The sequence below is a fragment of the Ovis aries genome, chromosome 23, assembly GCF_016772045.2.
Source record: "Ovis aries strain OAR_USU_Benz2616 breed Rambouillet chromosome 23, ARS-UI_Ramb_v3.0, whole genome shotgun sequence".
NCBI lineage: Eukaryota > Metazoa > Chordata > Mammalia > Artiodactyla > Bovidae > Ovis > Ovis aries.
The window spans coordinates 62,293,095-62,357,318 of record NC_056076.1 but is presented as its reverse complement, the minus strand read 5'-3'; the positions used below and the strand labels follow the sequence as shown (position 1 = coordinate 62,357,318).

Sequence of the window (64,224 nt, the reverse complement as noted above, 5' to 3'; positions counted from 1 at the left end):
GTACATGCTTAGTGCTTTGTGTCTTTTTAAGGAAATCTTTTCTATCTCAAAGTCAGAAAGATATTCATAACTATAGTAAGTTCTAAAATTTTTGCCTGTGAGGAGGACTAGAGCTACTTGAAAAAAATGAGTGATTTCATATATAGGGCAGGAAATATACAAGATGAATCTGGAACATAATTGTCTTACCAGAAAAACAAGGAGGCCATCAAAGATACTAGGGTCATGTCAGAAGGACTCAAGCCAACTTGCAAAAATCTCCCACTGGCTAAACATAAGGCAACTTGAGGATGAAAAAATTATAATCACAGTAATAATGGAAACATTTCAAATATATTAAAATCCATGAGTTAAAATGATAGCTAAAGGAAATAGCACCAAAGAACGCAATCAGCAAAACTACTGAATTTCATGGGAGAATATGTAATAAAATCACTAATTTCCTTCAAAAACTATATTTCAAGGTCAAAAAAGGAGAAATCGAGATTGAAAGAGAGAAGAGATATTTTTAAAGCAATTTGCAGATCTTACTTGGATTCTGATTTAAAACTGGCCAGTTATAAAAGGAGAAAATGGAGAGTCGAGTGGAGAAATTTAAACAGACATTGGCTTTTTGGATGATACGATTATTTGTTCATTGTGTTAAAGGATCTTGTATTTTGATTTTAAACGGTTTTTACCTTAGTGAGATGTGCTGAAATATTTGTGGATAAAATGACATGATACTTAGAATTTGCTTCAAAGTATTCCAAGCTGAGGGAAAAAGTGGAGTTTCGGTGAAACAAGAGGCCATAAGGTAATAATAACTAAAGCTAGTTGGTAAGCATACTGAGGTTCATTAAACTGTTGTCTCTACTTTTATGTATATTTGAATTTTTTCATAACAGAAATAAAATTCAACACCGTAAACCAATAAAAGAAGTTTTTTCAGCTACTCCATGGACCCATGTGAATCAGTGGGTAGAGGGTGAATGATCTGCTCTTTGCATTAGTTCCCAGACCAGGTGTAGCATCCTGTGTTACCTAAAAAAGAACATAAGGCAATGCTTGCACGCTAAGTGTTAATACAAGGTGTAATCCCAGGGCATCAAGAGGGAAGGAAGAAGGGAAGTGACACGGACAAAGAAGGAGAGCTGCCATCAAGAGGTTCATCACCTGGTCGGCCACAGCTTGAACACCCAGCCAGACGCCCATTCACACAGAGTGTCTCGGAGAAGCCGCAGGGGAAGAGCACACGCTGAAACAGCACGTCAAGACAGAAGAGAGGCATTCACCAACGGGCCTACTCCAGTCTCCCGTCTCTCTCTGACCCAGGACTGTCCCATGGCACATGAATTCTTTCAGCTACTGGGCTGTGTTTCCCAGCCCCTCTGGACAAGTGCTGGGAGAAGTATCTCTAACATGGAAAGCACTATGACATTGTTCTCTTATTTCACATGCTTTCCTTAGATCTTCGTGGGTCCTAACCAGCTTTATTTTAGAATGGGGCATCAGAAAGCTGACTGCCAGTTCTGCCTAGAAGGGAACCTGGGAAGAGGGGAGGAAAGCGTTGAATGTAGGCTCGTCTAGCTGGACAACTCTTCAGGATGATCCCAATATTACTATCTTCAGATGTCTGCAGGACAGTGGCTGCCAGATTTCTGGGGTCCCGGGGAAGTCTGAAAAATTCAGAATTTAAACTTTCACTTGCTTGTCCTTTTTTATTAGGGCCACACTGCCCTTATCTATGTCTGCTGCAGTGCAATCTGGAGGTCACACGCTGTTTGACTCTCTAGAGAATCAACATTCAGATCACCTACCTTCCTTCCAGGCAGGGGAGGTGCAGTTTGCTGGCTGTGTGTAGTGTGGGAGAGGATCTGGATGGCAAACTGCTTCTTCAGCAGTCTACCACCCTTTCTATTTGTATGTTTGTTTGTTTGTTTTTCACTCAGTCCTGCATTTCTAACGTTCCCAGTGCTGATTTCCTTAGAGATATTCTATGGGCCCCAGCCTTCCCCATCCCTCACTTTCTAGGATTCAGCATTTTGGGTTCTGCTAAGTCAGTTACCATTCTTAATAACCAGCCCACTTTTTAACCTCCAAAAAGTTTTATGGCTGCTATATTCTCTGTAATTCTCTTTATCTCCCTAGATTAGTGCTTAGAAACAACAACAGCAGCAACAAAAAGACTTTATGATTTTCTTGTGTGATTTTAGGAAAGATCTGAGGTTAAATGAGCATGTGTAACTGTTACCATCTTCAACCAAATGTCTCCCAGAATTTCCTACCGCAGCCTTTGGAGGTTATTTTAGGTGACTGACTCCACCATGACTGATGGCAGAAAGTTTTCAGTGTTGTGGAAGAGACATTTTTGTGCTGGTTGAGGTCTTTTGGTGATCCATGTGTTTGACCCCAGAGATTTCCCCTCATGCATGCGTAGTGCCAGGCATGACTCCTTAGTGATACGTACCTGAGTCAAGTGAGTTACAGGCAATTTTTTAAATGCCTTTCAAGCTTAAGTTGTGGGGTCAGCTCTAAATCTTGCCTTATTTCATAGTTTGCTCTTTCCAATGTCCACACCCAAACCCTTCCCCCTTAGCTTCTCCCCCTGCCCTCCATCTCTTGATGGTCAGAAAGATATGGGTTCCAGGTAGCAGAGTGAAAACTGTGGAGCCCGGGAATGTGGGACCTGCCAGCTCGGCACAGCGGAGCGTGGAGTAGAGAGGTGGGCCCTGACCCGCTTCCAACTAGGGCTGTGTTCTCTTTCCCTTGACTTCAGCCAGACCAGGGAATCTTCACACTAAGAAGCTCCCAAGTCCACCACATGGCAGCTCTGGTCTCAGTGCTTATTCCTGCCAGTCTAGGAGGTCAGCAAATCATTTTTTCAAGCAATCAGGGGCCAAGTTTCTTAGAAATTAGTGTGAATACAAACTTCTTGAAGATTTAATATCCCAATTCTGTTTAACTAGGTCTTCCGTGAGGCCTAAGACTCCACATGCCCAACAAACTCCTTGGTGATGGATCTTCGTTAGACCAGATGCTGCTCTTCTGAGGACCACACTTTGCAGAACATGACTCTGTTCACTCTTTCCTTCTGTAAAGCCTGTCTATGCCCTCCCATGCTGTGTGGTGCCGTGGGCACTGCTGGCGCCTTGCCTGCATGCTCATCCCCAGCTCTGTGTGCTCTGCTGCTGATGGCTTGTATCTGCAACATTCAGAGAATTTCCACTGGGTGCTCAAGCCTTGTCTCCAGTACTGAGAGCTGGGAGGACAAGAGAATTTTGCACCTCCTGTGGGTGGGCCGTAGCCAACAGCTGCCAGAGGTGAGAATCCAAAAGTTCAGCTCCTTTGCTTTGTTCTGATGTGGTGCAAACCCTGAAACTTAACCCCCTGGAGCTCCCCAGGAGATTAGACTGAGTCTGGGGCTTCACTTGAAATCCCACCCTTATTTGGACCCCTTTCCTTCCTCCCCTGTACCCTTTCTGGTTTCCCCTGGGGGTACTTCCTTAAACAATTCACTTCTACAAAAATCTCAGGCTTAAGGTTTACTTTTGAGAAAACTTATCCCCTGAAGGGCATGGCAACCCACTCCAGTATTCTTGCTGGAGAATCCCACAGACAGATGAGCCTGGTGGGCTATAGTCCATAGGATCTCAAAGAGTCAGACACAACTGAATACTTAGCATGCACACACACAACCTATCAATAAAACAGGTGACTTTCTCCAAAATAGTTCTTAGACTCTAATGAAACCTAAGAAGAGAGGGATTATAGCAGAAAGTTTTCAAATTAAGAGATGGTGCAGGGACTTCACTGGTGATCCAGTGGTTAAAACTCTGAGCTTCCAATGCAGGGGATGCTGGTTTGATCTCTGGTCCAGGAACTAAGACCCCACGTGCCTCACAGCATGGTCAAAAATTTTTTTAAAAGAGAGCGATGGCTGGCTGCTGTTTTCCAGCACAGCACCTGACACATAGTGTTTCATTCGTTTGAGCTTGATAAAGTTCATTCCTGTATCAGGACCCACGAAGTGGAGACTGACCCGGCACCCAGCCCACGTCACAAACCTAAGCCTAGTCAGCCTCCACGTAGGGGCAACCCCTGTCAGGGGAAATCACCATCCACCAGTCACCGCCCTCCAGCCCAGCCATAGCTGGCTCACCTTCCCCTAGAAAATAGGACCTGCTGCCTTATAAGGAGATCCCTGACTTCCTGTCTGATAAAGTTCAGTTGTAACGTTGCCTCTTCCATTTACTGGATGATTGAATCAAATTTCTTGACAGACTTAATGGAAAACCCTTCTCTAATTTTTAAAATTATGTCATTTACTTATTTATCTTTGGCCGTGCTGTCTTTGTTGCTGCGTGCATTTTCTTTAGTTGTGACAAGCAGGGGCTCCCCAGCAGCAGTGTGCGGCCCTCTTATTACAGCGGCTCCTCCCCAGCTGCAGTGTGCGGGCTTCTTATTGCAGCAGCTCCTCTTGCTGTGGAGCATGGGCTCCAGGGTACACATGCTTCAATGACTGTGGCACGTGGGCTCAGCGGTCGCAGCTCCCAGGCTCTAGAGCACAGGCTCAGTAGTTGCGGCACGCAGGTTTAGCTGGTCCATGGCTTGTGGGATGTTCCCAGATCAGGGGTTGAACCCTTGTCCCCTGCATTGGCAGGTGGCTTCTTTACCACTGAGCCGCCAGGGAAGCCCCTAAAAACCCTTATCTACTCTTTTGATGATGCAGTCAGGCCAAACCTGAGTCCTCTCTCAACATACCTGAATGTTACCAAGTCCAAGCTCACGCTGCTCATCATGAATGAGGCCAATAATTCTACAGACTAATTGGAATAATAACTTTACTCTAAAAGCTGGCAGACTGAGAAGACAGCAGACTCCTGTCTCAAAATAGCCAGCTTATCAGGGTCTGGATGCCAGTTTCTTTTCTAGAACAGAGATAGGAGGGGGTGGAAGATAGGAGGGGGATAGGAAGAGGGTAGAGGAAACAAATTATAAAGTCCATTTATTTTGCAAAATAGGAGAGGATGTATTAATGTCTTCTTTCCTGCAGACATTCGCAGGTTGGCAGGTCAGGGGGTCTCTCTGTGAGTTGAACAAAGCCGCTTTAACAGTCACGAATAGGGGCAGGGTTCTCTGAGGTAGGCCATTATTTTTCGTTCAACTGTGTCCAACTCTTTGAAATACCATGGACTGCAGAATGCTAGGCCTCTCTGATCTTCCCTGTATCCTACCGTTTGCTCAAATTCATAGCCATTAAATTGGTGATGCCATCCAACCATCTCATCCTCTGTCACCCTCTTATCCTCCTGCCCTGAATCTTTCCCAGTATCCAGGTCTTTTCCAATGAGTCATCCCTTCACATCAGGTGGCCAAAGTATTGGAGCTTCAGCTTCAGCATCAGTCCTTCCAATGTGTATTCAGCGTTGATTTCCTTTAGGATTGATTGGTTTGATCTCCTTGCTGTCCAAGGGACTCTCAAGAGTCTTCTCCAGCAACACATTTTGAAAGCATCAATTCTTTGGTGCTTCAGGCCATTATGTATGATTATAGTAACAAAAGCAACCAAAAGCAAAGGTTAAAGTCAAAGAAGGGCTTCCCCGGTAGCACTAGTTGTAAAGAACCCACTTGTCAATGCAGGAGACCCAAGAGACGCGAGTTTGATCCCTGGGTCAGGAAGATCCTCTGGAGGAGAACGTGGCAACCCAATCCAGTATTTCTTGCCTGGAGAATCCCATGGACAGAAGAGCCTGGAGGGCTGCAGTCCATAGGGTCTCAAAGAGTCAGACCCGACTGAAGCAATTTAATACACATGCATGCAAATCAAAGAAACAGATCCGACATGGAGTCAAAACCGGCTCACCCCTGTTACATGAACAACTGCCTAGGCAGGGCCAGGCCACTAGCTCCTCGCCTCTAGCCACCCAGATGATAGCTGAGGATCTCTGGAGGCACAGAAGGCTCAGCACCATATATACCCAGACCCCGGCCCTTTAACAGAGGTCTGTGCTGAAGACTTGGTGGTCGGTACCTTTGCTCCCACCCTCCAGGCCTGCTCCAGGAAAGAGCTCCAGAGCATCTGGTCGTTGCCACATCCACCCTGAGTGCTGACCCAGCAGCTCCTCCCTGATGATAAGTTTCTGATCATGAGGAAAGACAGGAAGACCCCTCCACACGCAAAGCCCATTTCGTGCAGATTCGTAATGGTAACACATCACGCAGCTGCTGCGTCGTTGGGAAACCCAGCTGTGCCCGTACTCTCGCAACACTTTTGGAATTCAGGCCCAGCAAATGTGCATGTGGTAGGAAGCATACTCATTCTAAGGGAAGTTATTTGACACAGACCATTTTGAAGTAAATGTCTACACATCTGGTTTTTTTATGTTTTTTTTTTTTTTAATGACTGCATAGCAAAAGAAGAAATGGAAGTAAAAGTGAATGGTATTGTGAAATTTAAAAAAGTTTTCACAACATAAAAGTTGACAGTTACGTTTTATTCAGCAGGAATTTTTAGGACTTTGAGCCTGGGAGGCAGCGTCTTACTTAACCCAGAAAGAATTGCTCTGAGGAGGCACTGAGGGGAAGGACAGATTATATAGAGGTTTGGCAACAAAGGGCAGGTAGTTTGAATGTCAAAAGATTATTGTAAATTACAGAAAACCAGATATCCCAAGTTAAGGAGTTTAGCACTTTTCCAGGTGTGGAAAGATGCAAGAGTCTGGACTCACTGAAATCATTCCTTTAATATGCATCTCAGCTATCTGGGGCCATGATCCTGTGTTCTCACATCCCGAGTTTCCTCGGGACTCGCTGTGGAGAGTGGCTGCCTGATGACTGCTAGATGGCAGGTATTCTCTCCTTCCTGAGTTTCTCTAGGGCTCCCCAGCTCACCTTCCCTGGCGGCTATAATCACTGATGATTGTGACATTCGTTGTTCACTGATATGAGATGGTTGGATGGCATCACCAACTCAATGGACATGAATTTGAGCAAGCTCCAGCAATTGGTGATGGACAGAAAAGCCTTATGTCCATGGGGTCACAAAGAGTCAGACACGACTGAGTGACTGAACTGATGGTAGAAAATATTCCATTCATCAGTATCACCCAGATAAAGCTCACTTGAGTTCCACATAGGTAAAGGACATGCGTAGCCTACAGTGGACTTTTGTCCAGATAGGCAGCAACCAGAAGTGATCACGAAGCAATTCCACCCTTTACTTCTGTCTCTTGGAAGAACACTGAAGGGTCTCCACTTGGGAACCCATAGCGCCATCTTGTAAATCCCTTGCAGCTCTCCCAGCACTGGCCCTGCCCCCGGCATCTCCCTCTCACTCTGGGCTACCGTCTCTCTCTACTCACATCCCCTCACACCTTTGGAAGTCCTCACTCTGCGGTTCACCCCGCTTTCTCTCTCCCTCCCTTTGCTTAGCCCTTGATTACATCAGTTAATTTACCCTCTGGCTTCTTGTCATTTCCTCTTTGTGACATGCATTAGTCAACTTTCCCTATCTGGAAGCCAAGCAACAAAACTCCCTACAAAACCGAAGCAAAGAAAGAGAAGGGAGTAGGGGTGGGAGATTGTGAACAATCACTCAGTAATAAACCTTCCACTAAATTTATTCACTTTATTCAGTAAAAATACTATAAATTTAAAAGTTAGCTTAAAATGAAAAGGAATATTGTATTAATCTAAAAGTATGATGCCATTTGTCATAAAGCTCTTCCATGAGCACAAACAGCTGCCAAACTATTTGCCTCTCCCTACCCCACCCAGTTCCTCCCAACTTGTTTAGACATATTTATGCCTCCCTCTCAGTTTTCAGACTTGTTTTTGCCCTTCGTTCATTCTGGCAATTGTTAAATTTCACTTTTCAGGTTTTATTTTTTTTAATACAGATTTTCCCACCTGGCTTCTAGTTCTTCCTGCTGTTTCTTTTTTATATTTTATACCATTTCCTGGGATGATAATGACCCCTAACTCCTCACCACACACATTTGGATTCTCCACTCCAAATTCAAACCGGTATGAATGTACATGTCTGTCTTGTTCTTTGGGCAATGACCTTACAGTAAAAACAGATTTATCTTTGCTTTGAGTTAAGCAGGCCTTCAGTGAATGCTAAGTAAATTCTATTCCATTGAGTTATTTTTCAACGTACTGACTCAAGCCCTCCTCCTACCCAAAGCTGTCCTCCACATTTTTTGCACCTCCATTCCATATCTTCTCTGTGCACCCTTCAGGAACCACTTCATTTCTTCTTTTCTCCTTCCTAAGCCTGCAGCCCTCTTCCATCAATGCTGGGCCAGCATAACCACCTCATATGTGCTCCCCTAGTTTTGTAAAACTTTTTTCAGTAAAAAGAGCACAAGCTTTGATTAAATTAACAACAATAATACACCAAAGTGACAGCCGCTGAGTATCTACCATGTGCGTTCACAGTAGAAAGCAATTTGCATGTATTATCTAATTTAAAGCACACAATAATCTTCTGCGTATGTACTGTTACTACTCCCTTTCATAGAGGAGAAAACCGAAGCTTAAAGATTTTAAGGCATTTACTGAGGGTTACACAGTTGGCTATGTCAAACCTATTACTTTTCCAGTGGTCACGGATGGGTATGAAAGCTGGACCATAAAGAAGGCTGAGACCGAAGAATTGATGCTTTTGAGCTGTGGTGTTAGAGAAGGCTCTTGAGAGTCCCTTGGACAGACAGATCAAACCAGTTCTTCCTAAAGGAAATCAGTCCTGAATATTCATTGGAAGGACTGATGTTAAAGCTGAAACTCCAATACTTTGGCCACCTGGTGCAAAGAGCTGGCATATTGGAGAAGACCCTGATGCTGGGAAAGATTGAGGGCAGGAGGAGAGAGGACGACACAGGATGAGATGGTTGGATGGCATCACTAACTAGATGGACTGAGTTTGAGCAAGCTCTGGGAGTTGGTGATGGACAGGGAGGCCTTGTATGCTGCAGTCCACGGGGTCGCAAACAGTGACTGAAGTGGTGAAGAACCCGCCTGCCAGGGCAGGAGACGCAAGAGAAATGGTGTTGATCCCTGCGTCAAGGAGACCCCTTGAATTGGGAAATGACAACCCACTCCAGTATTCTTACCTGGAGAATCCCGTGGACGGAGGAGCCTGGCAGGCATCAGTCCATGGGTTCACAAGGAGGTGGATGTGAATTAGCACAGCACACCACTCTTATTTAAGTCTCTTTAAACAATTTCAGCCTGTCCTGACTGTGTCTCAGTATTCAAATGTGGAGGATGTTTGTCAACCAAGAATTGTCTTTTCTCACCAACCATGGAGAAGCCAAGTTTCATTTTCATTAAGGAAGAAGGATATTTTCATATTTGATCCTCACAGAGCACTTCTTGGCTTTTCCCAACTGGATTATCTGCTTCTCCTCCCCTCGACTGAAGACTTAAAGTATTCTATTCTTTCTTCTATGACATTATACTGTTCCTAGCATTAGTTTTGGGGGTGGTGTTTTCATTATTTCCTCCACTGGATTGGATTCTATGTGATAACTGGGACCACGTCTTTTTCCTCTTTTAATTTCCTACAGCCTCTCACTGTTCTCGTTTCAGTTCAGTCGCTCAGTCATGTCCACCTCTTTGCGACCCCATGAACCACAGGCCTCCCTGTCCATCACCAACTCTCGGAGTTTACCCAAACCCATGTCCATTGAGTTGCTGATGCCATCCAACCATCTCATCCTCTATCATCCCCTTCTCCTCCTATCCTCAATCTTTCCCAGCATCAGGGTCTTTTCCAATGAGTCAGCTCTTCGCATCAGGTGGCCAAAGTATTGGAGTTTCAGCTTCAACATCAGTCCTTCCAATGAACACCCAGGATTGATCTCCTTCAGGATGGGCTGGTTGGATCTCCTTGCAGTCCAAGGGACTCTCAAGAGTCTTCTCCAACACCATGGTTCAAAAGCATCAACTCTTCTGCACTCAGCTTTCTTTATAGTCCAACTCTCACATCCATACATGACCACTGGTCTCAGCTGATGTCAATAAGGAAGAGTCCTGGGTGTGTGTCCAGAGCAGGGTTTGCTAGTCTTGGCACTGTTTGGGTCTGGGCTGGACTGTCCCTGATGGTAAGGAGCACTCCTGGCCTCCAGGCCCTAGCAGCTCTCCCCACAAATCTGACAAAATATCTCTGGATATTGCCCAGGGTGACCTGGGAGGCAGAACCACTCCTGGTTTAGGACCACTGGTAAATAAAGAACATCAGCATTCAAAGGATTTAGCACAATAGACGGCTATTAGCAGCTGACTGGGGGGAGTTCCGGGACAGTCCAGGGGCTGAGGCTCCACATTTCAGTGCAGCGGGTCTGATGCCTGGTTGAGGAGCTGAGGTCCACTTGCCTCGGGGCCACGTAATCAGACGATGAACAGCAGAAACGGTCTTGTAACAGACTCAATACAGACTTAAACATATGGAACGAAAGAAGTGATGAGTAAAATATGGCTTCAATTAGTTAAACTGTATGGTTTTCAATATTTATTTTGGAAATTTGAAACAAGTCTCAAAATAGATGAACAAAAGGGAACTCACTTTTATATATTTTATCTACTAGGTTTTAAAGTTTAACTCTTAGTGACTTATTTAGTGACCCACAAAATGTAATGAAGTAAGTTGCTAGTAGAACTCAGGGAAGGTCCTGTGTTCTCAGATGATATCCAACGAAGATTCACCATCAATGTAAAGTAAAAGAACAGTAAGATATTTAAATCCATGGGCTATAGAAGTAGAGAGTGAATTCCTAGCCTGGTCTTGCCACTTACTAGCCATGGGACTAGGAACAAGTAACTTAAACTCCCTGACCTTCAATTTACTAACCCGTGAGGATGGATCTCTTGACGAAAGTGAAAGAGGAGAGTAAAAAAGTTGGCTTAAAGCTCAACATTCAGAAAACGAAGATCATGGCATCCGGTCCCATCACTTCATGGCAAATAGATGGAGAAGCAGTGGAAACAGTGTCAGACTTTATTTTTTGGGCTCCAAAATCACTGCAGATGGTGACTGCAGCCATGAAATTAAAAGACGCTTACTCCTTGGAAGAAAAGTTATGACCAACCTAGATAGCATATTCAAAAGCAGATATATTACTTTGCCGACTAAGGTCCATCTAGTCAAGGCTGTGGTCTTTCCTGTGGTCATGTATGGATGTGAGAGTTGGACTGTGAAGAAGGCTGAGCGCCGAAGAATTGATGCGTTTGAACTGTGGTGTTGGAGAAGACTCTTCAGGGTCCCTTGGACTGCAAGGAGATCCAACCAGTTCATTCTGAAGGAGATCAGCCCTGGGATTTCTTTGGAAGGAATGATGCTAAAGCTGAAGCTCCAGTACTTTGGCCACCTCATGCGAAGAGTTGACTCATTGGAAAAGACTCTGATGCTGGGAGGGATTGGGGGCAGGAGGAGAAGGGGACAACACAGGATGAGATGGCTGGATGGCATCACGGACTTGATGGTCGTGAGTCTGAGTGAACGCTGGGAGATGGTGATGGACAGGGTGGCCTGGCATGCTGCAATTCATGGGGTCGCAAAGAGTCGGACACGACTGAGCAACTGAACTGAACTGAACTGAAGATGGATTGAATTATAGCACCCTTTTCAGAGGGTTTTGTGAGGATTAAACGAAATAATGCCTGCAAAGTTTTTAGAACACTGTGAAACCTTAGTACTCAAGAAATATTAGCTTCTAAAAGTATGCATATAATATTAGCTTCTATAAGTTTCCATATAAAGGAGCACTTGTGTTGCAAGCTCATCAATTATATGATGTAATCCAATTTTTGAAGTTTTTCAATATACTTTTATCATGTCCCTGAGGACTATTGATGTTCATCATCTTTTCATATCCTGTCCTACTGGTCACTTGGTTCTTTTTTTTTGTGAAATGTCTGCTATTTTTTAAACATTGAGTGTTTGCAAATGAACTTTTATGAAACAGAAACAGACCCTTTGCTGTACAGAAAAATTAAGACGACATTGTAAATCAAGTATGTTTCAATAAAAAATGGAGTGTTTGTCTTTAATTATTAATTTGAATACAAGTCCTTTATCTAATATACATGTACAAATATTTTTCTCCCTCTCTGTGACTTGCCTTTTTGCTTTCTTAGTAACTTCTTCAAAGAGCAACCATTTTTTAACACTGATGAAGTCCAATTATATTTTGTTCATTTGCTATTTGTTCAGTTGGTATTCTACGAAAGCTTTGCCTACCCTAAGATTACAAAATTTTATCCTATATTTTTCTCTAGAAGTTTTAACTTGCACACAAATATCTATGATCCACCTCAAGTTAAGCAAAATATGACATAACTCTATCATGTAATACTGTTCAACAAAAGAGACAAATCATTGACACATACAACTTTAGATGAATCTCAAAATCATTAGTTTGAATAAAAGGAAGACACAAAAGAGTGGATAGTCTACCATTTCATTAATGAACATAATCTAGAAAATGCTAACTCATTTATAAAGGCAAATTAGTGGTTATGCATGCTGGGGATAGAGGCAGGGTGGACCACAAAAGGGGATGAGGAAATTTAGAAGGTGATGGAAATGTTTAGTACCTGGAGTTTCTGGTGTATGCACAATTGTCAAACATCAAATGGTTCACTTTATATATGTGAAGCTTATATAATTATGTCAATAAAGTTGAAAAATACACATTTGCAACCATGGAGATATGGAGTTTTGTTCAAGCTACTTGGTGCAGAATTAAGAGTTTGCATTCACAGCAGCATTTGTCTGACTCCTTAAACCGCCTTAATACTCATAACTCACTCAGTTCAGTTCAGTCACTCCACCGTGTCGGACTCTGCGACTGCATGGACGGCAGCACACCAGGCCTCCCTGCCCATCACCGACTCCCAGAGTTTACTCAATGTCCATTGAGTCGGTGATGCCATCCAACCATCTCATCCTCTGTCGTCCCTTTCTTCTCCTGCCTTCAATCTTTCCTGGCATCTGGGTCTTTTCCAATAGGTCAGTTCTCTGCATCAGGTGGCCAAAGTACTGGAGTTTCAGCTTAAGCATCAGTCCTTCTAATGAATATTCAGGACTGATTTCCTTTAGGATGGACTGGTTTGATCTCCTGTCTGTCCAAGGGACTCTCAAGAGTCTTCTCCAACACCACAGTTTAAAAGTCATCAATTCTTTGGCGCTCAGCTTTCTTTATAGTCCAACTCACACATCCATACATGACTACTGGAAAAACCATAGCTTTGACTAGACAGTCCTTTGTTGGCAAAGTAATGTCTCTGCTTTTTAATATGCTGTCTAGGTTGGTCATAACTTTTCTTCCAAGGAGCAAACATCTTTTAATCTCATGGCTGCAGTCACCATCTGCAGTGAAAAATAGCCTGTCACTGTTTCCATTGTTTCCACATCTATTTGCCATGAAGAGATTGGACGAGATGCCATGATCTTAGTTTTCTGAATGTTGAGTTTTAAGCCAACTTTTTCACTCTCCTCTTTCACTTTCATCAAGAGGCTCTTTAATTCTTCTTAGCTTTTTGCCCTAAGGGTGGTGTCATCTGCATATCTGAGGTTATTGATATTTCTCCCGGCCATCTTGATTCCAGCTTGCGCTTCATTCAGCCCAGCATTTCTCATGATGCACTCTGCATAGAAGTTAAACAAGCAGGGTGACAGTATACAGCCTCGATGTACTCCTTTTCCGGTTTGGAACCAGTAACACACGAGCACCCGGCATTGGCTCTGGATGCCCCTGTCACACACAGCACCTGTCCTCTGGAGGTCAGGCTTGCCCCAGAAAAATAATTCAAGTTGGTAAATACATTGGTTCATCTTCTTGAAGCAAACCTGTGCCTCTGGTGTGTGTGTGTGTGTGTGCGCGCGCACGCGCGTGAGCGTGTGCACACGCACGTGTGTGATTTACTTAACTCACATCAAATCAAAAATCGGTGTGCTTTAATGTGATTTCCCTTCTGTTGTTCAGTTGCTAAATCGTGCCCAACTCTTCGAGACGGCATGGACTGCAAGACGCCAGGCCTCCCTGTGCTTCACCGTCTCCTAGAGCTCGCTCAAACTCAGGTCCATTGAGTCAGTGATGCCATCCAACCGTCTCATCCTCTGTCACCCCCTTCTCCTCCTGCCTTCAGTCTTTCCCAGCTTCAGGGCCTTTTCCAATGAGCCAGCTCTTTGCAGCAGGTGGCCCAAGTATTGGAGTTTCAGCTTCAACATCAGTCCTTCCAGTGAACATTTCCATCCTAAAGGGCAAGTAATGGAATTTGGAAACGACTGAGACCCTGAATAACACAGATCCTTGAACAGGGAAATGCCTATCAGGAATGACATCCCACACTTAGATAATTAAGACTTTTGCATGGTCTAAAAGGACATGAAATAAGGCAGAGGGTAAAGAAAGACAGACATCAGAGCCTATATTAGACTCAAAAAGAATGATATGAAATAATAAAAATGATCAAATTTTTAAAAAATGACATCCCAGCCATGCCTCCAATACCCTGATTCATGAGTCAGGGGCCTTGCCCTCAGCGAACTCCATCTCTTTATTCCCTTCTTCAAAAAGCCCCGCACTTGGTAGTGCTTCCATTCCTTCTACTGTGAAGCAAAGGTGGCATTGTCGTCAACTGAAAATTTAGGAGGGAACGTCAAAGATTCTGATTACCATAAGGATGGCCTGATACAGGATTTGGGGGATAACGCTTATATCCCAAAGCAACTAAGACATGTCCACCGAGACTGAAATTTAAGTTTAGGAGCGTCCATTGAGATGGTTGGATGACATCATCAACTTGATGGACATGAGTCTGAGCAAGCTCCGGGGGAGACAGTGAAGGACAGGGAAGCCCCATGCAAGCAGCCCATGGGCTGCAGACTCAGACACACAGAGCAACTGAGCAACACAGCCAACAGCAGAGGCCAGTCTGCAGCTGGGCACAGCCCCGTGGTTTCCACGCCACAGTCCCTCGGTGAGTGTTGAGAATATGAACCAGCCTACGCACTGTGACATTAAATGTCCAAAACAGCAGCTTCAGATTGTCAGCGACCTGCCACTCTTAATCCTGCTTGAAGTTAGAGGACAGCGTCTGCAGAGTTTAGAATAGATGAGACAAAAAGAGGCGAAGAAAGTTCAAGTTGACATTCAAGTTGATTAATTAAATTGCTCGATTACTTTTGCCATTGGGCATCCATCAGCACGATAGCATGGAGCTGGAGCAGGATCCCAGAGGCCCCCTGCCGTGACAGACAGTAAGACTGACTTAGGAGTCAGTGGGCTTCCCAGGTGGCACTAACAGAAAAGAACCCGCCTGCCAGTGCAGGAGACGTAAGAGACGCAGTTTCCATCCCTGGGTCGGGAAGATTCTCTGGAGGAGGGCACGGCAACGCACTCCAGTATTCTTGCCTGGAGAATCCCATGAACAGAAGAGCCTGGTGGGCCACAGTTCATAGGGTCACAAAGAGTCGGGACGCTACTGAAGTGACTTAGCACACAGCATAACTGGGAATCAATCAATTTCACGGGTACCCTGATGCAGATTAGTCAAACTGACACTGATTGGGAAGGTAATCAATGACAGATCAAACTCAGGGCACAACAGAAAACAGCCCTGCCCAGCTCACCTATCTTGCTGAAATGATGCACTTAGGGCTTGTCCATATTCTTCAGCTATTTTTTTATTTCAATATTATTCTATTTGAAAAGTTTATAGCAGTTGCTCAGATAAACAGTAACAAATTCTACAGTCCCGGACACTTTGGAAAACATCATTAAATAAATCAAACTGAAAAATTCTAGTAATGGCTTAGATGTTTTAATCAGAAAGTTAGCCTTCATTTTGGCCCTGCCATGTGGTATGTGGGATATTAGTTCCCCGAGCAAGGACAGAACCCATCCCCTTGAAGTAGAATCATGGAGTCAACCACTGGACCTCCAGAGAAGTTCCAAATTTAAATTAGACATTTATGCTTAGAAAGTATTTGCAATAGTTCCTTTCTGCTTCATGTCTAGATAGACTGGTGGTTCTCAACCAGGGGTGATTTTGGCCCCAGGGGGTATTAGCGATGGCATTCTGGACAGTCACAGCTTGAGGAAGTACCGCCATTCATGCCTAGCAGGTACGAGGCAGTAGGTGCTGATATACATCCATACATCTTTCAACGCACAGGGTAGCTCCTCACAGCAAAGAATCTCCAGGCGCACAGCGTCAGCAGTGTTGCGGCAGAGAAAGCCTGAACCTAGAGCAGGCAACACTTTATGAATAACAGTTTAGAAGCTACAGAAACACCAAGGAAAACACTAGGGGGCGGTGAGAGCTCACTGAACGTGGCCTCCTGTCAAAACAGTTCCACATCGATGCTAAAGCATTTTTTACGTATTGTAGGAAGTGAATAAGCATTGATGTTTTTGAGAATCAGGCCTTTTCACTGCGGGAGTGAAAGGGAACTCGCTTAGTCGTGTCCGACTCTTCACGACCCCATGGACTGCAGCCCACCAGGCTCCTCCGTCCATGAGACTTTCCAGGCAAGAGTACTCACTGCGGGAGAAGCATCTGCAAACAGGAAAGGGGGCAGGTGAGGAAGGCACCCGCAGGACTGCACCTCAGCTGTCAGTCAGCTCAGGCACTCAGCCGTGTCCGACTCGGCGACCCCGGGGACTGCAGCATGCCAGGCCTCTCTGTCCATCACCAACTCTCGGAGTTCACCAAACTCACGTCCATCGAGTCAGTGATGCCATCCAGCCATGTCATCCTCTGTCGTCCTGTTCTCCTCCCACCTTCAATCTTTCCCAGCATGAGAGTCCTTTCAAATGAGTCAGTTCTTCGCATCAGGTGGCCAAAGTATTGGAGCTTCAGCATCAGCATCAATCCTTCCAAAGAATATTCAAGACTGATTTCCTTTAGGATGAACTGGTTGGATCTGCTTGCAGTCCAAGGAACTCTCAAGAGTCTCCTCCAACACCACAGTTCAAAAGCATCAATTCTTTGGCGCTCAGCTTTTTTTATAGTCCAGTTCTCACATCCATACATGACTACTGGAAAAACAATAGCTTTGACTAGATAGACATTTGTTGGCAAAGTATTGTCTCTGCTTTTTAATATGGTGTCTAGGTTGGTCATAGCTTTTCTTCCAAGGAGTAAGCGTCTTTTAATTTCATGGCTGCAGTCACTATCTGCAGTGATTTGGGAGCTGATTTCAGTTTTGAATCAGTGCAAATACATGAATGTATCATATCTACTGTATTATACTGATTTTCTATCTCTGCTTACTGAAAAGTCTTATAAATGAAGGCATCCGTAAAGCCAGGAGCACTCCGGGTACCCAAATTTTGTTTTCTAAATATCATTCTCTATGAACAGAAACTAGAGATTCTCAAAGAATTGGCTGATTCCAGGAACGTGACGATAAGCCTAGGGTATCTCGCTGGGCCTCAGAGCACAATGTTGCTGTTGTTGTTTAGTTGCTAAGTCACGTTCTACTGTTTTGCAACCCCATGGACTGTAGCCCATCAGATTCCTCCATCCATGGGATTTCCCAGGCAAGGATACTGGAGTGGGTTGCCATTTCCTTCTGTGGGCTACCTTGCTGACTCTGTCAAAAGGACATGGGACCTGACTTGTAGGGGCTTTCAGTGACCAGATTTGGGGCAATTTTTACATGATAAATGAGAAAAAGCTAACAAATGGAATATCTTAAATTAATTTTTTAAAGGTACAAATTGAAGAGAAAAAAATACTGTATTTAGAAGAACGCTGGCTACATAAACCAGGAGGAAGGGTAGAATATTTTTTGTCCCTGCCTCTCAGCATACAGGATCTTAGCTCCCCAGACAACGAGCAGACACACACCCCCTGCAGTGGATGTGCAGAGCCTTAACGACTAGATCGTCAGGGAAGTCTCAGGGTAGAATTTTAAGATGCGGTTTTATGATTTTTAATCTTAAATGGAGTTGTTTCCAGAAAGCATCTTCAGCAAGTATTAAAACCACTCGATGCTGGGGAAGAGTATACTCACTGTCTCAGAGTATCGCCCCGTGGGTTATGCATAAAATACTGTAGAGAGGCCTGTCAGCATTTTCACATGGTGATCAGGCTTCACTCAGCTCCACAAGCGGACAACTGGACGTCCTGTACTGCCAACACCGCACAATGTGCACATTGCCCAGGTAATAATCCTGCCAAAATGCCAAAATGTTTAACCTGAATCTACTGTGAGGAAAAATTTAAAAAACCAAGATGGGGGACTTTAAACAGGACCATTGCTCTAGACCCTTCAGAAAAAGTCAAAGTCACACACAAAAAAATACAAAAATTCAGGGACAGATCCATAATAAAAAGATTAATGAGACACCACCAAATGCAGGGTGAACACCTTGAGAAAATCAAAATGTTACTGTACTTTATATGATACATATAATTAAAGTTAATTTTCTCAGTGTGAATATGGTGTTGAGTTTGAGGGAAAATGTCCTTATTCTCACGCATATTAAAGGATTTAGATAAATGCGTCGTGGTGTTTGCAACTTATATTTAAATAGTTCAGGAAACATAGATAAACAGATAGCATATGACTCAAAATGTAGACACTGATGAATGTGGATGAAGAATGTGCGTACACTCATTGTATGGTTTTGAAACTTGTCTGAAAAAAAGAAAGGAAAGTTTCGCACCAGTCAATGGCAGTAGGAGAAAAAGCAAAGCTTCACCTTTCTTTGGCAAGTTAGTCTTCTTCGACTCCATATGCTGTTTGTCCAGTATATACTGCCATTATCCAGTATACAGACAATGTGGTTTTGACATAGAGGACAGTGGCTTGGGTGTCCTTTCTGCTGCAGATGGTTCACCCAAGTTTCACATCCCACCCTCCTGAAGCCGCATGTTTCGGTTTGGTACCTTTGGTTTGGTGACACAGTTTGTGACAGTGCTGCCCTCAACACGCCAGCAAATTTGGAAAACTCAGCAGTGCCCCAGGACTGGAAAAGGTCAGCTTTCATTCCAATCCCAAAGAAAGGCAATGCCAAAGAATGCTCAAACTACCGCACAATTGCACTCATCTCACATGCTAGCAAAGTAATGCTCAAAATTCTCCAAGCCAGGCTTCAACAGTATGTGAACCATGAACTTCCAGATGTTCAAGCTGGATTTAGAAAAGGCAGAGGAACCAGAGATCAAATTGCCAACATCCATTGGATCATCAAAAATGCAAGAGAGTTCCAGAAAAAAATCTACTTCTGCTTTATTGACTATGCCAAACCCTTTGCCTGTGTGGATCACAACAAACTGTGGACAATTCTGAAAGAGATGGGAATACCAGACCATCTGACCTGCCTCCTGGGAAATCTGTGTGCATGTCAGGAAGCAACAGTTAGAACTGGACATGGAACAACAGACTGGTTCCAAATTGGGAAAGGAGTATGTCAAGGCTGTATATTGTCACCCTGCTTATTTAACTTATATGCAGAGTACATCATGAGAAATGCTGGGCTGGATGAAGCACAAGCTGGAATCAAGATTGCCAGGAGAAATATCAATAACCTCAGATATGCAGATGACACCACCCTTATGGCAAAAAGTGAAGAAGAACTAAACAGCCTCTTGATGAAAGTAAAAGAGAGTGAAAAAGTTGGCTTAAAACTCAACATTCAGAAAACTAAGATCATGGCATCTGGTCCTATCACTTCATGGCAAATACATGGGGAAACAATGGAAACAATAACAGAATTTATTTGTTTGGGCTCCAAAATCACTGCAGATAGTGACTGCAGCCATGAAATTAAAAGACACTTACTCCTTGGAAGAAACGTTAGGACCAACCTTGATAGCATATTAAAAAGCAGAGACATTACTTTGCCAACAAAGGTCCATCTAGTCAAAGCTATGGTTTTTGCAGTAATCATGTATGGATATGAGAGTTGAACTGTGAAGAAAGCTGAGCACCGAATAATCGATGCTTTTGAACTGGGGTGTTGGAGAAGACTCTTGAGAGTCCCTTGGACTGCAAGGAGATCCAACCAGTCCATCCTAAAGGAGATCAGTCCTGAGCGTTCATTGGAAGGACTGATGCTACAGCTGAAACTCCAATACCTTGGCCACCTGATGTGAAGAACTGACTCATTGGAAAAGACCTTGATGCTGGGAAAGATTGAGGGCAGGAGGAGAAAGGGACGACAGAGGATGAGATGGTTGGATGGCATCATCGACTCAATGGACATGAGTTCGAGTAAACTGTGAGAGTTGGTGATGGGCGGGGAGGCCTGCGTGCTGCAGTCCCTGGGGTTGCAAAGAGTCTCACATGACTGAGTGACTGAACTGAATGACTGACATCGTGTCAATAGGTGGCCATGCCCACTTTCTGCTACTGCATAATAGGCATTTGGAAAGTATGATTAAACACGGGACAACACTGGACCTACCTGGCAGTCCAGTGGGTGAAACCCCACACTCCCAGTGCAGAGATGCAGAGGGTGTGGGTTCGATCCCTGGTCAGGGAACTGAGATCCCACATTGCAAAAAAAAAAAACAAACAAACAAAATAAAAGTGGTTTATTTTTCAAAGCAGGGAGCACAGTCCAGTAGCTTGATGAAAGCTTTAACCTTTTAAATCCAACGTGAAAGTGAAACCCTCTCAGTCCTGTCGAACTCTTTGCAATCCCACAGACTCTACAGTCCATGGAATTCCTCAGGCCAGAACACTGGAGTGGGTAGTCTTTCCCTTCTCCAGGGGATCTTCCCAACCCAGGGACCAAACCCAGGCCTCCCTGAATCCCACATTGCAAGCAGACTTTTGCCAGCTGAGCCACAAGGGAAGCCCTTCAATCCAATCAAGTGGAGGTGACCTTATTTTGTTGAAGAACTTAAACTTGATCTGGTCGGCCAGGAACACGGCCCAGCCGTCCACAGCTGTGACGGCTCTCTGTTTGGAAACAATCTCTAAGTGAACTTATTTTGTTGGAGAACGTGAGCTGGTCGGCGAACACAGCTCAGCCGTCCACAGCAGTGATGGCTGTCTGGTTTGGAAACAATCTCTAAACAGAAAACTTGCTTCCAAACCGTAATTTAGAAAAATATTTAAATTTTATACCTCAGAGAACAAATAGTAATTTCCATGTGGAGTATCTGATTTTCTGCTCTGAAATTTTAATTACTCCATAAAATTAATTATAGGGTTTACTCCTGATCCTTTAGCATCTAAGTGGCTTGGTCCAAGGTAGTGCCAGGTGAAGCTTATTCCAAGTGTTCTAGTTAAGGATTTATTTGTTGTTTTGGAAGGTTTTCTTTCCTTTCCTTGTATTCAATTTTTCAATGTCAAGATCAAGGAGATTAATTCATAAGATATTTTGTTTCTAATTTTGTCTTTCATCTTACGCCAAATTTTTCCTAAAACAGAGACACCACGATTCAGCGCAGGTCTGCTGAACAGCGCTCCACACAGAGCAGCCCTCTGGCCTCCCGCCTTGAGTGACGGCTGAGCGAGGGAGCTGAATTTCCCTGTTCTGTGGATTGCCTTGGGTCTCTGCTGTAGGTGGGGAAACTTTTAGAAGGCACCATGTTCCCTACCGATGTTCAAGCCCCAGGTGGTGGCTGACTGACTTATTGACTAACCTTATTAACAATACTCCCATAAACTCATGTACAGACCCAAGATAACCATACATCAAGGACAGAGGAAGCTATTACAAGGCGAGTCATGCAAAGTCGCACATTTTTATGAAGAGAAATGAAATATCTTACCAAGTGTGAAATAAGGAATCTCTTCGGACCTGATGCTCACGCTGTTATACGACCCTGCTGTCAATTTGGCCTGAGCGTGTTCCACACGCTTTTCAGACTTTTCAAATACATCTTCTCTATCTGAAGAAAGGACATCTTTCTTTATTCACACTACCAGAAACCATTGTCAGTTTTAAAAAATCATCTTCAGAAATCAGTGTTTATTAAAAGTAATTCTAAATCATATTTAGGTTTCCAAATTTTCTTTGTTTTTCAGTGGTTGATTTTCACTGCATTCTTTTCCTTTTTACACAGATCCATTTACTCATCATCTCTCTATCTTTCTCTCTCAACGGATGGATATTTTTCTTATTTTTCATTTGACTTGTCCTCATTAGGCAGGTGAAATTCACAGAACTCCATGCACAATTTCGTTCTTTGAATGTTAAGAAATCTAATATATTCATGGGTGTTGGTTGGTTTATGTGACTCTTGGCATGTCCTGTGTGTAACACTCTTACCTATCCACACCAGTTTTCAGGAAATAGAAATTGCTGCCTAATTTCAACTGCATTGCATTTTCTTCTATCAAATGAATCTTAAGCTCTTTAAAACAAAATGTATTAATCAAAGACATCAAACTATTTGCATATTCAGCAATGATTTTATGATTAAATTTAAGCTCTGACACATTACAATGGAAAGAAAACTGTCTTAGTCTCACAGAACGTTTGACATTACCTAGTCTTATACCACAGTTTGAGAATGTGAGTCTGTAAAAGAATTAGAAATGTTCTAGCAGACCCAGAAAATGTCCTCTCTACTCAGAGAAGAAGCCAAAAGTAAAGCAGCTAAAAGAAGGAAAATGGAAGAGCAGACAGTGACAGAAAGGTATGAAATGAAGAGATGACGGCACGTGACCGTAGACGTGCAGCGATGCCTCTGGAGGGAGAAGGCAGCAGAATTTGAGAAATGAAATGAGTGTATGGGAAGATGAAGTTACAGCCCCATGCTCTTCAATCAACATTGAAACGCAAGTCTAGGAAGAAAAAAGCCAAAATGGTTGAATTTTAGAAACGAAAAGAAAAAAATACTAGTGGTGCAAGGCAGGTAACTGAAGTATCAGTAGAATTCAGAACTCTGTGTAGAATTCAGAAAGTATAACCAATGAGTTCAGTCAGTGACAAATACATGAATTTAGTAAGTTTACTGGTGAAAGAAATGCCAGATTATTTAATATCTCTGCTTTTTATCAATAACATTCATCTCATGCCTGGAGTGAAAGCGTTAGCTGCTCAGTCGTGTCTGGCTCTTTGTGACCCCGTGGACTGTAGCCCTAGGCTCCTCTGTCCTTGGGGTTTTCCGGCAGGGATGCTGGAGTGGGTAGTCATTCCCTTCTCTAACACAGAGAATGAACCCAGGTCTCCTGCGTTGCTGGCAGATTCTTTACCATCTGAGCCAGCAGGGAAGTCCACTGGAGACAAAGACGCTACGTAAAAAGCCAAGGCCAATCAAGCATCATGATTCTACTTGTCTGAAAAAGTAGGGCGAGCATTCCAGAACCAATCAGCAGAGGTGGCTATGCCACCCTCCGAAAACACACCCTGGCAAGGAAATGCCCTGGGGAGGGACGCTCGCTCATTTTGCCTCCAGCAGGGGCACCCATACCAGCGTTCTTGCCTGGAGAGTCCCAGGGACGGGGGAGCCTGGTGGGCTGCAGTCCATGGGGTCGCTAAGAGTCGGACACGACTGAACGACTTCACTTTCACTTTCCACTTTCATGCATTGGAGAAGGAAGTGGCAGCCCACTCCAGTGTTCCTGCCTGGAGAATCCCAGGGACGGGGGAGCCTGGTGGGCTGCCGTCTATGGGGTCGCACAGAGTCGGACACGACTGAAGCGACTTGGCAGCAGGGGCACGATGGTTTAGTACTTAGCCTCTGTGCATTCTGTTTGAACTCTTAGTACTTTATTTTTACAGAAAATAGTTCACAAAACCATGAGTCTCTCTTCTCCCAATTATATTTTCTGTTTCTTTTTCTTTTTTTCTGTATAACTGATCAGGGGAATAGATATAAAAAATTAAAAAGAAGAAAATGACCAACATTAAAATGAAAAAGCCAGATAGTTGAAATGTTTCAACATAGTGTACACTTTGTCCTTCCCCACCTGCTCCTTAGCTTTCCTTCCTCAGCTTGGCCAGCATGAATTGTCTTCCTGTACGTCTTCGGCTGCTCCTGGCAGTACTACGTTTGGAAAATACGGTGACTCCGACGTCAGCTTAGACAGTGGAGGTTGCTAGCGATAAACTCTGGGTTGTGCGCTTAGGGTGTCACCCACGGAGCACAAGTGGTGCAAAGTCACACAGCACAAAACACTCCCGGCAAGGCTGTGAATGTTCACCAGCCCAGCATCACCACTGCTTCCTCCTCTTATGAGACATTAGTAAGTGCAGCTGCAGGTGATGTAAACAAGTAACCTGGTAACCTAATCACATGGAATGATATCATTTCTTTAGATAAAAGCATTCAGAGTTTCAGCACCCTATAAATGAGGTTCTGAGTGAATTGAAGGCTACCTAAGAAAGAATCGGTATGGATAACAAAACAGAAACAGATTCACAGGTACAAACAGCAGACTAGTGGTCACCAGTGGGTGATGGGGGCTGAGGACACAATAGGGAAAGAGGGTTAAGAGGTGATACTGCCAGGCCTAAGAAAGTGCAGATACACCTCGTTCAGCACAGGGAATACAGTCAGTAGTTTAGGATGCCTCTACATGGAGTGTGACCTATAAAAATACTGAATTACTATATTGCACTCCTGAAACCAATATAATATTGTAAGTCAGCCATGCTTCAGTTAAAATAAGTAAATAGGTATAGATGAATGGGGGATTTTACAGTGTGTGCCTTATATCTCAACAAAGCTGTTTTTTTTTTTTTTAAGGAAAAAAAGAAATGGTATGGATTATAATTTTTTAATAAGTGTAATTAACAGTGTGCTATAACTTGTTTAGTCAAAGTCAACCAAACCAAGAAGGGATGGGTTGGATGTTCTACATGAGATAGTTGAAGGCAAAACATTGCTTAAAAGTATGGTGTATCCCTTTTAGTTGTACCTACACTGAGAGTTTTCTGCAAGCTAATTTCAAGAATCAGAAAGCTGACTATAAACCCCATCCCTTCCTTAAGGGTTGGAGACTCTGCCATAGAAAAGAATCATCTTAGTTTCCTTGTGTAAGATAAAGAAGAGGAAGGGGTGATCCACCTTGAATATTTCAGGATTTTCCACTTTGATTGTTTGGTTGGTTAGGGTGAACTCTAAACCACTCTCATTAACCTCCAGCATAGCCTTGTGTATTACCTTGGAGACCCCGAGGCCTCCTCCTGCAACTATGCCAGACAAGTTAGCCTTCGAGCGGTCAAAGATATCCTCCATCCCCAGAGCCGCCAGGATGGCCGCCAGGTCTTCAGGGAACCCCTGGAGCCTGAGCCGCGGCAGGTGCAAGACCACGGCTGTGTCTCTCAAGCTGCCTGAGCTTATCCAGTTATTGAGTTTCTCATGAGTGATCTCCTTGGTAACCTATGGGAAAGAAAGAAAGAAGAAAAATATGAACTTTTTCTTTAGAAAATAAAATTACACCAAAATGTGAAATTTCCTAAGGACTAGATGTGAGGCTGTGAGTAGGTGAAGCTACTTCTCATTGTTTGGAAAGCAGAATCTGTAAGAGTAAGTGGGGAACGCGTAACCATGTTCAATAACTGAATATGAGGCATGCAGCCCTGGGATCTATGCCTTGGCACACCATCCGAGAGTTACTTGGAAAAGCAATAATTTATCACAGGGAACGTTTACTTTTCTCTCATGATCCCACTCTAAGCTGCACTGTTTGTGTATTATAACAATAAAATTTATATATGTGTCTGTTTTTCCTTTTGGCCACATTAGAAGGCGTCTTTGGAACCTGAGATCTTCAGATTCTGACGTCACGTAAGTTGGGCTTCTAGGCTGTTGTTTTTGTTGTTGTTAGTTGCTCAGTCGTGTCTGACCTTTTGTGACCCCTTGGACTGTAGCCCTCCAGGCTCCTCTATCCATGGGATTTCCCAGGCAAGAATACTAGAATTGGTTGCCATTTCCCCCTCCAGGGGATCTTTCTGACCCAGTGATGGAACCTGCAATCTCCTGCTTTGGTAGGTGGATTCTTTACCACTGAGCCATCTGGAATGCCCAATTCTAGGCTGACCAGTGTGAATTTCTACCTCAACTCTAACCAGAATTCTCATTAGTCAGATATCCGTAGAGACTGAATTTGTATCAAACTAACATTTCTGGATCATTAGAATCAATTAATCTCAAATGTGAAAAAGATCATAGAGGAGGCCCTTCAAGGAGCATCTGAGACACCCACCAGCATCCGCTTGAGAAGTCCTGACGTCGACCGCCCACTTCTTTATAAACAGCCTGGTTTGGTGGCTGCACAGCTCACCTTGTGAGAAAGACCTCTCCCATTTTGACCATAAATCTGCTTCCCTGTAATTGGTGCCTATCAGTTTTAATTCTCACTCTGGTAACTACAAACAATTAGTCCATTTCTTCTTTCATGTGACAACTAAATATTTTAATACAATCAACATACTCCCTGAACTACCATCCCTTTTCTCATTCATCCCTCAATTCCTTTGGTCCAAAAGAGGTGTTGATGCATAACATATAAAAACTACATGTAAAATAACCACTCACGAAGACTGGAAGAGGATGCATGTGACTGTGCTTTCAAAACTTAAAACTAAAACCATTAGAAGCAACATGCCCTAGTGCGCGGGTGCTTTATTTGGGGATTATTTTGCTTTTTAAGTGCACATAGTCACTTCTTAGCCTTTTGGCTAAGATCAAGCATAGTATGGGGGCTTCAGGGGCAGCACAGGGGTCGAGAATCCACCTGCCGATGCAGGAGACGCAAGAGATGCATATTCCATCCCCGGGTGGGGAAGGTCCCCTGGAGGAGGGCATGGCAGCCCACTCCAGTATTCTAGCCTGGAGAATCCCGCGGACAGAGGAGCCTGGCGGGCTAGAGTCCGTGGGATCACAGAGAGTAGAACATGGCTGAGCAACTAAGCGTGCAGCGCTGCATTAAGCATAAGCAGTTATTTGGAGCCTCCAGCTTCCTGCATGTGTAATTTCCAAGCCAGACCCTTTTCTGATGTCTGTGGCTGCAAAGACTGAGTGGTTTACCTGTCCCAGACTGACATCCTTGCTGGGTAGGATGATGACCATACTCAGGCGATCCTCCAGATCGGGCAGCTCCAGAACCTGCCCTGGAGGCTCCATGATGGAGCCTAGTTTCAAGTGCCCTTGCAGACGCATCATCTGGACAGATTTGCTCTGAGACTATAAAAGTAACATTAGTGAGACAACAAAGCCAGCTCCTTTCTGTGTTTCCATTTAAAGCATGAGGGATTTACATCTTATCCTCCAAAGTTTCCCACAAGGAGTGACCAAACCAAAATCTATCCACCTTGCCTCAGAAATATCCATGATTGATCACTGTTGTACTGATTGAAAGAGGGGAGGGAAGCCTACATTAAGTAGCTGCTGAAGTGCAAAGTGTTTATGCTTTTCAATATATTATTTTTAGTCAACTGTATATTTTTGATGCCCAGAAGCAGTTAATTTACTTCAAAGAGTTGAGAAATAAGCATCATAAGATCTTATCAGGATAACCATTTTTTTAAGTCAGACAGGTCCTTTGAAGAACATAATTTAGTGTCTTTCCAGCTCAAGTAATAACTAATCTGGACCAATTCACAGCATTGGGTTGCAAATTACAAAATAGCTACAAAATATTAATAGCAAAGCACATAACAATGTGCTAAGTGAATTCCACATACTGAGGTCAGTTAAAGAAATTTAGTTATGACCATAACCTTATCTTATGTTTTCCTCTTTGAAAGGCTACTCATAACATAAAGATAGCTGCATCATGTAAACCAAATGGACCAGGTTTTCCTGTGAAAATGAAGATTTTGACGTTAACTTGTCAGATTCTGACTCGTTTCCTCTAGAAAGTTGGCTTGCTTTGGGGCATGTTTGCCCCTTTAAGTAGCTCTCTATGACCCCTATGGAAATCTCCATTCCATTCTCCTCATACTATGGTCCCCAAACTTGGCTAATCTTTGGAAGGACCTACATGGGTTACTTAAAAATACAACTACTCAAGCACTTCTTGCAAATCAGAATCTCCAGGAATGTGGCCCTGGTATTTGCATTAAAAAAAAAAAAAAAGAAAACAGCTTGTAATAGCAATATAATTTCACTACCTGTCCAATGACCTCAATATCTGATAACAATATTCTTTGGAAAGATAATACTGGATAATTCCAGCTGTGACTAATATGTTTGGCTAGGGAATTATGTTTTCCTTAACGTCATTCATTATTTCTTTTACATGAGAAAGTATTCAGGTAATCAGTATTCTAATATGCTTATCCAGAAATATAAACCCTCTGTAATTTTACAGTTGGCTCTAACAAGTGTTTAATTGACCGATAATGGCAAGCTTTTTTGGAAATATCTTTGATAGAGTATATACAATTGATAGTTTAGGAACTTGTTCATAATATACAGACCCATTCTTTCTTGTTAAATAACAAGCATTATTTTGGTTGCAGCCTGAGACTTAGGATATGCTGAGGACACAAAGAAGAGGAGTTGGTTGGACTTTCCTGGTGGTTCAGTGGTTAGGACTCAACACTTCCAATGCAAGGGGCAAGTGTTCAGTCCCTGAACAGGGAACTAAGACCCCACGTGCTGCACAGCATGGCCAAAAAATAAAAACTTAAAAATTTGTTACATATATTAAGAAGGAAAGAAGTTGGGGAGATTGCGGATAGCAGGACGGCCTACCCAGAAACTTTTTATTTATCTATTTATTTTTAAAATATTTGTTTACTTGTTTGGCTGTGCCAGGTTTTGCTTGCAGCACACAGAATCCTTAGTTGTGCCGTGTGGGATCTAGTTCCCTGACCAGGGATGGAACTTGGGCCCCCTACATTGAGAACATGCAGTCTTAGCCACTGGACCACCAGGATATCCCAGGAACCAGTTATTCTGATTATGAATATCGTTCTCCAGTTTTTCTTAGCCTCTCAAGTTCACACTCACTTTACAATTGACCTACATTGTAAGCATCTATTGCCGTTACTATCTACTACCTGATTTCATTTCCAGTTTGCAGTAAATGAATTGTTTAGTAACGGTTTAAGCTTAGCCCAAAGCCCGGACTTGCCTGAAACCTGTCCAAGGTCTGTGTTTTATTCCAGTTTTTCAATTATGCAACTGTCATGCTAAACGGAGCAAAATAAAATAAAACTTTCATTAATCTATTAATAAATCTGGACTTTATCTGGTAGGTACTTGGGACAGTCACTTGGATATTAACCTAAGGCCAAAAATTATTTAACATATTTTAAAGCAAAATTTGTGGGGACCAACTTTAAGAGAAAAAGCAAATTAAGTCGAGAGTCTACCTCATCCCGTCTGAAAGCCATGGCCACAGTCCGGTCTTTCTGGAATGCGTACTTCCAGGCCCCTCTGAAGGAGACGGCATTAACCAGCACCAGCTGGTCGGAGGCTGTGAGGCTACTGGGGAACAAGAGCTCCTTAACTTCACCTTTGGGAGGAGAAACAGTGAGATTGTACGTGACTGACCATGCAGTGGAAATTGGTTTCATTGGTTTTGCTTTGCATTTTGTCCCATCTTTGAATTTATATTTGTATTAGTAATCGCCGCTCAATACCTTCAGGTGAGCCAAGAAGACTTCTGAGCAAGTATCTGCACAGTCACAATTCTGTGGCACTCAAGTGAAGCCATTATTTAAGGCACTAAACTTCAGCCTGACTTGTCACCCCCTAGAACGAGCCCAGTCATTGTGTCCAGGGGCCTGGGGCCACTCCCTGGGAGGTGTCATGGACTTAAACGGCTATCTGATCTTACTGTCTTGTCATGTGTCATGGACCTGTTTGAAAAATGTAATTCATTTGTGCTTTAAGGAAAATTTTTGCTTTGCAAAAATTAAATTAATTAGCTAATGTAGAATGCAAAGCAAAGTAAAGGGAGTGCACAGCTTACCTGCCTACTTTATGGATGTGGAGATGAACGGTCATGATTAATTTATACAACATCAAGTTGCCCAGTGAAGAGATGGCTTATGAATACCAATACATTAACCATTTGCATGTGACTTTGCTGCGACATTCCTCCTGATACCATCCTATGTTGAAAGCAATGACTATCTGAGTCAGTGATTTTACAGATCACTTCTCTTATCCAAAGATTTTCTACTATAATCAAACAAAAGAAATAACTGGGAAAGTTGCAGAAGAAAGCCTTGACCTTTTACGCCTCCCCGCTTCTCAAGCGGAGAAGGCAGTGGCACCCACTCCAGTGCTCTTGCCTGGAATACCCCATGGACGGAGGAGCCTGGAAGGCTGAAGTCCACGGGGTCGCTGAGGGTCGGACATAACTGAGCGACTTCACTTTCCTGCATTGGAGAAGGAAATGGCAGCCCACTCCAGTGTTCTTGCCTGGAGAATCCCAGGGACGGGGGAGCCTGGCGGGCTGCCGTCTATGGGGTCACACAGAGTCGGACACGACTGAAGCGACTCAGCAGCAGCAGCAGTTCTCAAGAGTAAAACTGATAAGATGTTAGGAACTTTCATTTTATGAAATGGAAAAAGTCATGAGATATTTAACACCTGGTACTAGAATAACCAGTTATCCACATGGAAGGAAGAAGAACCGTTCCCCTTCTTTCTCATCCTACATTAAAATCAGCTTGAGGTGGATCATAAACCTAAATGTAAGCACTGAAGCAATAAATCCACTAAAAGAAAACAGAGCATATCTTCGTGACCTTAGGTAAGCAAAAATTTCTCAGAAAATACACAGAAAGCACAAACCATTGATAAACTGGACTTCATTTAAAATTAGAAACTTCTGCTCATCAAAAATACAGTGAACAAAATAAACACAGAGACTAAGAGAAAATATTAGCAGCATAGGTGTCTAACAAAATATTTGTATCCAGAATATGTAAAGAATTCCTGCAACTCGATAATAAAAAGTAAATAATCCAATCAAAAATGAACAAATAAATTGAACAGAGCTTCATAAATTAAGATATATTAAAGACCAACAGTCACTGAAAAAGATGCTCAATATTTATAGTCACCAGAGAAATGCAAATAAAGACCACAATGAAAGAGTTAAATGAAAAGTTAGTAAATGAAAAGTAGTTAAATCTACTGAAAGAGTTAGATGAAAAATATTTACAACACTAAAAATCAGAGAGGATTTGGAGTAACTGGAATTTTCATACAGTCCTGGTGAGAATGTAAACAGTTCAGCCACTTGAGAAATCTATTTGGCTGTTGCTTAAGAAGTTAAACATCCATCCCTATGGTCTAAGACTTAGAATTTATGCCAAGTATTTACTCAAGAGAAATGAAAAAAAAAAAAAATTAATCCAAAAGCTTTTTACAAAAGTGTTCATAGTAACATTATTTATAATAGCCCAAAACTGGATATGACCCAGATATCCAAAAAGAAGAAAAAGGATAAACAAACTGGTATATTCATACTGATATATCCAAATACATGAATGAAAACACACAAAAAAGTACATCCTGCAATACTTCACTTATTTGAAGCTTTAGGATAGGTAAAGTTAACCTTCGATGTGGAATAAAATCACTGGTTGCTCGGGAACAGATGTGGAAGAAATTTTCAGGGTAAGGAAATGCTCTGTGTCATGGTACACATTTGTCAAAACTGCCTGAATGAATGTTTTAAGATCTGAGCCTGTCACTGAATGTAATTACACCTAAAAGAAAAAAAGAAGATGGAGAGAAAGAAGATGGCATAGATCTCCTACCTTTTGTCTTATTTTCTATCTGTGCATTAATCTGTATTCTGGCTTCTTCTAAGTGATTTTTGAAATCCAGATTTTCAGGTCTTAGTTTATATAATTGTTTAATACAGTGTAAGTATTTCTATAAAATGAGCATAGAAAAAGAAAAGACATAGCATATAAATTGAGATTTTAAAACATTTAGACCATACATGGTAGGAATTATATAAAGGGGGAAAATATATTAAATACTGTAATGCAGGTCTAGGTCCAACCTAGTCAAAATAATGCAATTTTTATGCTTTCAGACGTTTAAATGAAACGAACAAATTGCTGCAGCTGCTATTTCCTGATAAGAGCAGTTTTCTTCTTTTGAGCCTCTGAGATTGTACTTTACACTTAAAACTGCATAATTAGTGAGAGGGTAACAGGCAGGAAGGCCAGGGGTCTCCAAATGGAGGAAATAGCCTGCAAGTGTCAGACATTTTATCTCTCTTAAGTGGCAGGAAGAAACAAACCAGCGATATTTTTTCCTTCTCTATACCAATGTAAAAGGAGGTTTCTCTAAACGTTCTCTATTGCCATAACGACACCTGGTTTCACTTGAAGTTAACCATTGCCTTTTTTTATGGAAATGTTTGTCTTAAGCTATGCTAATGTACTATGCATTTACCCCAAACTCTGTCTTCAAGTCGGTTCCGCCTTTTGGGCTCAAACCTACTTGATAAACCAGTATGTTACACTCTAATCTATGTAAATGACACTATTTGTATGGTGCTCTGCCCTTCCTCAAAATTCAAGTTAATTCTTTTATGGCCCAAGATAAACCATTTGGAGCCAAGATTATCCCAAAATACATCCTATGGGTGAGGGGCCTGGTGCCATTCTGAGTTTTGAGACCTTCCTTTCTTTCATTAACAGGCTGCTGGTGACTATTAACATCCAGCTAAAGACTAGCAGGGGGGTACTCTTTCTGCCCCCTTCTGATGCCTATGTCAGAAGCTTTCTCTATCTCCTTTATACTTTAATAAAACTTTGTCACGCAAAAGCTCTGGCCCCAGATTAAATTCTTCTCCTCCGGGGGCCAAGAATCCCGGTGTCGTAATTCAACAACCTTTCATTAGGATAATCAAACTTAGCATAATTAGAGTCCTCAACTTGGAGTTCAAAATATTAATTCCTCTTTTATTATTGAAAACAAAAATTTTGTCAGTGTTGTTTTTAACCCTAAATTCTATAAAATTGTGTTCTTTATGCTTCGCCTGGGTCCATATGAAACACATGTGGCAAACTTGCATCTGAGTATTAAGGCTCTCTTCCATCTTTTCTGTATGGAATGAAATGCACATATAGAACACATTGCAAGCTCTCTGTCTAAACATAAGAAAAGATGTAATGCACATGTGTGCAAGCTCAGCTGCTTGGACTCTTATGTCCAACTCTTTGCGACCCCACGGACTGTAAACTGCCAGGCTCATCTGTCCATGGGATTTTCCAGGCAAGAACACTGGAGCGAGTTAACAGTGAAGTTCCTTCTTCATAATATATATAATATATATTATTGCTTTTATTGATAATAAATATATATCTTGTATCATTATATACATATAATATCTTTTCTACTTTCTCACCATTGTGATAGCACTAACAATACCAGAATGAATTCAATGAAGACAGAAAGGAAAGACTCCTACCCTACTTATGGAAAAATGCCTTATTTTAGCTCACCGGGAGGAATGGATGGGCTTTTTCTGCAAACAGTCCACTGGCCATGTGAACTTGACTGTGGCTGGACTTGCTGATCTCAGAGAGGAGCGCTTGAATGGGTGGATGGACTGCTGATCTTCACACTAAAGGGAAGTTTAAGAACACTGGAAAATAGGGATCCTGTTCTCACACACGTGAGTGTCAACTGCGGCTACACAAGAGGATCTTGGGTTTGCATTAGGGCATGCTGTGAAAGTGAAAAAGTGAAGTCGCTCAGTCGTGTCCAACTCTTTGCGACCCCGTGGACTGTAGCCTACCACACTCCTCTGTCCATGGGATTTTCCAGCAAGAGTATTGGAGTGGGTTGCCATTTCCTTCTCCAGAGGATCTTCCCGACCCAGGCATTGAGTCTGGGTCTCTCACATTGTAAGCAGATGCTTTAGCATCTGAGCCACCAGGGAAGTCCAGAACATGTTGCAGAATAAAAACAGATTCGAAGAGTAATTCTACCATGAGGGTGTATGGAAATGTTTGCCTTTCACCGAGCAGAGTGGCCTGATAACAGTGCATCACGATCGTCTCACCAGTGTGAGGGCCCTGCTAGGCCTCTGCCCTGGTCAGAGCTTGCCCTGTCTCCTCCACCAGATGGCCCAGGGCACACAGGTCAGTACTGACGTATTTAATATAGTTCGTGTCAGGAAAAAAATGTTTTTCTGTATCTTGCAATAAAGGAGAATTCTGAGCAATAAAGTTTGGTCTTAGTAGCCCCACCATAGGTACTAGTGAGAAAGTCACATCTAAAATGCTACAGAAGGTATACATTACAAATTTCCCCTAAAAATTAGCAATATGGAAAAACATTGAACACTAAAACTCATAAAGATAAGCTATGGAGAAGGAAATGGCAACCCGCTCCAGTATTCTTGCCTGGAGAATCCCATGGACACAGGAGCCTGGCGGGCTATAGTCCATGGAGTCGCAAGAGTCGGACACGACTTAACAACTAAACCGCCACCATCATCTTTAGCTAAAGTGAAAGTGTTAGTTGCTCAGGCGTGTCTGACTCTTTGCGACCCCATGGACTGTGGCCCACCAGGCTCCTCTGTCCATGGGATTCTCCAGGCAAGAATACTGGAGTGGATTGCCCTTCCCTTCTCCAGGGGATCTTCCCGAGCCAGGGATTGAGCCCAAATTTCCTGCTTGGCAGGCAGATAGATTCTTTACGGTCTGAGCCACCATTTCCCCCAAATGATACATTTATACCTAGTGAGCACTGACCCTGGGCCAGGCACTCTTTGAAGCACTTCTATTGCCTGAGTAGCCTTGGGGGTTCCATCCTGAAAACTCTTTGAGAATAATCTCTCTTCTGCTGCTTTTCTTTAAAGGCTAGGGCTCTACCTCAAATTTTTGACGGTTCTCATTTTCTCACCTCTTATTTCAAAATTTCATCATGATTATTTTAAAACAGCAAACCCAGAAGGTTGACTGTGTCAATATGAAAGTGAAAGGCTCAAAGCATGTCTGGAATAAATACTCTGTTTTATTGCCTTAAGCCTTTAGTCCTCATGGACGGAAGAGAGACTACTCTAAGAGAAGTAAAAAGGAAAGTAAGAATTATATCTACCCTTGTGTTTGAAGAATTTGCAGTTCTTGTTAACTCATTTAAGCGCAGCACCTGCAATGGGAAACAAAGAATCTGTGTCAAAGCACAAGCCAGCGCCTCTCCATCAGACCAGGGGTGTGCGCATGTCTGTGTGCGTGTCTGTGTGTGCGTGTCTGTGTGTGTGACTGTGTGTGCGTGTCAGTGTGTGCGTGTGTGCGTGCCTGTGTGTGTGACTGTGTGTGCTCTCTGTTTCCTGCAATGGGAAACAAAGAATCTGTGTCAAAGCACAAGCAAATGCCTCTCCATCAGACCAGGGGTATTTGTGTGTCTGCGTGTGTGTCTGTGTGTGTGCGTCTGTGTGTGACTGTGTGCAAATGCCTCTCCATAAGACCAGAGGTGTATGCGTGTGTGTCTGCACGTGTCTGTGTGCGTGTCTGTGTGCGTGTCTGTGAATGTGTCTGTATGTGTGTCTGTGTGTGTGTCTATATGTGTCTGTGTGTGTCTCTGTGCGTGTGTGCATGTCTGTATGTGTGTCTGTGTATGTGTCTGTGTGTGCGTGTCTGTGTGTGTGTCTGTGTATGTGTCTGTGTCTGTGTGTCTGTGTATGTCTGTGTGTGCATGTCTGTGTGTGTCTGTGTGCGTGTGTGTGTGTGCGTGTCTGTGTGTGTGACTGTGTGTGTCTGTGTGTGTCTGTGTGTGCGTGTCTGTGTGTGTGTCTGTGTGTGTGTCTCTGTGCGTGACTGTATGTGTGTCTGTGTGTGCCTGTTTGTGTGTGCGTGTCTGTGTGTGCATGTCTGTTTGTGTGTGTGTCATGTGTATGTGCATGTGTGTCTGTGTGTGCGTGTCTGTGTGTGTGTCTGTGTGTGTCTCTGTGCGTGACTGTGTGTGTGTGTGTGTGTGTGTGTGCGTGTCTGTGTTTGTGTCTGTGTATGTGTCTGTGTCTGTGTGTGTCTGTGTGTGTGTCTGTGTGTGTCTGTGTGTGTCTGTGTGTGTCTGTGTGTGTGTGTCTGTGTGTATGACTGTGTGTGCTCAGTCGTGTCCAGCTCTCTGCTGCTCAGCCTGTGTCTCTTGCACCTCCTGCACCAGCACTAGCATCACTAGCATCACCACTAGCATCACCTGGGAAGCCCCTCCCCCCATATACAAATCACTTTCTTGCTATAAATGTTAAGCTCTTACATTTAATGAACTTCCTATGATTCAGACCATCTTTCTTCTCATCTGTATATTAGTTTTGCTCCTCATTTTTTTTTAAAAATGGAAGTCCCTTTAAAAGAAAAAAGAGGCCCCTAGATTTTGGAGCAGTCTGCCTTATGACACGGGAGGTTTGCTTCAGTCGCGCCCAACTCTTCACTATGCCGTGGACTGTAGCCCACCAAGCTCTTCGTCCATGGGATTTCCCAGGGAAGAACATCGGAGTGGGTAGCCATTCCCTTCTTCAGGGGATCTTTTCAACCCAGCATTCGAACGTGGCAGATTCTTTACTGTCTGAGCCACCACAGAAGCCTTTTTTTTAAAAAAAAAAAAAAGATGTCAAATAGGACAGATGAGTTTTAAAAAGAAAACTCTTCACATGCTCTTAGGCAGAAGTCTAACCACTTAAGTGTTAGACGTGCAGGCACTGACTAGTTCTCATCTTTGTAGACAGAAGGCAAACTTTAAGACAGAATGAAACCCAAAGGTGTAGAAGAGTGTTTCAAAATCAGCTCCGGCTTAATCATTTCTATGGGCCCTTCATTTGCTCACCCTGCCTTCCCAGTTGTGGAACATAGTACAAACCCAACAAGCATTTGTTGGATGAAGAACAAATAGTCGTATGGATAAAGAAGTGAATCTTAATTTATTCGTGGACAATTAATAGCATCGGTTACTCACCGAGCAGACAAGATAATGGATGAATTCACATAATAGGAATTTGTTTTTAAATGATTTTTATAAACATTATCTGATTTGACACTCGCAGTATCCCCTTGAGATTTCATAGCTTGTATCATTTTCTCCAATAAGAATTGATGTTTGCTATAGCCCTGTTGACTTAAAAGAGGTATAGTTATACTTTTCTAAGGAAGGCCTTCACCAGAGAACAACTGAGATAAAACATTGCAATCTCTTCACATATTTAAAGGGTGAGTACATTTAACTTGTTTTGTGTGATTCCCTAGAGCCTGTCAGGCTACAGTCCATGGAGTCACAAAGAGTTGAACAGAGCTGAGCACAATCAAGAGCAAGAGAGCCCTGGAGTAAAACCGGGATAAGAAGCAGTAGATATCAGCAGATATTATTATTAACTTTCTTAACATACATGGAAGAGGACATGATTTGTGGGTGCGTGTATCTTATAAGAACAGAAAAGTGATAAGGGAGCTATGCTTATAGAAAGGCAAATTTTAACTCGAGGCTAGAAAGAACTTTCTAAAATATAGAGTTGTCTGATTCTTTTGTTAAAAAGCTGCTTCACATTAAACTCTGCCTCATCAGAGGACTTTGCACAATCTCTTGCCTGCTGGGTCCCTGTGTAGACTAAATCATAGAGTGGAGAGTGGGAAATTTATGGTTTCTTCCAATTCTAAGATTGCCTGGTGACCTTCAAATCATAGCGCTTCCCAGGTGGTGCAGTGGTGAAGAGTCTGCTTGCGAATGCAGGAGGCACAAGAGACGTGGGTTCAAACCCTGGGTTGGGAAGATCCCCTAGAGTAGGAATCCTTCCCTGGTGGTTCAGATTGTAAATAATCTGCCTGAACCAAGTTCAGTCCCTGGGTCTGGAAGATCTCCTGGAAAAGGGAATGGTAACTCTCTCCATTATTTTTGCCTGGAGAATTCCATGGACAGGGGAGCCTGGAAACCTACAGTCCAGGGGGTGGCACAGAGTCAGACACGGCTGAGTGACCAACATTTCTACCTTCTTTCCTGGAGCAGGAATTGGCCCCCATTCCAGTACTCTTGCCTGGAGAATCCCATGGATGGAGGAGCCTGGTAGGTTGCAGTCCATGGGGTCACTGAGGGTTGGATATGACTGAGCGACTTCACTTTCACTTTTCACTTTCATGCATTGAAGAAGGAAATGGCAAGCCACTCCAGTGTTCTTGCCTGGAGAATCCCAGGGACGGGGGAGCCTGGTGGGCTGCAGTCCATGAGGTGGCACAGAGTCAGACACGGCTGAGTGACCAACATTTCCACCTTCTTTCCTGGAGCAGGAATTGGCCCCCATTCCAGTATTCTTGCCTGGAAAATTCCATGCACAAAGGAGCCTGATGGGCTACAGTCCATGAGGTCACAAAAAGTCAGACACGACTGACCCCAAGCACGCTCTCCTATATCACGAGGCATTCTGTTCCATAATCTAGGGACTTGGCATGCATAGTGCCTCTGATGTTGCTCCAGTGGTGGTCCTCACCCTAATCAAAAGAGAGCATGATGGTTGAACCTAGAATTCTGAGCACTGGATTCAGTCTTTGAGTTTTTAAAGTAATTATTAACAGGATGAAAATATGAGGAATTTTCCCCCATTTGTATGGAAATCAGCAAGGGAGCTTTTTGAATTATTTGGTTCCCTTTTAACTCAGAAAAGACAAAGAAGTATTTCTACTCCAGACTCTATCTCTGCCTAACTTGTGCCCTCAACACAATGACCCCACCATCTTCCTGCCTGCAAGACCTCAGGCTTGCATGGGTGTGGACAGCAAGCTCCGACTGTGAAGGGAGGGAGAGAGGAGGGGTGCGTCTGCACATACTCCCCCCAGGATGATTTGTAAAGATTCCCAGCTCATCCTCATTCTCAGCTAGCTCTCCCTCTCCACAAACATGAATATATTAAGCATACGTTCTGGGTAAGACACTGGAGACCTCTTCACCAATTGCATGGAAATAGAATAAAATTGAACACAAGAGCATTTTCATTTAGTTTTTCTTGAGTTTAAATATATTATTAAATTCTTCATGTACACCCATGGCGGATTCATGTTAATGTATGGCAAAACCAATACAGTATTGTAAAGTAAAATAAAGTAAAAATAAAAATTAAAAAAAGAGAAAAAAAGAAATATATTATTCAATTCAGGATTTGACTCCAGCCTTCCAAATTAATTTCCAATTTAAATCCAGACTGAAGAGAAGCTTTGTTCCCTCTGTAATAAGCAGAGAGATGATTAAGGTATGTTGAAAGATGTCTACTAAAGAAATAGTTTTTCTAGTCACCCAAAATTATTGGTTGAGTTAAAGCACTGGTGATCTCCTTGGGAAGATAATTGCAGAGTCTGTAAACCCTTGCAAAATGTTCTTTGTGTGTCCCACAGCAGGAAGGCCCTGGGGACCCAAGCATGCAAATTGGGGGGGGGGGGTGGAGGAGGGGAGTCCCGACCTCCCCGTGGACCAGGCCGCCCTCGTCCATTTGCCTCTCCTGTTCACCCTCTGCTGCACCCCCTCCTCCCCGGCCTCTTAGAACAGAGCTATGGGAAGTCTGCCTGTTTGTCTTTTTGATAGCGCCAATACGGTAGGTCTCCTCAAGTGAAGGTGAACAGCCTCTTGTGTTTGCAGAGTCTTGTGTTTGCAGGGCATCTACATGTGGGTTAGTCACTCAGTCGTGTCCGACTCTTTGAAACTCCATGGACTGTAGGCCACCAGGCTCCTCTGTCCATGGGATTCTCCAGGCGAGAGTACTGGAGGGGGTAGCCATTCCCTTCTCCAGGGGATCTTCCCGACCCAGGGATCGAACCCAGGTCTCCTGCATTGCAGGCAGATTCTTTACCATGTGAGCCACCCAGGAAGCTGCATCTATGAAATCTCCATAACAAGTCAGGGCTTGAAATTGTTCCTTGACTGTCTGTAGACGTAGACGTGGCTGAAAGTGTGTCTGTGACTTACTTTCTCCATCTGGGATGCACTGTTTCCTCTGGCGCCGAAGAGCACCACAGCCAGGGCGGACAGAAGACTCCAGGGAGCGAGCAGCACGTTCTCAATCGTGTGGCCGCAGCTCATCTCTTTAAAGACATCAAAGCAGAAGTGGGCATTTGCCACACTGAGGGAGTCCCTTCCTTTACCTGGGGTCCAGAATGCAAAGGCAGAGGTCGACAGCAACAGAAGTGGAGGCCAAAACATTGCTCTTTCAGTTTATCTCTAATGAGAGTGAGAATTATTTCTAGTTTGTGAACCCTAGATCCTCAAGTGGGGTCTTCATGGAAACAAAAAGAACACAGATTTTGGAGTCAAATACATTTCCAGCTCTGCCACGTTCTAGCTTCTGTCCCTGGGCAAGCTGCTCGAGTTCTCCTAGTTTCTACCGTTTCTTCGGCAAAAGTGGTTAAACAACAGTTTCCTTACAGGATTAGCGTGAGGATTAAATCACGTACTGTTTGTAAACCACCTGGGACTGCATATATTACGTGAACAAATGTGGCAGTGAATATGGTCATCACTGGTGCCCTTGTTACCATGGTTCGTCCCTTCAGTTAAAGTAACGACAAAGAGGACAAGGTTATAATATCGATCCCAATGGATACATAACCTCACTTGAGTCAAAAGTACACAAAAGGGACTGACTGAGTGAGAGAGTAGGGGCACACCATTTGAAACCCACTTCACCACTAGAAAGACATCGCAAAGTGCTTATCTCCCTTCAGTAGGCTGATGGCAGCATCAACACATGTGATGGAGCGTATTATACATATATATGGACTGGCAATGGCACCCCACTCCAGCACTCTTGCCTGGAGAATCCCATGGACGGAGGAGCCTGGGAGGCTGCAGTCCATGGGGTCGCTAAGAGTCGGACACGACTGAGCAACTTCACTTTCACTTTTCACTTTCATGCATTGGGGAAGGAAATGGCCACCCACTCCAGTGTTCTTGCCTGGAGAATCCCAGGGACGGGGGAGCCTGGTGGGCTGCCATCTCTGGGGTCGCACAGAGTCGGACACGACTGAAGCGACTTAGCAGCATGGAATTCCCTGGTCACTCAGTGGTAAAGAAGCCACTGCAATGCCAGAGACCTGGAGATGTTGGTTCAATCCCTGAGTGAGGAAAAACCCTGGAGGAGGGCATAGCAGCCCACTCCAGTTTTCTTGTCTGGAGAATTCCATGGAGAGAGGAGCCTAGTGGGCTACAGTCCATGGCGTTGCAAAGAGCCGGACACGACTGAGGCAACTGAGCACACACGCACACGTGTGTTTACATATTCTTACTGTTTTCTTTTCTTATATCACTGTTTTCTTACATGTATCATAAAGATATAATCTGATGGTGCCATATGCCATGCAAGATCTTAGTTCCCCAACCAGGGATTGAACCCACACCCAGGAGTGGAAGTGCAGAGTCTTAAGCACTGGACAGCCAAGAATGACCTTATATTTGAAAAAAAAAAAAAATATATATATATATATATATATATGAGTTGCTTAGTCACTTCTGACTGTTTGCAACGCTATGGACTGTATGTAGCCCACCAAGATCCTCTGTCCACGAGGATTACAACTAAATCTTCCCCTATACTTTGTGAGAAATCATCACCAATTACAAAAATCATGGCAAAGAAGAAACAATTTAGTATTTGCATTTTTACCTTGTCTTCAGGTTGGTTACAATTCTGCTTGGTGAGCTCAGACCTGTGTCTGCAGCGCAGAGACTTACTCAGCACTCAGCACTCACAGCTTGCTCCTCCTGTGTTCTCAGAATTTCGTCCCACAATCATTTCCCTTGTGTTGTGAACTGACTTCAAGTATTTACACAAAAGGGTAGAGAGTGAGCCAGCTGATGTACGCATTGTAAAATAGACTGCAACCTTGGGTCAACAGAGTGACCCAAGCAATATATAGGAAAAAATGAACCATTCAATGGCATGGATTTTATGTCATAAACTAATTAGCATTTTTAAAGTAGCTATAACGTGTATGTCTACATCACTTGTGCCCTCTGGCTACAACCACTTATTGGTGTTTGAAAGCCAGAGAGAAGGAATGTTGTCTTGCATCAAGTCTCCATTCCGGCTCCTACAGTGAGACCCAGTGAATGGAATGCTCTCCTGTCTGGCAGGGAGGCGACCAGGAACAGAGTAATCCTCCCTGAGTAAGAATTTCAAACCTACCCTCATGTTTTTCCAGTAGTCATGTATGGATGTGAGAGTTGGGCTGTGAAGAAGGCTGAGCGCCGAAGAATTGATGCTTTTGAACTGTGGTGTTGGAGAAGACTCTTGAGAGTCCCTTGGACTGCAAGGAGATCCAACCAGTCCATTCTGAAGATCAACCCTGGGATTTCTTTGGAAGGAATGATGCTAAAGCTGAAGCTCCAGTCCTTTGGCCACCTCATGCGAAGAGTTGACTCATTGGAAAAGACTCTGATGCTGGGAGGGGTTGGGGGCAGGAGGAGAAGGGGAGGACAGAGGATGAGATGGCTGGATGGCATCACGGACTCGATGGATGTGAGTCTGAGTGAACTCCGGGAGTTGGTGATGGACAGGGAGGCCTGGCGTGCTGCAATTCATGGGGTCGCAGAGAGTCGGACACGCCTGAGCGGCTGCAGGCACTGAACCTGATAAACACAGGGAAGACTCCCACAAGGAGTGGCAGACCAGCTGTAGCTCCGACTCAGAGAGACCAGTGCGGTGTCTCAGAGTGTTAGCGAGGGAGGGGTCCTAGAGAGCATATCTTCAGAGACTTTCAGTCCCTACTAAGAACTAATTTTTATCCTGTGACCCAGGATATATCTTCAATACTGAACAAAGAATTTCACAAACAAAGCATTGAAAGCAGAACCTCCATACGGTCCAGGAATTTCATTTCTAGGTATTTACTCGATTTCAAAGAGATAAGTGCACACCGATGTTCACGGCAGCATTATTTGCAACAACCAAGATATCACAGCAACCTAAATGTCCATGGATAAACGAGTGGCTAGAGAAAATGTGATGCTTATATGCAATAGGACATTCTAGGCTGTAAAGAGTGAAGTCTTGGCCATTTGCAGCAGCATGAGAGGCCTTAGGCAGTGTTACACTAAGTGAAAAGGCAGAGAAAGACCAATAAGCTGATCCCAGTCATAGAAGGGATCTAGAAGCAGAGCGAACTAAATGAAATGGAAGCAGTTCACAGTCACAGGAAACCGTTAGCCTGAGAGTGTTTCTCCTAAAGGTGTGCTTTTAAAGATTTATTTATACAGAATCCTTCCAACAGACTATTAGCTAACTCTAACTGGGTACAGCTGCAGTGAAATCCAGGCTCGTGCACTAGCAACTTTTTATCAAACTACACACGTACCACACACACACACACACACACACACACACACACACATAAAGACAAATGCTTTCAGTTTTAAAAACAGTGTCCAAAGTATAAATATATGCACAGGAATAGGAGGCTAATTAATAGAAGAAAAAGATCCAAAGCCACTTTTAAAAAAGAAAAGGGCGAGAATTTAGATCTTTTGTATTTCCATTAAATGGCTCTTGATTTGTGTAGGTTTAATCCCAGTGTTGAAAAGATCCCCTGGAAAAGGAAATGACAACTCACTCCAGTCTTCTTGCCTGGAGAATCCCATGGACAGAGGAGCCTGAAGGGCTACAGTCCATAGCGTCAAAAAGAGTCAGACACGACTGTACATCTAAGTACCCACACATGTGAGAGAAACGGACTTCAAAATGGTGCAAATCTTCTCTAGAGCCTCAAGGAAACATACCTTGAATCAGACTTCCACCAATTTAGAGAACTTTGCATCTCTCATATGCAGTCCTGGGAAGAGCTTGGATTCAAGAACGAAAAGCAGGGAGGGGTGGTTCACAATGAGAAAGGACTTCGCAGAGACTGATTAATCTGTATAGATGCTGTTCCCCCAGAGACACAAAGAATGGTCGTTTTCCTTTTGGGGGTGGGGAAGCAGTTAATAATTCACTAGCTAACTATTCATAGAACCAGGAGATTGTTTGGGAATAAATGTCTGGAGCATTGTTCAATAGTTTATGTGCTATGATTTCCTGTCAACAGTCTCTTAACCAAAGAACACTTGCTGGTTTTTCTTGCCTGTAAAGTCCCTGACCTAGAAAGGCTCTGATTAATAGCTAGGAGTGGAGGTGTGTGTCCCTGTCCATTGTTCTAGATGTTTACAGGAACGCATCACAGGATGTGGTCACCCTGGAGCCTGAATTCCACAGAGCTTGCACCGTCCAGTGGTCCTTGTCTCTTGCATCAGCTTTGCGCTGCAATGAATGGTTCCCACCCAGAATGTCCTCATTTCGGGATATGTGGCAGGGATTTTTAATGACCTGATATTTATTAGATTCTCATAAACATTCATTTTCATTTCTTTACTAAAATTGTCCTTTTTTTGGCCACCCCATGTGGCATGCTTAAAACTCAACATTCAAGAAACAAAGATCATGGCACCTAGTTCTATCACTGCATGGCAAATGAAAAATAATGGAAACCGTGACAGACTTTATTTTCTTGGTCTCCAAAATCACTGCAGACAGTGACTGCAGCCATGTAATTAAAAGACGCTTACTCCTTGGAAAAAAAGCTATGACCAACCTACACAGCATATTAAAAAGCAGAGACATTACTTTACCATCAAAGATCCGTTTAGTCAAAGCTATGGTTTTTCTAGTAGTCATGTATGGATGTGAGAGTTGGACCATAAAGAAACCTGATCGCCAAGGAATTGATGCTTTTGAACTTTGATGTTAGAGAAGACTCTTGAGAGTCCCTTGGACTGCAAGGAGATCCAACCAGTCCATCCTAAAGGAGATCAGCCCTCGGTGTTCATTGGAAGGACTGATGCTGAAGCTGAAACTCCAATACTTTCGCCACCTGATGCAAAGAACTGACTCATTAGAAAAGACCCTGATGCTGGGAAAGATTAAAGGCAGGCAGAAAAGGGGACAACAGAGGATGAGATGGTTGGATGGCGTCATCGACTCAAAGGACATGAGTTTGAGCAGGCTCCGGGAGTTGGTGATGGACAGGAGCCTGGTGTGCTGCAGTCCGTGGGGTCGCAGAGTTGGACACGACTGAGCAGCTGAACTGGTGTGGCACACAGGATCTTAATTACCCAACAAGCGATTGAACCTGTGCCCTCTGCAGCGGAAGCATGGATTCTTAACCACTAGACCATCAGGGAAGTCTCTAAAATCGTTCTCTTTCAATTGAAATATAGCTGATTTACAATGTTTCAGGTGTCCAGCAAAATGGTTCAATTAAATACGGATTCTTTTCAGATTTCTGTCTATGATTATAGGATACTACAAGATTCATCAGACTGACCACACCGCCTACAGACTGTGAACTCTGTGACAGCTTCTTCCAGCCGAGAATCGAGCTCTTAGCAGCACCGACAAGCCTAGTCTGAAGAGGTGCACTTGGAAAGAAATGCCTTTAAAGGTGGATCGCTTTTTAAATATTTGAAAAGCGTTTTGGTCTATCTTTTCTTTCCTCCGTGCTTTCCTCTGCATTCTGCATCCTTTTCTCTCCCTCCCGGTGCACTGAGTATGCATGAGCGTGTACTGCTTTGCCTAAATTACAATCCAAATTAGGCAAAAATTCAAAGGTTTTCCGAAATATATATGTTATATATATTATTTGGGGCTTCCCTGGTGGCTAAGATGGTAAAGAATCCGCCTGCAATGTGAGAGACCTGGGTTTGATCCCTGAGTTGGAAAGATCCCCTAGAGGAGGGCACAGCAACCCACTCCAGTATTCTTGCCTGGAGAATCCCACGGACAGAGGAGCCTGCACGCTACAGTCCATGGGGTCACAAAGAGTCAGACAGGACTGAGTGACTAAGCCCAGCATGTGTATTGTTTATATATATATATGTGTATGTAAGCTTTTCTACTACACTTGATAAAAGTTTGCAAAAAAACATTCAAAAAAGGGAGAGATGGAGTAATTGGAAAACATACACTAAATGAAATGGAAACACTGAATATGAAATAGAAAAAGTGGAACAAGCTAGATAAAAGATCAACGTATAGTCCAGTTGTTTTCAAACACGGCATAAACATTTGGCTAACTAAAAAATTTATGACATTTTGATTCCATTTTGACTTAGTATGAATAGAATGTTAGATTTCTAATAAAAAAATAGATATGCAACAAGCAACAAAGGTTTGCTGTACATTACAGGGAACTACAATCAATATCTTGTAATAACCTATATGGAAAATGTTTTCAAAAATAATATATGTGTATATGCATAACTGAATCACCTTGTTGCGTGCTGGAAACACTGTAAGTCGACTATACTTCAACAATATATATTCTGGAAACTTACAAGCCAAGAATAAATCTCCACATTTGTAAAAGACTAGTCACTCCAGCGTCACTGAAGCAGCTGTGCCCAATACAATGCAGTTCTCGTCCTGGCTCACAAAGCCGCAGGCAAGGAGCAGGCAGAAGACAGAGGGGATCAGAGGAAGGGCTCGTGACGCAATTAAGCTCTGAAAGTCAGCAGGTTACTGCTTTGTTAGGTAGCTTCCCTGTGGCTTTCTCTTCTCAGAAGTGCTGTTGGCACCTACAGTGAGGGTCAGTCTTATTGTTAGGCCCGTGCGTGTCTAGCCATGGGTCTCCACATAGTCCAGGTAGTCTACTGGGACAGAAACTAAATGTTGGCGTCAGGAGATACGCAGGTGATTAAAGACGCATAATGCCTTTCTCTGTGGGGTAGGGTCTGTCAGTCAGGGAAGCATGCACTGAGAGAAATTAGAAAGGAGCAGAAGATCAGTCTTCTCTTAGAGAGCTCATGCTTGGGGGAGTGTATTCTTAGAAGAGTTTATGTTATTCTTCCATTACAATACAAATTGTCAGAAAGTTCATTATTAAGAGAAATAATACCTAGCCATATGAAACCAACTGAATGCTGCTGCTGCTGCTGCTGCTGCTGCTAGGTCGCTTCAGTCGTGTCTGACTCTGTGCGACCCCATAGGCCGCAGCCCACCAGGCTCCCCTGTCCCTGGGATTCTCCAGGCAAGAACACTGGAGTGGGTTGCCATTTCCTTCTCCAATGCATGAAAGTGAAAAGTGAAAGTGAAGTCGCTCAGTCATGCTCGACTCTTTACGACCCCATGGACTGCAGCCCACCAGGCTCCTCTGTCCATGGGATTTCCAGGCAAGAGCACTGGAGTGGGGTGCCACTGCCTTCTCCACCTGAAAGTCTAGATGACCCAAACATGAGAACATGTAGTATGTAATTATGAATTTGCCCAAATTTATAAGGGGTGTGGTCTTCCAGAAAAGCCTGAGGTCATCAGAGACACTTGGCGTCCATCGGTAAGCATGCTAGAGAAGGGGTGAGCCACGTGAGGTGCTGGAATGTGAGATGAGGAGACTCAGCGTAGCCAAGGCACGGAGAGGTTTGCAGTGAAGTCCAAGGCATGTCTTGACAGAGCACGGACCATCTCTGGCAGGCACGTAATGTCTATGAAACTTACTTTCCTTATGAAATGAGAATACCAATGATAAATAATAATTTCCACCTTACAGGTTTGTAAGGAGAGTCGAGAGGAGGTCTGAGGTCATTTTGTGAGTGATAAGCGGTGAGGGACTTCCCTGGTGGTCCAGTGTTAAGACTTTACCTTCCAGCGTAGGGGGGTGATTGCTCGATCCCTGATTGGGAAACTAAGATCCCAGATGCCTCAAGGCCAAAAAACCAGAACATAAACAATAGAAGCAATATTGTAGCAAATTCAATAAAGACTCTAAAGATGGTTCACATCAAAAAAGTCTTAAAAAAGTAAAGTAAATAAGCTATGATTATGGTGATAATGAAGGTGATAACGGTATTTCTCCTCCTTTCTATTAAGAGTTGTGAGAAAAAGCTTCTTTCTGCTCCTTTAGAAATAGAAACTCCAAGGATGCTCTTCCCCTCACCTTAGACATCATCCCTCTGTTTAGGTTCGGTGTGTGTTTAGCAGAACGCAGAATGCTCTCACGGAGCCGCTGATGGAGGCAGAAATGAGTATGTGTGGACAGGATGTGTTTTGTGAGTCGACCTGAGCGGAGATCTCCACGAAGAACATGAATGTGGTCAGGTTTTTGAACAATAAAATTACTATGGGTTAATATATGCAAATTATGTAACCTTATGAATTTAAATCCTAATATTTAATTTTAAATTAGATGGTCTGCTTATGTAAGTATCTGTAAAAGTAACTTTTATGTGTAGTAAAATAGCTGCATTAACCAAATCAGATTTATATTTTTTAAAAAAAGCATTCTTTCTTTTAATTGCTTGCTTGGCCTAGAAGAGAGTGCTGGTAGTCCCACAATTCATCCAGGGAAAACAATCACATGGTATAATTATTTTGTGTTTCTTTATTCTGATAAATAGAGAAAAAACAAACTACACAGCATATGAAATAATATGCTGTAAACAACAGCTGGCAAAAGTTAAAAGATACTAATTAAGTATTTGAAAAACTATGTACACATCAAATCTCTAGTAAGGAAAGGCTGAAAGATGTCAAGTCAAAATTATTGATGAACTATTTTATTGGTTCCCAATCCCAAATCCATAATTTTTAGCATCTAGATTAGATACTAATTTCAAATGAGATATATTAAAAGTAAATTCTGATGTCTTCTTATCTCAGCAAGGAAAAGTTATCCTTGACACTTATTTCCAGCAGCTGGATCTACTCCCTAGATATTTGCAGTGAAACTAGAATATTTGTGATAACTACAGTCTCAAAAAATATCCCTAGGGCTGCTTCCACATTACTGCTCTAACATTACAGGTAGAGCGTCCCACAGTTCCCAGATAGTACACCCAGATCTTTGCGCAAGTGGCTATGGTGAAGACTGGTGGAAATCAATGTGGATAGAAAGACGATGAAATTAGAAAGAGGTGGGCCAGATGGTGGTAGAAATGCTAAGAGCAAGATCAGGACAATCCACCAGGTCAAGTCAAGTCACCCAAACCTCCTGCTGATCAGCGTTAGAAGGAAGTAACCGGAAAGGAGTCATCACATGCTTCCAGTTAAGCTTAAATCTCTCTCCTTGTGGTGGTTCCTTGATGTTGTTTCTGTTCTAATAAAAACCAGCTGTAGTTTCAAGGGCAAGAGACTTTGCCACTGAACAAGATGCTGTCGTCCTTCCTGATTAAAAACAGGAACGGGTGATCAGCTCGGAACACACTGGACTCGGGCAGCTGCTTTTCCACGATGCTGCTTCCTGCGGCGGCAGTGGCCTCTGTGCCCTCCTCGGTGACCTCTATGTAAGACTTGTGCGTCAGCTTTGATATGTACAGACGGCCTCCTGCAGCTATACCAGAGAGATCAGCTCTGGATTCATCAAAGATATCCCTCAGCCCTAGGGCTTCCAAATAGTGCTTGATTTCATAATTCTTCTCTATCTTGAACTGAGGTAGAAACACTTCGACATACTGAGATTTCATTTTTCTTGGATTGGTCCAGTCCATTAGATTCTGAAAAGTCAGTTTGTTTTCAATCTGTAGAAATAGTTAGAAGGCAATTTAGAACCATATGTTTAAGAACCAGATGAAACAATAGCCTCAGAGGTATATGGTTTTCCATAACAATTCTCTCCTGGATATTTGCTTGTAAGTATGTGAAAGGGTGCCAGAGGAGTCTAGAAATGGGAAATGATTAAAATAAATTGTTCAAATACTCTTGAACGAATCATATGTTCAATTTGCTCTGCTATGACAAGGTGTGGTTTATTTGTATTGATATTTCAGGGCATTTCTGTTCTCTGCCCACATATTAACATATATAGACAAAGTGGAACAGTGAGCAAGTGAAGGAATTTGGGAATCAGAGATCATCAGGGGGAGAAAGGAACTCAGCAGTCATTTGAATCAGTGTTTCCTAACCGTTTCTGCCTCATGAAAGACACGGAAAATAACACTTGCCCAACTGGTAGGAGCAAGCCAGCGGAACCCCGGGCAGCCAACAGCAAGGAGCCCAGGGCTGTAGCCTCGGGGCTTGTGCGATCAGCACCCCCCAGCGCAGCGCCCACACTGGAAGAGCCACAAATTGGCTCCCCTAGTCCACACGTGTGACAAGTGCAGCTCGAGACAACGTAGGGAGACGTGCCCAAGGTGCACAGCCTGGACCCTCTGTGACACAGTGCACGCGCACGTGTGCCCAGTCATGTCCAACTTTGCAAACCCATGGGCTGTACCCCGCCAGGCTCCTCTGTCCATGAAATTCTCCAGGCAAGAACACTGGAGTGGGTAGCCATTTCCTTCTCCAGGGGATCTTCCGGACCCAGAGATTGAACCCATGCCTCCTGCTCGACAGGCGGATTCTTTGCCACTGAGCCAGCTGGGAAGCCCCTAGTGGCAGAGTGCAGGCCACACATGTCTTTCCAACACCACTGCCCCAAAGTGACTCAACCTGAACTCACCAACTCCTTAACACTGAGAATTGATCCTAGATTATTCCAGATTTATAACGGGAAAAGTTTTCATACGAGCATTGTTTACAAATCTTGGATTAATAAATGAACACATGGGTAAGGGACTAATTCTGACAACTTGAAATCTTGAAGTTGATGGATGAGAACACAATCAAGGGTCCTAGACGTCTTCTTATTCCCCAGCAATGAGAGCAACAGGGCAACTTACTTGGGATAGGTCATTATCCGGCAGCATTACGTACATGCTTATACCACCGTGATATCTGAGCTCAAGAACCTGCATGGGGGGGTCTTTAACGACAGACAAATTGAACTTCCGTTCCTGATGCATCATGGCCACCGCTTTCCCGGGACACTGAAAGTCAAGTCATTGGAAAAAACAGTTAAAGCCCGCCGTATTTCACTTATTGACCAAATCCAACAGGACAGCGCTGCAGGCTTTTCTTTCCAGTGGATTCTCCCCACCATGCTGCCGGTGGTGGTCCTGTTGGTCCACATCTCGAGTGAAACCACAGACTTTGAGAGTAACTACCTGAGCTTGAAACTCACCAACTGCGTGACCTTGGGAAAGTTACTTCACCCCTCGGTGTCTCTACGCCTCGCCTCTGTAATGGAGGTAAGCAGTCTCTATTGCATAGGACCGTCGTGAAGCTTACGTGCCTCACTATAGCTAGCACTGAACACTGCCTTGCATCCAGTGTTTCATCGGAAAATGTCCATATCGTGCCGTGAATAATTATTAAATAGCATTATAATTTCAAGTGATCGCTATAGATTTTTCTCTTATCTGAAGTATTATCCAGGCAAGTGTTATAAAAATTACTGTTTAATAATAGAGTGTTGTAAAGCTTTTTTTTAAAATTCCTGTGAAATATTTGACAAATTAACTTGAGGGAAACACAGTAGCTCTTATCTTTAGGATACCGCTTCTAGATTTAGAAACATAACAGAGATACAATAAACTGTCTTTTCCTAAAAGATACTGTGATCCTGCAAGTTTTTCAGGATTTCTATAAAATCTCCCTTTACGAAAGAAGATCCTACTGAGGAGTATGGATAAATTTTATGCCTGAATCATGGGTTCTTCTTCCTCCGGAAAGGTTGTCCTTTTAGACCAAGAATCCAAACCCCAGAAAGAGCACCCATGACGCAGTAAGGAAAGAAGGCGCCTTCCTAGTGAGACAGGCAGGCGCCTTCTCACTGAGTCTGGAACCACGGGGGCTGAGCCGCAAAGTCTCATTTCAGGCTAGGGCAGGGAAGATTCCCACAGCTGAGTTATGCTGGAGAAAGATGGAAACTAGACTTCTTAACAAAGAAGTCTAGACTTCTTCACCAATTTTGGATGGAACCAAAGCTGTCAAGTGATATAGATTCTACAGCGTATTATCTTATAAGCTATATATTAGAGCTCTATTACAAGGGATATAGTCAGGAAGATTATTTTAAACACTGTTATTATACCTTACGTTAATACAGACATTTTATTTGCACATACTCATATTTATTTAAATAAGCCATTATTTAGGAGCAAAATACAAACAAACAGAATGGAAACGAGTTAACAAATGCGGTCTACCAGAGGAGCTGAAGGAAAGAGTGGGGAATAAAAGCTCATTTCCAAACACCATTGGCGCTGTCAGCCCCAGTCATTAAAATTCTGTGTGTGCACACTCGGTCACGTCCGACTCTTTGCAACCCCAGGGACGATAGTCTGCCAGGCTCCTCTGTCCATGGAATTTTCCAGGCAAGAACACTGGTGTGGATTGCCATGCTCTCCTCCAGGGGACCCTCCCTACCCAGGTATCAAGCCTGAGTCTCCTGTACCTCCTGCATTGGCAGGTGGGTTCTCTACCACTAGCTCCACCTGGGAAGCCCCATTGCGATTCCAGGACTGCCTAACGCGCTTCATCTTGCAAGTACACAGCTAACATCTCTATCGGACAGAGTTAGGGTTTATTAGGATTTATTAGGTTTCAGTTTTTTCCCTTAGGATTTTCAAAATACTTCTATGCCCCTCTGTGTTCTCACAGAGGCACCTGCATTATCGACTTGCTCCCAAGTTGGGCTCTCCTTAGGACCCTGCAGTTAAGGACGCACAGCAGGGCTCGCCGCCCTCCATGCGGGTGCTAAAGGCCACCAAACTCCAAGTCCTCCTGGCGTCTGATCTACTCTGTGCTCAAGTTTCTTCTCCTTCCTCCCAAAGCGCTCCTCTCCCCACAGACACGGCCTGCTAGACAACCTCTTACTGCCCATCTCCTCACTCATCAGTCATCTTTGATTGCCAGGAGCTCTCAGCACTCCTGTGTCTAAAACTTCTGATGTGGAAAGGTGCAGAAAGAACGTTTCAGTAGCCCTTTCCGCTATGTTTACACGTGAAATCTGGATTTCTGTGCTCCAGCATGGAAGACTGAGGACCGAAAGGAGCTTGCTGCTGTTGTGCAGCCGCAGTCGTGTCTGGCTCTCTGTGCGCCGTGGAGCGCAGCACTCCAGGCCCCCCTGCCCTTCATCTCCAGAGTCTGCTCGGGTTTATGTCCATTGAGTTGGGGATACCATCCAGCCATTTCATCCTCTGTAATCCTCTTCTCCTGCCCTCAATTTTTCCCAGCATCGGGGTCTTTTCCAATGAGTCAGCTCTTCGCATCAGGTGGTCAAAGTATTGAAAGGAATGTTCTGGGTGAACTAATGGAATCACTTGGTCTTACTTGTGAGAAAGACTGTGGGTTTAAGGTTCATGTGCTAAGACAAGGCAACTCCTATGAAGCGAGGTAAGGGCCCTAACGTGGCAACTCCTATGAAGCAAGCTAAGGGCCCTAACGTGGCAACTCCTATGAAGCAAGCTAAGGGCCCTAACGTGGCATGTCTGACCACAAAGTCTTTGACGTCCCTACTATACTAAGATTGTTGTGTGAGAGTGAAAGTGTCAGTCTCTCGGTCGTGTCTGACTCTTTGTGACTCCATGGACTGCAGCCTCCAGGCTCATCTGTCCACGGGATTCTCCCGGCAAGAATGCTGGAGTGGGCTGCTGTGCCCTCCTCCAGGGGATCTTCCCTACCCAGGGATTGAACCCGGGTCTCCTGCATTGCAGGTGGTTTCTGTACTGTGTGGGTCACTAGGGAAGCCCTGTGAAGGCATATTATTGGCAAAAACCTTCCTAAATTAACCAGAATTCCATACCTTGGGAGATCTGAAATGGCAGTTTTGGGTCTGGCTCTTGGTGAAGGCTGACTCCCACTTGCCTTTGAAGTACACGGCGTTCACCAGCACCATCACAGCAGATGAGCTTATGGCACCTTCATGAAAGACATCCCTGATTTTGCCTTTTGAAAAATAAGTTGAGAAAAAAATGTAAATTTTAAAAAGCTAAAGACAAGATGAATATTTTTCTATCACATAAATAAAATGATCATGATATTGGTAATAATCTGTGATGAATTACTTTGTCCAGCACTTTCCATGTGCAATATTTGGTTTAATTCTCACAAAATCCCTGTAGGGAAGGCACTATTATTATTTCTGTTGCCTGTTGAGAAATCTAGGGCATAGAAAAGTAATTTGTACAAAGTCACATAAAACAGGATGCTGGCCCACAAAGACAATTCTCAGAGACCTTCCCTACTCATAGACACCAAACTGCCTTCATGTATTCCATTGATGAGGCCATAGCATTCCAAGTATAGTTTAAGGCATTTCATTGAATGGGCTAATTCCTACGTTCCATGTTCATGAAATTTTTTCTAAATGCCTTGCACTATTCTGGATACTGAACAGGACCCTATGGGGCCTTCCCTGGGCAGGCCCTCCCCCATAACCTCTCCTTTAGCCCCTCTCTTAAGTGCCCAGATGACAGTCTTCGACACACAGTTGCTGGTGGCACTAGTGGTAAAGAACTCGCCTGCCGATGTGAGAGAAGCAGGAGGCCAGGAATCTAATGGGTCTCCCCAGTGGCTCAGATGGTGAAGAATCTGCCAGCAATGCAGGAGACCCGGGTTCAGTCTCTGGGTGGGGAAGATCCCCCGGAGGAGGAAATGGCAACCCACTCCAGCATTCTTGCCTGGAAAATTCCACAGATAGAGGAGCCTGGTGGGCTACCATCCATGGGATCACAGAGAGTCAGACACAATTGCAGGGACTTGGCACGCCCACATTTCCTGAGTTGTCTCGCAGATGTAAAAAACCTCCCCGGCACCAAATGGAGGGTGGTAACTGCCTAACACCAGAGCCCATAGCCTCAGGCCTCTTGGAGCCTAAGGGCTGAGAATGCGAACCTCTGTGACACCGCCCTGGTGCCTCAGCAACAGCCAGAGAACCCTCATGAGCTGACCGCCACTCCGCAACGGCCCACCTCCCCTGCTCTTAGAAATGCTTTGCTGAGACTCTTCCAGGAGCTCAGGGCTTTGTGGGTCCACCACAGGGACCACTTGCTTGGTCCTGCAGCAAACCTTTCTCTGCTCCAAACTCTGACGGTTCAGTTTGTTTGGCTTCACTGTGTGTTGGCCTCATGAGCCTGTACTAACAAGTGCAGTGGGGGCACCACCTTAATGGGGTGGCAGCGTCCTGGGGTCCCAGCCCTGCGCTCAGGGAGGGGAGGGAACACAGCGCCTATGGCCAGGCCACCTGCTTGAGCTGAGGGCAAGGTGCGGGCCAGGCAGAATTTCCATAAAGTTGGGACTCTTTATTCAAAACTTGAAAACTTCGAAGAGCTAACTGTATTTGGGGAAAGCCTAACTTATTCTGATTCAATAGGAAGAGTAAGATTGGAAAGGTTGGTGGCAGGAGCCAGATAATTGAGCCTGGAAAGTCTGATAAGAATTTTTTGTTATCTTGAAGGCGATGGAGAAGCATTGTTCAGGATTCACTGAAACACAAAAAAGGGCGTGGTCATGATGGATCAGGTTTGCCTTTCTGAAGGATGACTCTGGCAGCGTGTGTAGGACTGAAGAGGGGGTGGAGGGAGGGGGTGGAGGACTTAAACCTACTAAGACCAGGGCAGTTTTGTTGGGACATTGGCATCATTTTGAAGTGTTCCTCCAAATAAGTATTGAGTCTATGCCCTCATCACAGTGAGAATTATTATACATAGATTTGGGTGAGAAAGGAAAAAAGGGAAATAAATTACTGCTCCAAATAAAGAAAGGATACTAGTAATCTGATACGCCAAAATACTTTAACACTGGAGGAAAGGGGACGACAGAGGATGAGATGGTTGGATGGCATCACCAACTCAATGGGCATGAATTTGAGCAAACTCCAGGAGATGGTGAAGAACAGGGAGGCCTGGCATGCTTTAGGGTTGCAAAGAACTGGACACGACTGAGCGACCGAATAACACTAGGAAAGTAATTGAATAGGTTTGATTTATGAAGAGCATGTTTGGAATACATGGCGGCTAACGGTCAAATTAACTCTACTGAGCCGGTGTCTTCCTATTTCCTGGAATAATTCTATGCCTTTGAATGTTTGCACTTAAGGGTGCAAGTTATATGTCTCATATTTCTGAAACAGAAACAAACTCAGCAAATATATATATATTGTTCAGAGTATAAATCAAGGCCATTTCTTAGGTAAAGAAATGACAAGCTTTGGAATCATTGACTAAGAAAACAATAAATAAATTTCTTTATTTGTTTTGTACTAAACCAGACCATTAGCTGGAATTTCATTTTCAGTTGGAAAGAGACTTGTCAATAAAGAAATACACTTTTTTTGTGGAAGGAACCACCATTGCCAGATACATAATTTTGATAAATGAAGAGAATTTAGAATTAATTTTTTTGACAGAGCATCGTAGAAACTATGTGTGTGTGTCAGTCGCTCAGCCGTGTCCGACTCTTTGCGACCCATGGACTGTCGCCCACCAGGCTCTGCTGGTCATGGGATTTTCCTGGCAAGAACACTGGAGTGAGCTGCCATCTCCTCCTCCAGGGGATCTTCCCAACCCAGGGATCGAACCTGTGTCTCCTGCACTGGCAGGTGAATTCTTTACCACTGAGCCACCTGGGAATTCCCCGGACAGAAACTAGAGCAATTTTAAACGACAGCAAGCATTACTTCTGGTAAGCAGGAGCAGTTTCTCATATGTGCAAAGGACTCCCAACTTTAAAACTGGGAGCTCTCGATATTCACGCATAACTGACAGTCTTGCAGACAAACAGGCACCGCACTTACCACGGGTCTCGTTTTCAATCCATTTGTTAATTTTGTATCTGGTGTCTTCCACATCATTTGTAAAGTCAACTCTTTCCACTTTGGCATTATATAATTTCTTAGCACACTCAATATAGTCCTATAAATACAAATGATATACAGCTCTGTAAGTAATAAACACAGTTTTTGTTCTTACAAATCACCACCAACTAAGCACCATAAGAAATATATATTTGAAATTGTCCCCTCATTTCCACTACCTTACTCAAGGACTACGTTCTGCCTCAAAGGTGAAGGAACAGGCTGGGAGGGAGGACCGGAGAACTCGCAGTGGAAATCTCGGAGCAAGCACAATGAAATGTGCTGGAGATCAGCGAGCCCGTGGCTGATACCACCCCCGCAGCCTCACCACTCTTTCTCACCATAAATATTTCAGGAGCCTCCTACCTCTTGCCCCTTGTTTGTGTCATCCTCTTCCTACTGAAAAACTGTTCAAGAAACCTAGCAGATATCACTTTAATCAAGTGATCAAAGATAACATTGTCAGCAATAGGATTAATCAAAATCCTGCCAGGGGGCAATAAGGATAATATGATGAAAATAAAACAACGCCCCTGATGTTTTGTATCGATCAGATGGAGGAGTGATCTAAAGAAATGGTGAGCGCCATTTTGCAACATATGTGTGTTAGCTGCTCGGTCGTGTCCAGCTCTTTGCAAACCCATGGACTAGCCCTTCAGGCTCCTCTATCCATGGGATTCTCCAGGCAAGAATACTGGAGTGGGTTGCCATTTCCTTTTCCAGGGGCTCTTCCCAACCCAAGGATCAAACCCCGGTCTTCCACACTGCAGGCAGATTCTTTACTGTCTGAACACCAGGGAAGAATTTTACGACATATAAGATTATCAAATTAACGTTTTGTACACCTTAGACTTACACAGTGTTATATGTTAATTATGTCTCAACAGAGCTGGAAAAAATATGACTCTACTTATGAAGAAACATCAAACAAATTCACACTGAAGGGCCTTCTAAAATATAACTAGTCTAAAACTGGACATTATGAATAATCATTGAAAGTGTCAAGATCCTTAAAGTCAAAAAAAAAGCTAGGGAACTGTTCCAAATTAAAAGATACTAAAGATACATACCAACAAAACACAATGCATGATTCTGAAGTAAATTATTTTACTATAGGATGATGTAGTGATGGTTGGTCAGATGCAAAAGGACCTAAAGCTTAGCTGAGAATGACAGAACAGCGTGAGCTCCCGGATTATGACGGTTGCACTGTGGTTATGTGGGAGAATCTCATTGTTTGTAGGGTTACACCAAAGACTCCAAATATGATTAGGGATTTCCAGTGGTTCAGGAAAAAATTTTCTTCTCTATAATACCTGCAACTTTTCTGTAAGTTTCAGATTAATTCAATATAGCTTTTCTTTTGAAAAGTAGAAGGAAGACCTAATAAGTCTTCTTCACTAATGGACTGTGAAGCTTAGGGAAAAGAAGAAGACAAATTTGACCCAAATACTTGGTGGATAATTCACTGAGAGGGAACACAGAACAAGAGAAGTCAGAGGACAGGAGGGGTGGTACATGAAAGTCTGGAGGCGCCGCCTGAGGACTGGCAGGAGGCAGGTGCAGCCACAGAGCATACAGGGGCAGGGAGAGCAAGGCAGAGAACTGCACACTCTCTGAACACAGACTCTCTGCTTGGGTAAGAAAGTTAGCTGAAAACGGAACATGGCTGAGGACAGAAAGTTTACAGAACTCTAGTATTTTAGGGATGCCTGGAGGAACAAAGATGAAGCAAAGAGGCTGAGATTAGAAAACCAGGAGAAATCAGTACCGTAAACACGAGAGGGGAGCCTCGCTCACGTTAGGCACTATGGCGAGGCAGATAAGATGAAACTGCAAAATGTTCATAGCTTGGGCGTCCACATGGAAGGCAGCAGTCAGCTCCATAAACAGGATTTCAGGGGAGCATTTAACATGGAAGCCAGATTGCGATGGATTGAGGAGTAAAAGGTGGGGAAATGGGCTCCAAGAGTACATATTGCCCTTTCATTAAGCTGGATTTTTCAAGCTTACATTTTCAGTGTGAGAAACAACAAGGTGGGAAGGAGAATCATTAAGCAGCTTTTAAAGAAAAACTTGAGAAAAAAGGTACCTTGTGTATACATTTATATGCTATGAGAAAGAAGGAAATAGGCCAGTAAAAGGCCGATAAAGAATATCGATGGGAAGATACTCCTCCTACCAAGGAAGCGGGCAGGAGGCAAGAAAGCAGCAGAGGAATCGGCAGTTTAGGAAAACTGTTCCCGCTGAGCTTGATGGAAAGAGGGGGAAAGATCAGCAAATGGGTTGGAATACAAGTCCTGCCTCTATTTCCTTTGTCAAGTAGAGGACAAGGCCTTCAGCTGAAAGTGATGGAGGTGGTAAGGGCTTGTTGGAAACTGAGAGGAGTTAGGAGAGTTTTCACAAACGGCTGTCAGGAGTGAACACCAAAGCTGGCTGCTGGACCCCGCGAAGAGCGTCTGACCGGCGGCCGGGAGACGCCGCGCGGCGGTGGGGACTGCACGCCTCCCACAAGCATCCCTCTAGCCGGGCACAACCGCGGGTGGAGTCGCGGCACTGATCCCGACTCAGGGCTTTGTTGGGGGCTAGAGAATGGGGAAGCAATGGCTGAGAGCAGTTCAGTGTAGGAATAAAGCTAGGCAAGGAGAGAGCTGATACGCTGAGGGAAAGTCGAGAGACCAAGAGAATCTGAATGGCTCGGCGCAGCTGGAGGACGGGTGGGGCCGCGATGAAAGGCGGAAGCGCGGACGGTGTGGCTCCGCCGGAAAGCGGGCTGCAGACTCCAGGCCGCCGACGAGTTTCAGGGTGTGGCTCAGGTATCTGTGATGGTGTAGAGAGGAGGTCACGAAGCCGTGGAGGCGGAGGCATCCATAGGGACACTGGGTTTATTCAAAACAGTGGCAGAATCAGGTGTGGGATAACGTGCGCGGCGGTCCTACCCAAGGCACGTTTAGCAAGGACGGGGGAGGAGGGGGACAGGGGCTCAGACATAGTGGTTGGTCTTCCGCAATACCATCCTTTTCGCAGAGACTATTTACACATTATTGTCTTTATCAATTCCAGTGGAATATGTATCCTCTTATTCGAACCTATACTCAAATGTGAGTTAGAAAGTGTTAAAAGAGGAAATGTAAGAAGCTCGGAGATGGTCTATCTTTGTACTGATCTATCTGATTGAAATTTGATGATAGGCGCATTTAAATCAAAAGCAGTTTTTAGAAAAACTTATTATACTTATAAATGTTTTGGGGAAAAAAAAGGCTGTCTTGCTTTCCGTGTTCTTGCTTAGATCTCACCTTCGCTGTGCTTCTGGGCACACTGCAATGAGGGTCGGAGGACAGAGCACGGAAAGCAAGAGGCTATAAACAGCACCGTTGCAGGCGCAGCAGCATCCCGGCTACGGCTGAGGGCCCCTCGGGAGCCTAACAGCGTCTGTGGGAACTGAGACTCACACTGCGGCTGGACAGCATGGCGGCCCCTGTAAAGCTTGAGTAGGGTGCCTTTGGGAGGATTGAAAGCAGACTGACCTAATGCTTCATAATTGACAGGCTGCCAAGCGATTCGGGAGTGGTGCTGGAAAGGGCAAAGAATCTGAGTGGGTGACAGACAGACGAGGCGTTAACGACTGGGTGGAGCGCAGAGAGCTGGAAAGGGTGCGAGCGGAGAGCAGCCCGGAGGCGTCGCGGGGTGGAGCCGTACAGCGTGTGAGACGTGGGCAATCAAAAGGGAGAACAGACTCCCCCGAGAACCGCGGCCCTGCCTCTGCTTGGACAGTGCTGCCAGCTTCCGGTTGTCACAGCAACGATGGGTCAGGACACCAGCAAGCCAGAGTGCCTTCTTGACTTGCTGGTCTTTGAACGAGGATTCAAACACCATGCAGTAGGGCCAAAACTCAGTCTGCTGAGCTCAAGTTTTCGCCTCCTGCGTCGAATCTTAGCTGCAGCTCTACCACTGGCCAGCCTTACACGGCTAAGTCTCTCACCAAGAACTCTTTTATAAGTGTGTGCCACACGCTCAGTCACGCCCAGCCCTTTGCAACCCCTTGCCTGTACCCACCAGAACCCTCTGTCCCTGGGATTCGGTGAGAACATTGCAGCGGGTGGCCATTCCCTACTCCGGGGATCTTCCTGACCCAGAGATTGAACCCACGCCTCCTGCGTCTCCTGCACTGTTCCTTCCAAGCTGAGCCACTGGGAAGCCCCCTTTTACAAGTGATCTCACTGGAAAGATAAGTAACTGCTGGGAGGGGAGATGGAAGGGCAAAGCTGAGAAAAAAGGGAGGTGAACTCAGCACTGGGATGAAGAACTGTCCTAGGAGACAGGAAACCCTAAGGAAAAGCAGAGGATGCTGCCCACGAAAGTGAAAGTGAAGTCGCTCAGTCGTGGCCGACGCTCTGCAACCGGTGGACTGTAGCCCGCCAGGCTCCTCAGCCCATGGGATTCTCCCGTGGACTGTAGCCTGCCAGGCTCCTCGGCCCATGGGATTCTCCCGTGGACTGCAGCCGGCCAGGCTCCTCGGCCCATGGGATTCCCCAGGCAAGAGCACTGGACTGGGCCGTTCCCTGCTGCCCATGGACAACCCTAATGCACTGTCTGCTCCCCCCACCCCAGCTCTAGCTCCACATCACTGCCAGTGGACAGACTCCTCTGTCGTAGAGCCTGTCAGTCTGGTGATCCTGAACATGTGATCACTCAGGTGAAGAAAAGCTGTACTTTGGAAATAAAGTGATAATATTGAGAAGGCATCTGGGAACCTAATTAACAGTGACAGGAAAAAAATATATCACCTTGGTATGGCCCCATGGAAAGGTGCAAGCCTTTATTCAGATGATAAATTGAGCAAGACCCAGGTTCATAACAGAAATAACCGTCTAGCATAGGAGCCTGCACTTACCTTTCGAATATCAAATACTTTTTCTGCAAAAAGTCCATTGGCAATGCTGAGTTCATAATCCTTATGGGATGTGTTTATATCAGACAGAACTCTTTTCAGTTGAGATTGGAGTCCTGGCCGCTGTTAAAAAGATTTATAAAAAATTATTCTTGGGCTGTAAAGGTATGTCTACTCTTTTTACACATGAAATAAAGCATGTATAAAATCACAAAAGAATTTGAACGCGATGATGCTTATCAAAGCAGGAAACAGTGTCACATACGTCTACAATCTCTCATCCTTTCTCAAAATAGGGTCTATGGGCGAAGTTAATTAAAGGAGTTAGTGAAATAAATAAATAACCTTGAAATAAAACTATTCACAGAAGATAATGAATTTGTCTAATGCATGTACTAAATAATTCATTTTACCAATGTAAGTTGACTGTGAATATCAAAGGATAAAACACATTTAGCTCCACACTGTCTCACCAAATTTTAGCTAACACGTAAGGAAAATATTGGCTTACTTGATAATTTACAAATAAAGTATCAAAAATTGTATCTGGAATACCCACGATACAGAAATCTGAATGAGACATGATCCTTTGCTTTAAAGGGGAGAGAACATAGAAATATATTAGTGAGATGGGGATTTTCCTAAATTGAGTCTTACAGTCTCTTTCTCTAGAACATATTGTCTTTACCTGAGTATCAGAAGAGTTTCCATGTCTTGAGAAGGTATTAAAGTGAAGCGCCTGTAAAAAGGCAACAAGGAGAGCAGTCAGCAAGCAGTGGCAAACAAGAAGAGAACCGATTTTAAGAAGTGGAGGTTTCACTGTTGCTGGTTGTGTTTGTGTATTTGTTTGTTAGCACACAGGGCGGCAGTGACCTGCGCGACTGCCCTACTGATGTGTTGAGAACAAGACCAGTCACTGGGGAAAGCATCACAAACTGGGGAATTCGTGAATCAATGGCTGTTGCTGCTGCTGCTGCTGCTGAGTCGCTTCAGTCGTGTCCAACTCTGTGCGACCCCATCGACGGCAGCCCACCAGGCTCCCCCGTCCCTGGGATTCTCCAGGCAAGAACACTGGAGTGGGCTGCCATTTCCTTCTCCAGTGCATGAAAGCAATGGCTACAAAGTGAAATATGTTTAACAATTTTGGTTTGCTCATTCCTGGGGATCAATTTAATAATTACTCACTGATTAAACCTGAACCAGAATCAAAAATAGTCTCATAAAAAATGAAAACTTTGCTTAATGAAACAGGAGACAAGATTGGGGCTGACTACATATGCACCAAGACATAAAAGCAAGAGATTTCCCTGGTGGCCCAGTGGCTACGACTCTGTACCCCCAGTGCCAGGGGTCCCAGGCTTGATTCCCGGTCGGGGAACTAGGTCCCGAGTGCCACAACTAAGGCCTGGTGCCACCAATTAATAAATAATTTTTTAAGGCATAAAAGGGAAAACTAGTTATTGAGTATCTAGCAAATATTAAATAGGAAGCAAAACTGGGATTTGAGAGATATAATTTTTGATCCTGCAATTATTTGAGAGGCTTCCCTGGTGACTCAGTGGTAAAGAATCTTCCTGCCAAGGCAGGAGACACAAGAGACGTGAGTTGGAAGATCCCCTGGAGAAGGAAATGGCAACCCGCTCCAATATTCTTGCTTGGAAAATCCCATGGACAGAAGAGCCTGGCCGGCTATCGTCCATGGAGTGACAAAGGGCTGGACATGACTGAGTGACTAAACAAACAAAAAATTACTTGAATTAAGCAGTTTGGGGCTTCCTTTTCCAGCATGGCTCTCAATAACCCCATTATTCTAATAATTGTCCCTATGCCCATCTTGATTTCTTGCTACATTTTATCTGCCTTTTTCCAGGCCCTCTGTCTCTGGGATCTGAAATGCAAAACAGCTCCGTTAATAGGAAGTAATAAAATGTGCCGTGCGTGTGACAATCGCTCATGCAGCCTCTGGGGCAGACAGCGCATCCTGCCTCCTCGGCACGGGCGGGCAGTGCGCGGAGCAGCATTTATCTTGTATTCCCTCGACCAATCGTCTGGAAGATCTAAATAACTGCCAGGCAACGGTGGATTTGTTCTATTGTCTCAGTTTGTGACTCTCAGAATCTCATTGGTTTAATTTTCTGTAAAAAGATGTAGCTTTGCTTTAAGGGACTTTTCGGGCTTTGTGTGTGAGGAGCTGGAGTAGGTAGAAGGTCGGAAGGACTGCTCTGATGCAGGGTAAAGAGACACGTATGGGAATTTCACTAAACCAATGTTGCTCTCAGGGCCTCTGTGAGAGATTTCTACTTCAAAGCCTCAGACCCCTAATTATAGCACCGTCTTATTGGCTTGGGGAGAACAGAACAGCTCAGAAAGGGATATGAAAACTTATAAAGGCTACTAGTATCATTGTTAGTCTTAAAATGCCACAAAGAATTGGAACCTAGCCTCAATTTCTACAACCTCTTAATCCAGGATGATAATATGAGATGGAATGAGAGAGAAGCCCAAGTCTACAACGCAAATTTGGTATATACATTAGTTCTATTGTAGATTTAAAATTCACAAATGAGGTCTTTGCAGACATCAAGGACTATGCCTGGAAGCCTGGATGTCATTTTTCCCCTAGTTCTAGGCAGTTGTGGGGCAGCAAGAGCACCAACACCCTTTCTCGTCCTTCAGGGCCTTCAGGGATATTGTGGTCACCTCTTCCCAGCTGACCCAGTTGACTAGAATATTCCAGGGTTCGTAATTCTGCCTCACGGTTTTGTGGTCAGGGTCACTGTGACTGTGATTAGTTGACAGAACACTAAAATTACCGATTTAAGG

General features: G+C 43.9%; 2 protein-coding genes across 7 annotated transcripts in view; both read right to left on the bottom strand.

Moving 5' to 3' along the window:
* Positions 1–23,653: 23,653 nt before the first annotated feature.
* On the bottom strand, positions 23,654–43,751 carry LOC121817723 (serpin B8-like). 5 transcript variants are annotated; one of them, XR_009598189.1, is made up of 9 exons: positions 43,591–43,751; positions 39,787–39,902; positions 34,948–34,998; positions 33,345–33,570; positions 31,641–31,758; positions 29,837–29,978; positions 29,235–29,377; positions 26,941–27,096; positions 23,654–25,290 (listed from the first exon to the last, which is right to left on the bottom strand). XR_009598189.1 is itself a non-coding variant. In XM_060405324.1 (6 exons), the coding sequence occupies exons 4-6, from the start codon at positions 29,436–29,438 to the stop codon at positions 24,895–24,897; spliced, it is 756 nt and encodes a 251-aa protein (XP_060261307.1). In that variant the 5' UTR covers positions 29,439–31,758; positions 33,345–33,570; positions 34,948–34,998; positions 43,591–43,751; the 3' UTR covers positions 23,654–24,894. The 5 variants fall into 5 exon arrangements, 2 of the variants coding, with proteins under 2 accessions (XP_060261307.1, XP_060261306.1); XR_009598188.1 differs by having other exon boundaries at positions 29,837–31,758; positions 43,591–43,738; XR_006057764.2 differs by having other exon boundaries at positions 29,235–31,758; positions 43,591–43,738.
* Positions 43,752–48,198: 4,447 nt separating this feature from the next.
* The window catches only part of SERPINB7 (serpin family B member 7), a 23,733-nt gene continuing 7,707 nt past the window's right edge, over positions 48,199–64,224 (bottom strand). For both annotated transcript variants that reach the window (XM_004020578.5, XM_042239256.2), the window contains exons 3-8: positions 62,090–62,140; positions 61,405–61,524; positions 56,451–56,568; positions 53,460–53,602; positions 50,494–50,640; positions 48,199–49,353 (exon numbers count right to left, since the gene is read on the bottom strand). In XM_004020578.5, coding sequence (XP_004020627.3) covers positions 48,955–49,353; positions 50,494–50,640; positions 53,460–53,602; positions 56,451–56,568; positions 61,405–61,524; positions 62,090–62,140 — 978 coding nt within the window. In that variant the 3' untranslated portion in view covers positions 48,199–48,954. The remainder of the gene's footprint in view (positions 49,354–50,493; positions 50,641–53,459; positions 53,603–56,450; positions 56,569–61,404; positions 61,525–62,089; positions 62,141–64,224) is intronic.

Coding starts and splice junctions, on each gene's coding strand:
- LOC121817723 (XM_060405324.1), bottom strand. CDS start 29,438: ATGAAACCAATTTCCACTGCATGGTCAGTCACGTACAATCTCACTGTT. Junction 27,097..29,234: donor TGGCTTTCAGACGGGATGAG/GTAGACTCTCGA, acceptor TTACTTTTATAG/TCTCAGAGCAAATCTGTCCA. Junction 25,291..26,940: donor AGGATGTCAGTCTGGGACAG/GTAAACCACTCA, acceptor TCTTTCCCATAG/GTTACCAAGGAGATCACTCA.